Source organism: Nelumbo nucifera, chromosome 1 (assembly GCF_055504915.1).
Source record: "Nelumbo nucifera cultivar China Antique chromosome 1, China Antique-T2T, whole genome shotgun sequence".
Lineage (NCBI taxonomy): Eukaryota > Viridiplantae > Streptophyta > Magnoliopsida > Proteales > Nelumbonaceae > Nelumbo > Nelumbo nucifera.
Window position 1 is genome coordinate 94,187,647 of NC_142649.1, and position 51,278 is coordinate 94,238,924.

The 51,278-nt window shown below is 39.6% G+C and overlaps 1 protein-coding gene across 2 annotated transcripts; it reads left to right on the forward strand.

Annotated features, from left to right (window-relative positions):
• Positions 1-16,292: 16,292 nt before the first annotated feature.
• On the forward strand, positions 16,293-47,202 carry LOC104605607 (uncharacterized). 2 transcript variants are annotated; one of them, XM_088889114.1, is made up of 9 exons: positions 16,293-16,436; positions 17,233-17,574; positions 28,005-28,045; positions 29,150-29,379; positions 32,111-32,632; positions 32,742-32,897; positions 33,440-33,505; positions 45,732-46,231; positions 46,323-47,202. In XM_088889114.1, the coding sequence occupies exons 2-9, from the start codon at positions 17,311-17,313 to the stop codon at positions 46,935-46,937; spliced, it is 2,394 nt and encodes a 797-aa protein (XP_088745240.1). In that variant the 5' UTR covers positions 16,293-16,436; positions 17,233-17,310; the 3' UTR covers positions 46,938-47,202. The 2 variants fall into 2 exon arrangements, with proteins under 2 accessions (XP_088745240.1, XP_088745242.1); XM_088889116.1 differs by lacking the exon at positions 29,150-29,379 and having other exon boundaries at positions 28,005-28,047.
• Positions 47,203-51,278: the final 4,076 nt, after the last annotated feature.

Sequence of the window (51,278 nt, forward strand, 5' to 3'; positions counted from 1 at the left end):
AATTGATCAATCAATGTGGGGGATGGTTGGATTTTAATCTCATAAGAGATTAAATCCAATGGGTTTGATTGGTCAATTACATGAGAAATTGCACTTGCACACTTGTTTGGAAAATTAGCTTTTTCTCTTACAAAACCCAATTTTGAACTTGTCCCACATTGGAAAATTATAAGCTTTGTTTTCAGTATTTTAATAGGAGTTGATTTACACTCCTTAGAAATAGTAAAGGAGAGTATGGAGGTTTGATACCGCACAACGTGCGGTGTATGCGGCATAATGAGGCGCTTTAGAGGTGCACTTTGCTCACACCTGCATGGCTCACGAAGGGCAGATTTGGTTTTGGTGCGATGTTGACCGTTGATGAGATCAACGGTCATGAGTCGATTGGGTGTGATCAAGAGGCACAATTCAAAGTTAACAGTCATTAACTGTTAACTACTTTTTAAACAGTCACAATGTTTGAAATTGTGACTGTTCAATGTGCCTTCTCTGAACCAACACCTACTTTTTCCTCATACTTCTTCATAAACTATTTAAGGAGCATGAATCAGACTTCAAAAACACACATTTTCGAAATCCACTTTCTCTCTCTCTCTCTCTCGGTTTGGTCTGCTATAGTCTCACAGAAGGTTTCTTCGGAGATTCTTCAACTTTGCTGATTGAAGATTCTCGCCCAAGGCTCTGTTATATCTTGGGAACGTATTTGTTTGTAACCCAGTAGCAAACTCAATGAAACTGAGTGGGGGCAAATAACGTTCTAAAGACAGTGTCTTCAGACACGCCTCAGAGTTTCTCCTCCAATGACCCCATTTCCCAGCATTTACCACCTATTACTATTAAGAGAGAGAGAGAGAGAAAAGCACACCTTCATCATTGTTTGCATTCTCCACATCTTGTTTTCCACCAAGAAAAGAGAATGCTAATAATCTTGATTTGATATCTTCAATGCCTTCAAGAAGTAAATAAGTAATTATTATTGTTTTTTTTATTTGGTTCTTTGAAAGTTACGTATATGATATAAAAACACAACTGTAAATGAAGGAACAAGCCAACCACACACTTGAAAAAAGTGCAAATATTATTAATATATGTATTTTGATCAAGATTTTAGTTTTGTTGGGAAATTGGTTACACGCATTCAAAAAGAAAAAAAAAAAAAAAAGAGATTTTCACTAACCCAACTTATAAATTTTGTGATTTCCAAAAAAAAACTTTGCCTTCAAAAGAAAATTTCCAAAAAACTCCATATATGATACTATACCCTCCCCTTGTATGGGCTTGAATTCTCCTTAGGCTCAGTTTGAAAAGAGAATAAATACAAATTTGTCCGGTGCAAATACATACAAAATATAAGGTTTTGCACTCTACACATTTGTATTTGTATTTATTCCAAACTGAGTTTTATTATCATTGTTTCCAATATACAATGTAATAAAGATTTGTCAAGTGGGGTAAATGAAGATTCCCCCAACCACTACCTCCTTAAAAACATTTGGAAAAAAAAAAACAAAGAAAAGTTGAGGAGATTAGACAAAGATTAATTATTCATATAAAAACAAAATTTATCTCTTAAGAGCCTTAATAATGTTAAATACATACTATGTACAACAAATAATATAAGAATAAAAATCTCAGCATGGCATCACCAAGAACTGATGGCGACTGTTCACACTGGAGCAACTCATTCCTTCGTTGCAACCACCGAGAGTGCCACTAATTCCTCTCATTGAAGTGTAGAGTATCGAGGGGAGTCGTGAAAACCAGGGGCTCGTACATATACACGCACACAAACTTGTACATAAGAGAGAGACACTACATACAACCCAAATACCTAAGCTATTGGGTTATAGGCCACTTTTGTATATAAATTTCTTGCACCTCTTGTTCATTTCCAATGTGGGATTCTCCTCTACTTACTCATTCATACCTGAATTCCAATAATCTCCTCCTCACGTATGAGTCTCTTCCAGATTGAAAATTCCAAACTCCCTTGCACCATTCCCATGTATAATGATATCTTGGGAGATCAACTGCTCTTAGCAATTATTCACCATGTACATCTGTTTGTATGCGTGCCTAGCCAAACCTTCAACTCTAATACTACATGTAGAGTATTGACGAGAGTCATCAAAACCGGGGGCTTGTACACCTACACACATGCGTAGAATTTGTACACAAAAGAGGGACACCACATACAACCCAAAATGTTAAGTTATTGGGTTATGGGTAGGGGTGGATGCGAGCTGAGCCGAGCCGAGCCGAATAGCTAACTATTCGAGTTTGGCTCTCCAAGGTAGTACAAAGCTTGAGCTAAAACCTTGAACTCGAACTCAGCTTGGCTTGTGCTTGATTTGAGAAAAATGTTTTATAAAAATAAAAAAAAAATATATATATATAAAAATATTTGATATTTGATATTTAAAAAATAAGAATTATAATAATTAGTTATTATTATTATTATTATTGTTATTATTATTATGTAACAATTTGAACTAATTTGTAAGCCTCACGAGTCGAACTCTCAAGACCACACATCCCCTCATAGGGAACTCCGGTTAATGCTTCGTGCATTAAGGGAGGCTTTGCATGGGGGTTAGCCATATCTATGCCTATTTTTGTCAACGCATGATCCTCTTTTGGCATGTAAGTGACACCTCCCAAGGAATGATCATGATCCAGTGCCACTAACATTTGAAAATCCCTTCAATGGGCCTATACTTGGCCGGTGTAGCATGAAAGTCTTGTCCTAATTGCCCAAAGTCTGACCCTATGATGCACAATGAGCTTAGTAGATCTAAGAAGCCTCATGTAAGGAGCAGCAGAACAAACCCAAATAGATCTCAACATGATTGTTCCCTTGAAATTTGAACAAAAGGAAGGAAAAGATTGCTTGTTTTCCTCCCAACAGTAGCAAATGTAGTCTTTTGATATATCCACATTTAAGCTATGTTTGGTTTAAAGGAGAATGTAGGGAAAGGAAAATGTATTCTTTTGTATAGGTTTCCCTACCTTTCCCTACATTTTCATTCAAACCAAACATAACCTTAGTGGGTGGATATATACGTGATGATTGGTTAGGGAATTGACTCTTATAGCTTATGGTTTTTACGCAGTAATTATGATAACTCTTGTTGCAGAAAATTAATAAAACTGTTCACTTGCTGAAAAATCATATATATAGAAATTAAAAGTGATGATAGGTAAATGCTTACTTGTGGAGATATGCGTTAGAAGGGTTGTCCACAAGGTTTCATGTTCAGAAATACCTTCAATTAGTGCCACCATGGCTGTTTTCCCAAATCTATCTTTGATCAAAAAAGAAGAGGGGAAGGCCTTAAATAGTTCCAAAGCCAGATCTGCCAAGTATATATGACTGTATGAGGAGTACATAATTAAACAGTATATATATATATATATATGTGTGTGAAGGAAGATAAAAAGAAAGAAAACTTCATTAATTTCATCTAATTAATTTGATAAAACCTAAGCCTAAGTTAAGTAAAATACTTTGGTACATCATATGGTGTATAATAATTTATTGAAATTAATTTTAGATGCATAGGCATCACCAAATGCCATGCATGTATCACAATCAAAGTAGAAGTGCCCCCCTATTGGAGGAAATAGCACCCCTAGGCATACAACCCCATGAAAAAATTGGAATAAACATTGGAACATAGAAAAATATGTGGACGTGTTTTTATATAAATGTAAATATATAAAATTTTCAAAAATTAACAAGATTCTTTAATAATTACGCTAATAATTTGACAAATTGCAAATATATATATATATATATATATATATATATATATATATATATATATTTTCATTATTTTAGGTCCAATAAAAGATCTTCCTATTCTATGTGATGCAAGAAGTACACATTATTTATATTGGGAAAGAGTGATGAAAAGTTACTTGGAGAAAGTTCTCTTTGGTTGCGAAGTTATATCCATAATTAAACAACAATGTCGTCCTATATTCTAGCCTTTTATTAAAGATTTGTACTCATTGAAAGATGTATGGAGTCAATTGGATGTCTTAGGGAGTCAATTACTTGGAGAAAGTTCCTTGCCCTACATTCTTTTTTTTCAAACCAAACATAGCCTTTAGGGACGAAATACTCCTTTTCATTATAGACAATAAGGCCATGTCTTCCATGTGTTATCTATCGTGAAAAGAGCAGTCCCTCCCTTGTAGGAGCAAAAATGAACTTATGCAAAGAAATTTTGTGCCTATTTTCAACTAATTTATTCCTTAAAGCATAAATTCTGTAAACACTTTAAATCCATGGGCATTCAATTGCATATTTTATGCGATATATTTTGCCATAAATTTAACATAAATGTTGGAAAAGTATAACCAATGTGTAGTTAGATGCCATATTCTCAGAGGTTTTGTTGTCTTCATGTATTTCTTTTGTTTATTCCCCAAACTACATCATTGTTAGAACTTTACCTTGTATTGGAGAATTGTCATAGGGATATGGATTACATAAACTTTTAATATTATAATTTTGAAAATTCCTTTCAAATAAGAGACCACTTTGATTATGGGACAAAGTGTTTTAGTTTTAAGTTGAAATATACCCTATGAATTAAAGGTGGTGACTGATGAAAGAATGGTCATTTTGGACCAAAATTAATCACATATTGTCATGTGAAAGATTATATTTATAGTTAGGTCATTTATGTGGCCTTTGGTAATATCTCATATAATATATTTCATGTTACAAAATATTATGTCTTAATACATTACTAAACAATTGCCTAATTTTATGTTTTAAGGAGATATTTGGTTTACTGTAGACATGGTTTCAAGTATGTTGTGACATTACCATATATGGATGACATGTGACATTTGAATGTATTTAATCGCATTTGTATTCCATGTGTTATTATATATGGATGATTTGTGACATTTAAATTTGGTGTCAATATATATGAATGTCACATGGTAACAATGACATGTGCATGCCATTTAATATATGAAGTGTTTAAAATGTGACAACATATATAAATTCCACTTGATATTAATAACATGGGTGTCATATGGCAATATATATGGATGACACATGGTATTTGAATGTATTTAATGATATGTATGTGTCATGTAGCATTCATATATGGATAACACATGGCTTTTGAATATATTTAGTAACAAATGTGTGTGTGTATGTATGTGTGATACGTGACAACATATATTGATGTCATGTAATGTTCACCTGTGTGCATTATTCTATTATACTTAAATGCAATATTTTACTTTCTGTAAAGAATTTTGTCAAACACATTTCATAGCAATGCAAAAGTAGAAATAAAACATGTGCTTTGTAGTTTCATACTTTCAAATATACAAAGCAAAAAATCTATCCAAATATAATCTTAATAGTTTCTTGAAGATGTCTTAGTCAACACAATTCAATCAAAGGCGAAGCTCTTAAAATAAGGCTCTTAATTGAACTAATAAATCGACTCTTTGGTGAAGTTAATTTTAATAAATTTGTCAGTGGGGCTTAGAGGTATACTTATTAGTGAAGATCCTAAAAAATTGGTGGGTAATGAAGCACTTGGTCATGGATGGTGTGAGATATCCTTAAAATTAGTAATGATTAATGAATTAGTTTTGTTAAGGAAATGTGGTAATATTGTAACTCTTGGAGATGCACTTGGATCTCACATCGCATGGATTAAATCAATGAGAAGTATATAATGCATGTAAAACTCTTACATTATTGAATTTATATAGTTAATTATTAACATCAATCCATATGTATTCATTTTTGTTGAACTTGACAGACCAAAGTTTATGATCCAAAGCGAAGGTCTTGAGTATGATGCACATGCATATAAGCAACTATTCAGATGTGATGAGGATAATTTTGTTAATTTTCTTTTCTTTTTTTGGTGATAAATAAATTTATTAAATGTGTATATTGAACAAAGACTACTATGGATATTTTGTGTAAATGTGTAAAGGTTTTATTTGTAAAAATCCCTTTTATCATACAAGAATAGGTGAAATTAATTTTTTTTTTTTTTGTAATGGCATTCGTTCAAAATTCAAATGAGAAATAAACTTTTAGCATTGGTTTGATACAATTCGGATTTCCTACTAACCATTTCCTCCTCTCCTCTCTACTAACCCACTCAAATCAGGTCACTTGTCCCTATCTGTCCAACCTCCCAACAAATGTCTAACAAAGTTAACCCTCTATTAACTTTATTTTTTGAATTAAACTTTTGAGAAAATAGATCCCTACTTTTTAGTTACCCACGCCACACAATTTCCCTTTTTCTCTCTATTGGTTGTCATGGAAAACCTAAACTGGATAAACTTAGAAGTACTCTAAACCTAAACTAGATAGAACTTAGAAGTTGAAGTACTCTGTAAGTCTGATTACACTTGCAAACAAGACAAATACTCTTGGCACAACAGACAAGACAAAACAGTTCTTTTCGGTGGATAGAAACAAGCTTCTTCATACTCTTGGCACAGCTTTCTCCCCTATATGAGTATTACTAAATGCAATTGCAGACAAGACAATACAGTTCTTTTCGGTGGATTAGAAACAAGCTTCTTCATGATTAAAACAAATACTCTTGGCACAGGTATTTTCTTCATCTTCAATAATTGTACAATCAACTTTTGAAATAAACTTTATTTTATTTTTTTTAATTATTTGATGTAGTTATTTATGTATTATGGATTTTTGTTTAATAATATCTTAGAAAAAATATTGAAGACAAGGAAGAGAGTGAGGTTTCTCCCTAATATTAATTTTCATAGCAACCAAAATTTTATTTAATAATATGTTGTGCGCAAAAAGCTATTTAATCACACCACCAAACAATGATAAAAGTACCAATAAACAAAAATTGGAATAACATATTTTGTCATAAATTATCTCGGATCGAATGGTCTGATTGTTCGAACCGAACGGATGACCCATTCTGACAAAAAATAGAAAAAAATTAAAAACAGCCAAAAATCATTGGATGGTCTGAAACAGTTTGAACACTCGAGTCAGTGGTTTACTAACCAAATCAACGGTTTTTGCCCAAAAGACGGTTCTAGGGAAAAATGGAACTGGCCAGGTGACCAATTCCCGATTTTTCCGATCCATCCATCCGGTCCAGTTTGGTTTTCAACTACATAGAGTAATATATACTAAAAGAATGAGAAATTGAAAAAAAAAATGAAAAAATAGAATAAACAAAAACAATTCTTCTCTTTTGTCAATTGGCCAAATACTAAATCATGAATGACGTATTTTCTCCTAATAATTACCCCAATTTAAGTCTTTCAATCCCAAGTAATATATAATTACAACCTAGAACATTATTTCCAAGCAGTTAATAATATAATTTAATGACAAAATATGTTATTCCAATTTTTGTTTATTGGTACTTTTATCATTGTTTGGTGGTGTGACTAAATAACTTCTTTCGGCACAACGTTTTGCTATGAAAATTAATGTTAGGGGAAACCTCATTCGATTGTCGAAGATTTAGCAAATTTTGATTTTGTACTATTATAGAAGATGAAGATCTTTTTCTTGTCTTCAATATTTTTTCTGAGATATTATTAAATAAAAATCCACAATACATAAATAACTACATCAAATAATTTTATTTGATTGTACGATTATTTGAAGACGAAAGAAAACACCTGAGGGGAAAGTTGTCTTCTTTGCAAGTGCATTCAACAGTATTCATAGAGGGGAGAGAGGAGAAAGGTGTATTCAGACTTGCAGACTTGCAGAGTACTTCCGACTAAAGTGATACGATACCCCCCTTCTGACTAAAGTGTATACTGCATTAACAAGCATCGCACGCTTCTGCAAAAATATTTTGTTTTTTCCTTCTTATTTCTTGTGTTCGTTTTACTTTTCTTAGTTTTTATTTTTATAAATAAAATGTTATAAAATACGACAGGAAATAAGATAGGGGCAGGTGGCCTGATTTGAGTGGGTTAGTAGAGAAGAGAGGAGGAAAAGGTTAGTAGGAAATCCGAACTGGGTTTGATAACACCGTTGCTAAAAGTTCCATACAACTACAATTTTAGTAAAATGATTATTCTACATCGGTTTTTTTAACACTAACTGTTGCCATAAGAATTTTATAGAAACCGTTAATGTAAAAAAACCGTGGCAATACAAATGAATTGTTAATACTTTAAGCGAGGGTTTTATCTAAAACCGTTGCTATTTCTACTTATTCATCAATACAATGTATTTTATAGCCACAGCTAAAATCGTTACTATAGAAATTTGTAACAACGGTACAAAATAAATCTATTGCATTAAAATTTTAATTAGCAATGGTTAAAACTGTGGCTATATGTATATTTATAGCCACGGTGTACAATATCCGTGGCTATAGGTTTTAACCACAACAATATCCCCCACTGATTAAAAAACCGTGGCTAAACCATTGCTATAGCCATTAGCAACGGTTTTTGGTATCTGTTTGCAATGGTTTTATTTGTTGCTAATGCCGATTTTTCCTGTAGTGTACTTCAAAAGTTCCACCACCACTTTCTTCACCTACATCTTTTATTGATCCATTGTTGGGCCAATATGTGATTATTCAAGTGTTGTAAAACTTAAAATTCTTGTTTTCAAAAGCCATGATCCATCAATGAAATGACCAATAACACTCACAAATATAACTAATATTATATTTAGAAGTCCAAATATTTTGAAATAAGTGAAATTTTAGAATTAAGAATTGAAAGAGTAGAAATTAAATCTTATTTATATAAATGAAAAACTTTCATAGAATCCATTTTTGTTGTATTTTTAGAAACATTTTAAAAGAAAGATTTATAGATTTTTGAAAAATTTTCAAGCTAGTTCTTCCATTGTGAATATAGTCCATACATCACTAGTTTTTTCTCTTGTCACACTTACATCCACTAGGAGTATCATCAATAACAACAACACTAGCACCAACACCAATGCTATCACATCGGGATTAAGCCTTATTGAAGCCATAGGAAAAGTGACTTAAAGAAGAATTGACCATTACAATAAATGTAAAATATTAAAAATCTTATAATTAGAAAAAAAGAGAAAATTAACTATTCCTTAACGATCCTCCAATTTGGCATCTCAACTTTCGTTCAATAGGTGAGCCTTCTAAGTCTCACAAATTACTAACTTTAGACACTTGAGCAAGCCTCATCCTTTTTGAAACTTGAAAGAAAGTTGAATATGAGAGAGTATGAAAGTATAATAGATTGATTTTTTGTTGTGATGAAAATTAGCAAGCGCAATGGTATTTATAGGAGTTGGGAATTGTATAATTAACCAAAATATCCTCTTAAACTAATTGTTTATAATTGTTAGAATTGGCATTTTGGTATTTTATAAAGTTTATTTACCACTTAACCAATATTCCCCCCTTTAAAATAGCTATTTACAATTGTTGAGGAGGCATTTAAGTCATTTTGGCCTCTAAGGTTAAATACACAAATGCCCCCTAAACTAGCTGTTAATAGTTATTATAGGGCATTTAAGTCACTTTAGCCCCCCCCAAAAGTTCTTATAACCATTGGGAATGTGCCCACAATGACTATATTTTTATGGGCCATGTGTGCCAGCCTATGCTGGCATGGGCCCTTATAGCTCATGGGTCATGTTAATCAATGGGTGTAAGCTACAAAACCAAGCTTGGCCTAGGTTTACGGGTGTTGGCACCCGACTTTTACCTAGTTCCTTCTTAATACCCTAATATAGATCCTAAACACCTGACTAAACCAATCCAATCTCCCTGAAACATCAAAAAACCATAAGAGGTCAAATCATAACCTAAAATCCTCTAGATGCACCATTAAACCTATCTAATCCTAATCCAATGTCTTCGATCAAGTCCTTGTCCACACTTTTACCATCAAATCAGATCCAATTATCCAAATTAGAATCCACAATTACGCATACTTGTCAAATTGCAACCCCAAAATCCAAGATCTCACCATTTATCCTAAAAGATTCCATTTCAATGATTTCAATTTATCCAGAACTCCAAAGCTTAAAATTGCCTAATAGAATCTCATTGATCCAATCAAACCTTGTTGTTAGTTCTGAAACACCCACTCAATAAAAAAAAAAATTGTTTTCTTCATCAAATATAGGATACTTTTAAACACTAATCTACCAAATCTCACTTTTAATCTCTACCATTTGACCTATCATCAGACATAGATTTCATTTTAGCCAACCCCATTAACTAAAACCTTGAAGTTCCAAATCTGGGCATTTGACCCAAATCAGGTTTCTATCATACACCATCAATAAACTCCATACACCTCACAATACTTTTTCACCAAATTCTAACTCAAAACTCCTAGATTTACCCCTCCATTAGGCAAAGATTTCATTTTGTACTGTTTCATTGGATGATAAATTCATTTCCTGGGGAGGGGAAGGAAATGACCATTCCCTCAAATGGGGGAATGCCATTCCATGAGGAATGGAAATGACCATTCCCTCAAATAATGGAATGTCATTGCATCTTAGGGTCTCTTTGGTGGCTTATTGAAAGAATGCCGGTGATGGTCTTAATGGCACTAGGAACTAATTGGCTGAGGGTAATCTTGTAGACCTTCAATTCATAGCAACCAAAGGATGCAAAGGAAAATGGAGGCCAACTTGCAGGTGGTGCTCATGGGCGCAAATCTTTCCCTTGTTGATTGTCTAATGCCTTTCCTTGGCCCTGGGAACCTTGATCTCGAACTAACTAGAAATATAATACTTCTACCACAATTTTTATACGTAGATGGGTTCAAGGACACACTCTAACTTGGATCTCTTACTCTTAGAGGCGGTGGCTGATGGTGCGTGTACGACTTGGGGGACCCTAACTTCTTCTACTTCATCCTCAGAGACTTCTTCAAAAGCCTCCTCTAAAGCCTAGCTAAAATCTAAAGCTTCACCTTGGCCAATTACTCTCCTAGCCTTCATCTATTTCCAAGCAAGAGGCTTCTTCACACTTATCCTAGAGAGCCCTAACCCCCCTTTGTAGGACCTCCTCGAACTCTAGAGGTCGAATAGAGCTCAGAATCCAACTCAAACCCATGGTAAGAGGAAAAAGTCTCACTAGGTGTGGACCAGTATAGGAGCTTATAAACTTCCTTGTTTGAATCATAGGAAATGATGTAAAGGATGAGGACATATCAAAAAGTATGAAGAAAAACAAGGACTTTGAAGAGTGGATGTTGCAAGTAGGCCAAGGTGGTCTGAAAGTTCTCAGATACCATTCAAGGAACAAATGATGATTTCTCGACCCCTCAACCTCTCCTTTTACAAGGAATTTAATTAACAGTCTAGATAAGTCTCATTCAGCAACTACAGTCGCTCTTCGACGGTCTTCCCCGTCCCCACACATGATCGCTAGATCAAGAACCAAATCCTCATTATTCTACGATCCCAAATCATTATCTTTACTAACATGCGAAGGTGCAAAGGACCTCAAACAACAAATGATGGGGCCTACTTGAATAATCCACTGCTACTTCCATCACTTGAAACCAAGCTTAGGACAAACTAATGACCTTCACTTCGGCCTTGGCCTTATAAGGGGCATGTGATATAGCTTAAACCGCCTATCCAATCAAACATAGACATGTGACATGCCCTAGAGGGAATGAAACTCAATCATTACAAAGCCCTCAAAGGATATGTTTGACATTTTCCCCTCTAGTTTAATGAGGAACCATATTAACAGGAATTACGACATCAGTCGAGCCTCCTATTTCATTAATAATAGTGTAACTTGCAGAGGGGCCCTCCTTCACAGGAGCTGAAATTGTAACATTGCCATTTGTTATATTAAAAGACAATAATATCTTAATAACAAACTTAATTATAAGTAGTCAAGTTTTCAAACTCATATAAAGAATTAAAAGAGATCATGTGCTCGTTTTTTAAATATTACTTCAGCAAAGCATCTCATTTAAAAGAATACGATCATATAGCGATAGTTCTGAGTTCTACTTCATAATTGTCTTTTGTTTCACATCAATAACTCCCAGTTCACCTGGATGGTAGGACCATTAGGGTCCCGGGAACCATTCAAGAAACCGGTTCTGTTTTATCCCAAACTCGATCCCTGGCCAAAGATCGTTGAATTAGTCAATAACCCATTGACCTGGGTGGTCGAACCATCGACCCGTTCAATGGTTTTGGCCATTTTATTTTTAATTATTTTTTATTTTTTAATTTATGTTGTCAGAACGGGCCATCCATTCGAACCGGACGGTCATGGAAAGGGTGGACATTGCATGGGATGCCAAAATCTTGAAAGACAAATCCAAAGTGACCTTAAACATAGAAAAAAAATGGCAGTAAATCACCAAACTAGAAAACCAAGGAAAAAATTAGAAAATCAAGTTCAAAGTTCTGCTTTGAGATGGAGCTAAACATACATGCAATCAAAGAAAGAGACAAAGTAGATCATCTTGTAAGAAAAAAAAAAACATTGCACAAAAAAACCCAAAGAAAAACAAAATAGAAGAAATAAAATAGTGGTAGACCTTAAACCGTTTTGGAGGATCTTGAAGAAGAAGACCAAATACAAAAAAAATAGAAAATGAAAAAAAAAGAGGAACATACCGTACACACTCAAATAAAGCCACAATACAAGAAACCTCTAAATTGTGAAAATCCAAAAGCATAAAAAACCATAGCTTTTGAACTGCCATTGACTTGAACGGACAAACATTTCAGCCCAAGAACTGTCTAGGCAACCATTTCCATTTTACCCCAATTCCGGTCCCTGGCCAAAAAACGTTGAATCGATTAACGACCCATTGACTAGGCCGGTTGAACCGTCAATTCATTGACCTGTCCAATGGTTTTTGGCCATTTTTTATTTTTTTAATTGGGAACCGTCTAGGCAAACGGTTCCGTTTTATCCCAATCCTAGTCCCTTGCAAAAAACCGATGAATCGGTCAATGACCCATTGACCTAGGTGATCGAACCGTTGACCCGTTCAACGGTGTGTGGCCATTTTTTTTCTATTTTTTTTTTAATTTTTATTGTCAGAACGGGCCATCCATTCAAACCGGACGGACGAACCACCATTTTTTATTTTATTTTTAATTGGGAACCATCCAGGCAACTAGTTAGTTTTACCCCAATCCCGGTCCTTGGCCAAAAACTGTTGAATCAATCAACAACCCATTGACCCAAGCAGTCGAACTGTCAACCCGTGGCCAGAATGGTTCCGTTTTCGGGTCATATGAGTCACACGTTCGAATGACATAATACGTACGATACTACTTAATGGACCTCACACACTCAAATTTTTTGTGTGTAATTTTTGTTGTCAGAATGGGCCATCCGTTCGAACTGAATGATCAAACTATTAGTTCGAAAATCGATGGCCAGAATGGTTCTGTGATTTTTTGCCTATAATTTTTGTTATTAGAATGTATCATCTATTCGAATAGGATGATCAAGCCGTTGACCCAAAAAACCAGTGACAAAAAAGATTGGGGAACAATACGACAGGAAAGAAAATTTGAGAGAAGAGGGTGGAAGAGTCACACTTGGAACAGGGTATCACGTGTGTAAATAATGAGGAACCTCGCACGCACACTTTTATGGTCACTCGTGGAGATACCATTTAGTGAACGTACAGGCTGCCACAATCCTTCTTCGCTTCGCTTGTAAGTATGGACCACCTACCATGGGTAATCTCTCTTACACACTGTAATCTTCCTACTTGCTCATATTCTCCTTTCACCTCGATAGCTCAGCATCCTAAGACCTCGGTAAGCTTAACCATCGGAATCCTCACCCCCTGGGATCACACTTCGTCTTTGAGACCTCTAACATCTTTCTGTGTTAATAGGTGTGACCCTCGCCCATTGAACCTCAGAAATTCCAAATTTGTCCTTGCTGATCAATATCAACGGCCTCAATAATTATTAGAATGACATATTTAAGTCATAGTATTACATAATTCAATATTTTATGTTTATATAAAATTATCATATATGTAAATGTATAAATTAAAACTAAGTAAACATTTTCAAACATTTTAAGTTTTCTTCTTTTTAAACACAATAAAGCGAATTTAGATTAAATCTTAGTTTGAGTCGAGTGCTATAGGATTTCAGATTAGATTCAAATTAGAAGTTACAATAATAGGTTTGGAATAGAATGTGGTTGGATCTAATCAAACTCAAGTCTCTCTTATATAATGTGGGACCACATTATCTTGATATTAATTGATGTTCAACTAGGGTTGGACTTGAGCTTTTGGGCTAGATTGGGCCTGGGACTGAAAAACTCAGGCCTAATTAACCTTCAACCCAACTCAATCCAACTGAGTTTCACCCTAGTTCCAATAGTTCTAGTAAGGTTATATAGAGGGATTAAATAGATTAACAACTCCACGAGTTCTCAATTATTTTTCTTTTCCTTTTTTGTTTATGAAATAAAAAAACATAGATTTCACTATTAAAAGCAGAACATTCTCTTTGTCGAGAGGAAGGGGAATAAATGGCAACCGAGGTGGATGCTTTTTTTTTTTTTTCTTTTTCCTTTTTCCTTTTTCTTATTTCTCTCCAACCTACCATGCTTTGGAATCTCATTTAATCTTGAACTTGCGTTTTCATTTTCCTTTTTTTGTTTTACCTATTCATAGTCTCAACACATCAACATTGAAATCAGAATTTCCCGTCAAATGGTATTGGTCCGACTGTCTGAGCCTGAGCCTGAGCCTGAGGAGAGAGAGACTGGATCTGCTCTTTACACAGGGTACCTCATACCTACCTCACATGTATATCCTATCATGCATTGGGAACATCTCCCATGAATAATAACTTATAAGTATGGGAGATATTCCTAATGCATGGTGGATGTGCCTGTGAGGCACCTATTTGTGAGGAGCAGATCCCATTCTGAGGAGAGGATTCGCATCTCCTACTCGTAAGATACAAATTCGGATTAGCTGAACATGATGACTGTTTAGTGGGCTGTGAAATCAATTATAACTCTCCATGCCACTGATAAAATATACGAGGCCCAAACTGATAGATTGAATGGTTGTGAGCCCATGTATTTTATAACTGGTGTGGAGTGTTATCATTGGTTCCACAGTTTATTTAATGAATTCACATCTGTGCCTCACAAGGGGGCGCCCCACAACATCCCACAGCACATCTCCCGACGATAATACCAAAATCAATGATGTCATCATTAGAAGACGTTCCCAATACATGGCAGAGTGCTGTGGAACGTTGTTGGGTGCCCCCTTGTGGGGCGCAGATCTGAACTCCTGCTTAACAGTTTAAGTGTGCAACTAATCCCATCTCACAATATCGCACCTGTAGTGTAAAGTTGAAAAACAAACCCAAGACCCCCAGTGATTTTTCAACACGCTAGTGTTGGGTGAAAAAGACGATATCACGTAAGCCCGTGTCTTGATTAAAACACTGGCCTGTTAAAAATCAGAGAGGGGGTCTTGGTATAGATGCGTGTACAGTTTAAGTTTGCTACTCACAAAGCACGCCTCACACCGGCCTTGCAACACGTTTCAGCCACGCATCTAAAACATCTCGATAATTGTAAATTCTTATTCTTAAGGAAATGTTTCAGGTGCATGACTGAAACGTTCTGTGAGGCACGCTCTGTCCGAAGCATATCCAAATCCCTTAGAATGGACACAAAACATCTCGCTAACTTTAATTTTGTTATCCGAATTCCTTTCTTCTCTGTAATGTTTATTCAGTCATGCTTTTTCTTTTCTACCGACAAAAACATTCCATTACGATTTCTTTTACCACCTTAACATTATTTCCACAACAGTTAGAACCCAAGAGCAATCCCCAGTCTCAAGCAAATCCACCGACAGACAGCTTTTGGGCAAATGCTTTTTCATTGGTTTTGATGAATGTGATAATTATAAAATTATAGAGAGAAGATCGAATTTAGAATACGGAAAAGTATGGATAGGTTCAATGTAGATTTCTAATTTTCAGTGTAGAATTATAATCATTCAAAATATTAAAAATCTCCACTTTATATATCAATGCCCACTAGTAAATTGGCATCAATTCCAAACTAACACCCACTCTAATTATATTTTGGTCTAAAAATTCTAACCCTAGCTGAACCGTCTTTCTCCCTTTAAAATGACTGTAAAGGAATGTGCAAATTAAGTTTGGAAGGAAAGCATCCAATTAATGGAACGAATGGGCAAATGCTTTTTTAAAGATAAATGTACGTTGTGGTCCTGCTAGGTGTATATATATATATATATATATATATAAGTACAATCCAAACCTCAAACTAGAAATTCCGGCCTTAACATTATTAGGTGGTATGAGACAAAGCAGAGGTTTGGAAGTACACCGGCAAATCAATATCTTGTTTACAAACGTTCAAGGCTTCAATTAATTCCCTACAAGCATACAGCAGGTAAATAGTAGAATTGATCTTCGTCCATCCTTCTTAAGCAAGGCCTCAGTTTATTGTTTGCAGTACAAAATTTACAGTGTAATTAAATAGACTTGTGCAAATTTTGAATCCTGTTTATCCGGGTCAATGACAAATTTCGATCTGATATTCATGATGTTCCACAATATGTGAATGGTTTTGTTTTCTAGAACAAAATCACCTGCCATGCCATCAAATACAATATGATTTTGAGGTTTTTACTATTAAGTCTATTTCAATAAATCTTAGTTCTACCGCACATTTGAGGTAGGTGCCAGTTCAGAATTGATGCCAATACACAGACAGGTATTGGTGTTATAAAGGGAGGTATTTAAAATTTTGAAATGTTATAAGTGTGCAATGGAGTTTAGAATTCTGAGGTGGAATGTAGTGTAGTTATCCCTACGATATTTTTGCTGATGTGGCAGCTGCTGATGCTGTCTAATCTTTTCCCAAATGAAAATTCGTGGCTCTTTTATGCCACCGTGGAAAAAAAAATTGAGTAATTGGTGATTCATATTCAATTTTAATTGTTGTTTCATGGTACAAAGAAATTTTTTTTTTCGTTTTAAACCTTTCTTCAAAGTCATCAAAATCAGTATAAAATTATATGGTTTATTAATTGCTTTGATCTTCTCAACTTGTGATGTACAATTGAGAAAATTATCTTAGGAATTAATTAATTAGATCTTGTTCTGTAATTACACCAGAGTTACAAAGGCGATTTAGAAAGTTCCACTTCTATTGTTGTAATAACTATTTGTTTAATTCTTGATAGGATCCACTTATACTTGGTAGAGGATTATTATATAAATCAGAGGTCATTCTAGCTCCAAATTCATTCAAAGATCAATTAATGGAGCAGGGTGATGATTTGCTTCAGCTGCTACTTCCAAGGTTTAATGGGGAAGATTTTGAAGATTGGAAAATCCAGATGAAAGTCATGTTGAAATCCAAGGATTTATGGGAAGTTGTTACAAAGGAAATATCATCACAAAATGAACAGATTAGAAAGAAAGATTCGGGGGCCTTGTTCTACATTTTCCGAGCTGTGGATAAAAATATTTTCCGGTCCATCGCCGATTCTTCATCAGCCTATAGCGCTTGGAAACTGTTAGAGGTATGGTTAATTATGAGAATAGTATTCAATTAATTGGACGTATTGTTTAACTTTAAGTGCACATTAATTTGTAACACATGATGCATACTACTGTAGGAGTAGCACCTCTAGTTATTATTTTATTAATTTATCTAAGACTATTAAATTATATAAATTGTCATAAGAAATTTGTTCTATATAACTTATTACGTAAGTAATCAGAGTTCAGCCGTCTCTTTCTCTCTTTTAATAGAGTCTGGATCTCCTGCCCACAAGAATTCTGCCCCCATTAATCCCAGTCGTACATGGAGAACATTTCATAGGGAAAGATGTTCCCAATTCATGGGGATAGTGTATTGTGGGTAGGTGTGGGCAGAATTTCCATGAGTAGGAGATATAGAGTCTTTTTAACATCAATTAGTTTAGTTTAAAAATAACAAAGGAAAAAATATGCTATTTTACATAAATAAATATCCTTCAAAATGGTCTTTTGAAGGAATTCTATAGCATTTACTTTTAGGGGTGTTCACGGGTTGGGTTGCGTCGGTTTATTGGGGTTTTCCCAATCGACCCGACCTGGTCGGGTTACCTGAGGTGGAAACCGAAACCAACCCACTGTAGGCCAAACCGACCTAGTCGGTTTGAGTCGGGTTGGGCCGGTTTCGGTCGGTTTCGGTTTTGCTCCTATACAAAAGGACACCTAATTGAATTCTAATTGTAATTGCCTAATGGGTTGCCTATTTGGTGTAAAAGACAATAGAAAGTTAGAAACTATGATAGATTGCCTATTCTAATTGTAATTGACTAATGAGACTTCTAATTCTAGTAGAAGGCTAGTTATAGTTAAATAGGAAACTATTCAAATTAGGAACTACCGAACTAGTAGAAGACTAATTCACCCGATATATCAATTTATATATTTACTCAACCCGAAACCGACCGGCACTGATGAAAACCTGGCTGACTCGGATTGGGTCGATCCGGATTGGTCGGTTTGGTCGGGTTGGGCATTCTTATGAACAGCCCTATTTACTTTGACTATTTTAAGTTATGCTAAGCATATATTTGGGTGGGAGTGCTTATTTGATGAATAGGTGTTTAAAAATAAGTGCCTGTCCTAATAAGGGTTCATAAGTGTTTGGTGAAAAAGCACTTGTTTCAAGCAGGGTAGTGTAGGTATTTTCAAAGTTACATGATATGGGCTAAGATCGGCCAAAAAGGAAATAAGCTTAAAATTTGGGCCTTTTTGAATAATAAGAACTTATTTGGGATTATTTACCAAATGCAAATAAGTATTCATTGGTGTAATCCCAGCTAAAAAACTTCTCCTTTCTCCCCTTACCTAACCGAAGCTTCTTCCTCTCTCTCTCTCTCTAATTCTAATTACCTAAACCATCTCATCTCCTAAAATTTCTTCTAATCTTGTCTCTTTCTTCTCCCTATATAATTATAAAAATACAATTACAAAACTAAATACAGTTAATTAATTGAGTAGAGTTGATAATTAATTAACTGATTATTTATGATTAATTAATTAATGTTAAAAATTACTCTTAATAATTGATAAGTAATTATAGTTAATAAATTATCAAACTTTTTGAAAAAGTAATTTAATATTAAATTACCATATTTAATGAATTATTTAAATTATAATTATTGTAAAATTATTTTATAGTAATTAAATTAATAGGTAAAATAATTTTATAGCAATTAAAGTGATATTAATAAAATCCAACCCTTGTAATTCTGCTTAAGGCCTGGGCTTGAGGTCAATTCGGATTTGTCCAACTTGTGCCACGCCTCAGCTTGTCCCAAAAAATTAAGTCCAAACATTTAGCCCCAAGATCAAGCCCAACCCAAAGACCAAATCCAAGTCCACTCCATTTAAATTTCTAGTTTGGGCGGCTTGGACTTGAGTTGGCTCTTCCAAGTTGCACCCTTAGATCTATATAGCTCCTTTTTGAATTTAGACGTGTATTACATATGGGTCATTAGTTTGATGCCAATATGGCTCCATATGTTATATAACGGTTGTAAGTACAAATTATTGAACATGCCTGTACTTTAAGTTAGTTATTTAATTAGGTAATTTTTTGATGTGGTTAAACAATCATAACTGACTTAATTAGGTAGCATAATAATTAAATTTTATTATTATTAATAGAACTATAAAACTTTTAATTTTAATCCATTTAAGTCATATTTATAAGTATAAAAATTATAAAAATTAATTCAAATTTGTAATTAAAATAATAATAATATTAATTTTTATTAATTAAAAATTCAAATTAAATTTATAATGTTATAAATAAAATTAATATATATATATATGATTAGTTTTATAAATAAAATTAATAAGAAATAGTAATCTTACAAAATTAATTTTTCTATGAGAAATATATTAATTTTAAATATTGTACATATTTGCAACACATGATGCATGCAGTTTGAGAAAACACTTTACTAATTTGTCCAAGTTTATTTATAAATTATATACAATTGTCATAAAGTAATATGTTCTATAATTTATTATTAGGGTAAATTTCAAACCCCCCTGAAGTTTGGTAATTGCAATCACCTCCCTTGAACTTTTAGAAACAGTTGCAAGTAGACGACCCCTTTAGAATCCTTTGACAAAAGGTATGAAAGTGTCCAAAATACTCATGCAATTACTTTTGACTAAAATATTTATTTTTCAAATTTTCTTTTCATATCAATCACTACCCCAAACCATTCCAGTCTCTTCTAAAATTGATGTATTTTCCAAATTTTCCCTTCATATCAATTGCTCAAAGGTAAAGCTTGCATCTTTATACTCTCTTTTCTTGTTGTTCATAAGGTTTGTATTGTTTCCTTTTTGTAGAAACCAACTTCAATAGTAACTGTATGGGTATTTTGGACATTTTCATACCTTCTGTTAGAGAATTCTAATAAAGGGGTGTACTTGCAACTGTGTCAAAAAGTTCATGGGAAGTGATTGCAATTACCAAACTTGAAGCGATGGTTCATCAGTAATTTATTGTTATTATTAATAATCAAAGTTCAGCCATATCTTTTCCTTTTTTCCACATTAAGAAAAAATGTTATTTTACAAAAAATATCCTTCAAAATGCCTTTTTTTGAAGGAATTCCACTGCATTTATTTTGATTGTTTTAGCTAGTATTAAGTAAATTTATAAGCAAATAAAGGTATACTGTTTTTATATAACACATCCCCCCTCTCTATCTCCTGACTCCTACTCATCCGAGCTGCTTTGTTCCGATTACATTGATCAATCTTAGTCCGCCATTTCACTCTGTCCATTGCCGTTATCCTTTTTATTCATGCTCTTGGTGCACGTATGAAGCTTACATCCTCAAACTAAGTAGCCATCAGAGAGATAATAGTCATTAGGTATCTATGTTCTACAGAATCCTGTTTATACCTAAATCGTGCTGCCACTTTCCGTGATTCCTATTCATTCTTCAACAACTTTATAAGGATGCAACTTGGACAGGTTCTGCTAGGTTTAGGGTCAACCCTCAGATCTGAGCCACTCTCTAACCCGAGATTAAAGACTGGTAGTGCAAACCGACGCTAAAACCCAACACACATTGATGTGGGCTCTGCTGGTTGGGCCTGGGTATATCTAATATTCGAATCAGATCCAAGTCCATGTAGAATCCAACTCATCATTAATTTCAACATGTTCGGTTCAGAATATTAATGGATCCAATTTCAATGTGGCCCATCACCCATGTAGGTATCATCCAAACCCATTCTGATACATTTGCAAAGATGGACAATTTTAAATGCTAATTTCCTAGCTCTAGAATCTTTTTCATAGACCTGTTTCCATGTTTTGGTTTTTCTGTTGCAAACTTTCCAATACTTACAGTACGCCGAGAATTCTTGTATGAACCAGCCATTTCATCACAGCAATGGTGTGTTATCACCTATGAATTCGCATGCATCCCTTACTCTGTCTGACTGTCCCTACTCTTGAGTCCCCCTGTTATATCTATATCTATACTACTATAAAAAGTACAATAGAGTCCCTATCTATTATGAGGGCAGAAAATGTAATTTGAATACTATTATTTATTGCATTTAATTCTCTTTCATTAAATTTCATTTAAGGTATTAACTATCATTCACTCTCACTTAACCATACATTTGTGCCTCGTTCGCTTTTTGGTAAGTTACTTTCCCGGATAAATACATTTACCGGGGTAAGTGTTTCTCAGGAAAGATTTACCCGGATAAGTGCATTTACCCATGTTCTTTTATTTTTCATGCAAACAAGACAATGACCATTTTATCCATAAAAATCCATTATTATAAGGGGAATTTTTGTCACATTCAAGTGTTGACAACTTTCCCCCAAGGTGGGAAAGTTATTTACTCACCTAGAAGATGGGTATCACTTACCCAGGAAAATAAACTTTCCCTGGTCCCCACATAAATCTTAAAAAAGAATATGGGATTCTTGGTCAATGGGAATCAAAATCCCATTGACCAACTTTCCCCCTCTCAAAATCCAGAAAAAGAATGCCCCCTTAAGGTATTTTTTGTTTCTTTTAATTACTAAATTCCACTAATTAAATCCATACATAATAATTCTAATAATATAAAAACTTGTACTTTTGAAATTGACTTGGAAAAGCAGTATTTTTATGTAGTGGTAAGAAGTTAAACAATTTTGGGTCAAATAGGCCAACCCATGTTGCATTGTTGCCAATTAAATACAAAAATTAAAATTTGATAAAAAATGCAAAAATATTGAAATTAAAGAAAATTTTGGGAACATCTTTATTATCATATATTCATCATATTAGATAAGAATAAGTATGATGAATAAGAAATACTTTAATTAATGATGGAAATGGAATATAAAATTTAAAACCAATTGGGAATAAAATTATTTTCCTATTCTTTCATTAAGTCTCATATCTAAGGTATATATATAAAATATATTTTTCTCATCATTAAATTCAATTAATTAAATCCACAACATTGATTTTAATAATATAAAAATAAATATTTTGAAAAATAATTTGAGAATAAAACCATTTTCTTCCCAACCAATGGTGGGTAAGAAATTCAACCATTTGAGTCAAATGGGTTAACCAATAATGCTATAATCAAATAATAAAAATTCAAAATAAATAATATATAAAAATACAAAAAAGGAATTGAGCATATCTCTAATATTATATATTCATTATACTAAATAAAATTAAGTATGAAATGTAAGAATCATTTTTATTAACGATGAATAATAAATATTTAAAAAAGATAGAACATAAAAAATGAAAAGTATACAATTTTATCGAAAACATTTGGGGACATTTCTAATGTTATATATTCACCATATTAAATGGAAAATTGTTCAAATAAAAATTATTTTTATTTATGATGGAAATGAAATACAAAATTAAATAATAATAATAGTAATAGTAATGGTGATGATAAAAATTGTCATTGTAATTTAAAATTTCAACGTGCACAGCACGCCCACATTTACTAGTATATATATACATACATACATACATAATTTACAGTTTGGCATTTTCCTAAATTATAATTTACAGTTTAAGTTTTGGTTTACCAGATTTTATAAATCAAATCAAACTATAAACCGAAATAATATTATAAATAATAAAATAAAAATTTTAACTCTCTCTAACCTCCCGAGATGCTGCTATGAAAATACATGCAATAAAAAAAATAACAAACTTAGGGAGGGTAGGTATATCATTTGGACTTTCTAATCAGGTTAAGCCTAATACGATCATAAAATGGCCCAAACTGTATTAAAAATCACACCAAATTAGAATAAAACGATTTGGTCTGGTTTGGATTCCCTGCCAAAACATTTTGGTTTAATCCGAAAATTTCTCAACTTGTAATTTATTGGTTTCGTCTGAGATGTTATTCAAATCACACCAAACCGGACCGTGAAAAGTGAAAACCACTAGTTGTCATGAAACCATCCGCATGCTCATAAAAGGAGAATTTGTTGAGAATCACCACAAAGATGGAATGCATGGTTTTAGCATTTTTCGTTCCAGAACCATGCAATCTGTGAACAAATGTAACTCACAAGCCGAGTATTTCCTACATGTCCTAGTGTTTGTGCATTTTTCTTAGTTAAGCACGTAATTTATATAATAAATTAGCTAATTACCTCCCACTTAGTATTGGGGATACCGTATGTATTTTGTTTGCGACAATGCGACCCACTTTCCAAGAGGTAAGTTTTGAAACATTTAGGATGAATTTTTTATTTGACATAGGACAGTAGATTAGGTTTGGTTTTTAATTAAACAACTCACATTTTATGTAGATGAATTGGAACAACACCAATATAACGTCATAAATTTTTTTTTTGTGCTATATTTTTATTTCTAACTTGAATTATTAAAAAAGAACAATCTTAAATCTTAAATCTTAGAGTGAGACCTGATGTAACCGTTTCTGGTCACGTACCAATTTTTTTGTGATGTACCAATTTTTTGGCTAAGTATCTCGTCATTTGACCTGCTCGCATGAGAGGATGGTCGAGCTCCCTGGTGGTGAGCTACTTGGTGACGAGCTCCCTGATGGTGAGCTACGTGGTGATGAGCTCCCTGGTGGTGAGCTACCTGGTGACGAGCTCCATGGTGGTGAGCTACCTGGGTGGACTCGTCATTTGACCTGCTCCTAGGCGGCCTGTAACTCAGGGGATGGTGGAGCTCCCTAGTGTAGCGCAACCCGACTGCCCTCTGCATGAGGTGATCTCCTCTCCTTTGTAAGCGGCGGGAGCTGAGAGACCTGCGAGAACTGAATCAGAGGACCCGGGGTTATTTTCCCAGCGGGGACTCTCTGATGCCTAAGTTAGCATTCTGATTGTAGGGAGCTTGGAGAGAAATGAGGGAGCTAGAGAGCAGGGATTACCTCCATTTTTTCATTCTCCCCCCCTTGTCTTTGGGGGTCGGAGTCCTTATATAGTGGTGTCCTGTCAAATCAGGCATAATAGCCTCTGTCAAGTCGGGCGTAACCGCCTGTCTCTCTGGCACAGCTGTTACTGCCAGAGTTGAGGTGGCGGGTGCAGGCGGCTGCTGCAGAGTATGGCTCTGCCAGTCAAGGGACAGCTCTCAGGACTGGTAGGCACGGTGCCGCCCAGCGAGAGATGTGGGCGCAGGTCTCCAGTTCTGTCAGGTACGGTTGTCAGGCAGGAGATCTTCCTGCGAGACGCCGAGCTGCCCCTAAGTGCTGAGCTACCTATGCCGAGCTACCTGTAAGTGCCGAGTTGCCCCTAGGTGGCGAGCTCTTCGTAAGACACCAGGCTGCCTGCGGAGTGGCCAGCTGCCTGTGGTGAGCTGCCTATGCCGAGCTACCTGTAAGTGTCGAGCTGCCCCTAAGTGGCGAGCTCTTCGTAAGACGCCAGGCTGCCTGTGGCGAGCTGCCTATGCCGAGCTGTCCCTAGCTATACCGAGGTCCCCAAGCTATGTCGAGCTACTTGTGGCGAGCCATGCCGATCTCTGTAAGCGGCAAGCTGTGGCAAGCTCTGCTGAGCTGCCCAAGCTTCCCGAGCTGCCCAGTTGTCAAGAGGCTGCACTTGGTTTGCATGAGGGCGGATTTGTCCCTCCAGTGAAATTGTGACACCTGGCACCTCATGCAAACCAAGTGCAGCCTCTTGACAACTGGGCAGCTCGGCAGAGCTTGCCAAAGCTTGCCACTTACAAACAGCTCGGGCAGCTCGGCAGAGCTTGCCACAGCTTGCCACTTACAGACAGCTCGGCATGGCTCGCCACAGGCAGCTCGACAGAGCTCGCCACAAGCAGCTCGGCATAGCTCGGGGAGCTCGGTATAGCTAGGGGCAGCTCGGCACAGCAGCTAGCCACTCCACAGGCAGCCTGGCGTCTTACGAAGAGCTCGCCACTTAGGGGCAGCTCGGCGTATTGCAGGAAGATCTCCTGCCTGACAACCGTACCTGACAGATCTGGAGACCTGTGCCCACGTCTCTCGCTAGGCGGCGCCGTGCCTGCCAGCCCTGAGAGCTGTCCCTTGACTGGCAGAGCCATACTCTATAGCAGCCGCCTGCACCCGCTACCTCAACTCTAGCAGTAACAGCTGCGGCAGAGAGACAGAGGCGGTTACAGCTGACTTGACAGAGGCTGTTACAACTCTTACGAAGAGCTCGCCACTTAGGGGCAGCTCGGCACAGGCAGCTAGCCACTCCACAGGCAGCCTAGCGTCTTACGAAGAGCTCGCCACTTAGGGGCAGCTCGGCGTATTGCAGGAAGATCTCCTGCCTGACAACCGTACCTGACAGATCTGGAGACCTGTGCCCGCGTCTCTCGCTAGGCGGCGCCGTGCCTGCCAGCCCTGAGAGCTGTCCCTTGACTAGCAGAGCCATACTCTACAGCAGCCGCCTGCACCCGCTGGCTCTACTCTGGTAGTAACAGCTGCGGCAGAGAGATAGAGGCGGTTACACCTGACTTGACAGAGGCTGTTACAACTGATTTGACAGGACACCACTACATAAGGACTCCGACCCCCAAAGACAAGGAGGGAGAGAATGGAAAAATCGAGGTAATCCCTACTCTCTAGCTCTCTCATTTCTCTCCAAGCTCCCTACAATAAGAATGCTAACTTAGGCATCGGAGAGTCCTCGTCGGGAAAATACCCCCGGGTCCTCTGATGGAGTTATCGCAGGTCCCTCAGCTCCCGTCGCCTACAAAGGAGAGGAGATCACCTCATGCAAAGAGGGCAGTCAGGTTGTGCTACACCAGGGAGCTCCACCATCCCGAGTTACAGGATGCGTAGGAGCAGGTCAAATGACAAGTCCACCCAAGTAGCTCACCACCAGGGAGCTCGTCACCAGGCAGCTCACCACCAAGGAGCTCGTCACCAGGTAGCTCACAACCAGGGAGCTCATCACCACGTAGCTTACCATCAGGGAGCTCGCCACCAAGTAGCTCACCACCAGGGAGCTCTACCATCTTCTCATGCGAGCAGGTCAAATGACGAGGTACTTAGCCAAAAAATTGATACATCACAAAAAAATTGGTACGTGACCAGAAACGGTTACATCAAGACCCATGGCACTTGTATTATGTTTGAGATCCACCATCCAATGGAGGTGCAAATTGAGCTGAGTTTGGTCAAATTGAAATCAACCCTAATCCAACCCTAGTTGTTGAACCATCAAGCTTAACCTTAACTATAACCCAACCTTAGGTGGGAGCAAGTTAGGTTTGGATTGGTCCAGTTTGTTTACTTCATTTTGCTAGAAGTTTTTAGTTATTAAGAATTTAAGATTAGCATACTAAGGTTTACTGAATTTTAGGTTGGGTTCATTTTACATGCATGCATATATAAATATTTATAAAATATTTATACATACAACTATGATAATATGTCGAGTTCAGGGTGATCAATGTCTCAACCCTAAACCATCCCAAAGGTATATAAGATTCATATTTTTCAACCATTACCCTAATGGCCTAACCTGGAGTTCAACTTGACCCAATCCAAGTTGTAGCCCTACTATATATCCAAGCTTTTAGGTCTTGAATCTTCTAGGATGAGTTTATGTTTGATTAAACCATTTGATCTAGAAAATTATAATTCATACTAATGTGACATCTTGAAAGCCCTTGTACTGAATTCTTATTTCAATTATTAGAAAACTAAATTAGGTTTGATTTATATTCAAGGATAAGTGAACATTCTCGTTTGAATTAAGAAGCAAAAGGATTTCAGAAATTAGGAAACAACATGATTTTAGAGCTAGAGGGGGACGCATGCCACCCTACATTTGTAGGTAAGTATGGGGAAAATATAGTCTATACATATTTTGTTTCAAAACCACCATCCACGTGGCAAGTGTTGAACCTTATTTGAACTGGGCTTTTTATTTGACTAGTAAGTGTGCATGTATTTTGCATGTGACAATTTTTTATGATGATGGTGATAATAGAAAATAATATATTTCCAAACTTTTTTATATTTTTATGTCTATAAAATTGTTTTATTTATCACACTATTTTTGCTTAATATGAAGAATATACCATGTTAGAGATGTGTCTAACTATTTTTAACAAAAGTAATATTTATACATTTTTGTGTTTTCATCATTTTAAATTTTTATTGTTATTTAATTATGACATCAAGGATTTACACATTTGACCCAAAAAGTTGGCATTGTTGACTCGCCACCATATAGGAAAAGAAATCCATTCTTTGGGTTGGTTTTAATAAAAAAATGAGAGTTAATAACCTAAAGACTTAATGAGAGAGAATTAAATAATGATAAATGTAATAATTCAAATTACATTTTGTGCCCTCACAATTAGTAAAAGATCAAATTCAATAATAGTGATATTATAGTGAAAAACCATATATTGTCTTCACCAGCCAATATATCTCTATTTCATATTTGTTTATCTCTTTTAACATGTTTCATGTTTTTTGTTTCTAGCTTAAATATGGAGAGGCGGCCCAAGAAAGTGAACAAAGCAATGGTAACAACACACATATTACCACAACATGTTTACATTCAATAGACCATTTTGTCTATAATGCTCTTTCCACATACACATTTTACCAAAGTTTTTCCATGCATACGCTGGTTGTTCGGGATAGTCAAGAAGAATCAACTTCCAACAATTCTTGTGGCCAAGTCGGAGTCAGTGACTTGATTAAGAAAAATTCGTTCTAAGAGCATCGATACTATTTCTCTAAAACATGATTAGTTGTGCTTTCTCCTAAGGCTCGGTTTAGAAAGAGTATAAATACAAATATGTACAATACAAATACAAGGTTTACAAATACCATAGACAAGGTTTTATACTATATATATTTGTATTTACACTCTTCCCAAATTAAGCCTAAATAAAGAGTTTTAGGTGTTTTGTTTTCACCCAAATGTGAACAAAAAAACTTATGATCATATGTCAAGCATATAATTGGCTAGATTGCACTACATTGGAATCTACTTGATGTCAAGCCATTGTCCTTTCAATTTGCAGCATATAGAAAGTTATGGTAAGGCTAAATTCTCTAACCCATCTATAGAAATTTGACACACTAGAAAAGCAATGTTGTCGATGTTTCAATCCTGGATTTTTCACCCACCACCCTCTACTCATTAGACCTATTTACAGGCCCGGCTTTGGGCTCAACTTTACAATGTTTTGGGCTTAGGTTTCAAGCTAGGCCCATTCAAATTTGATAAAAACTAAGCCTAAGAAAAGTAAAATACTTCGGTACATCCCATGGTGTATAATAATTTATTGAAAATTTAGATGTATAGGCATCACCAAATGCCATGATGTATCACAACCAAAGTAGAAGTGCCCTTGGGCAAATGGCACCCCTAGGCATAGAAACCCATGAACAATTGGTATAAACATTGGAACATAGCAAAATATGTTCACATGCTTATATATAAAGTTAAGTATATACATTTTTCAAAAATTAACAAGATTCTTTATTAATTATGCTAATAGTTTGACAAATTACAAATAGTGATTTTGCATAGAAAATTATAAAACAACAAATCATGTCTAAGGACAAAATCTTCTATCTACTTGAGCTGATAAGATATTTGTTTTTCATTATTTCTGGTCCAATAAAACATATTCCTATTCTAGTTGATGCAAGAAGTACAAATTATTTAGATTGGAAAAGAGTGATGAAAGAGTACATGAAGGAAAATCATGTCTCTGATTGGGATGCTATCTCCATAATCAAACAGCAATGTCATCCTATAATCCAGGCTTTCATTAAAGATTTGTACTCGTTGAAAGATGTATGGAATCAATTGGATGTTATGTATGGTTACCATGCGAAAGGTACATTTCTCCAAAACCTTTTTACTACTCTTAAAAAAAAGGAGAAGATGCTCTTTTAGTCTTTGTATAGGTTTGCCTTTCTTTCCTTACATTTTTTTCAAACCAAATATAGCCTTGGGGAAGAAATACTCCTTCTCACGATGGATAATAAGGCCATATTTCCCATGTTTATCTATGGTGAAAAAGAGCAGTCCCTCCCTTGCAGGAGCACAAAATAATGTATCTATTTCTATAATGCAAAGAAATTTTGTGCCTATTTTCAACTAATTTATTCATGAAAGCATAAATTTTGTGAATACTCTAAATGCATGCGCATTCAATTGCACATTTGGAGATACATTTTGCCATAAATTTAACATAAATGTTGAAAATATATAACTAATGTGCAGCTAGATGCCATGTTTTCAGAGATTTTGCCTATTTGAGATTTGGGCTCATGTATTCTTTTTGTTTACTCACCCAACCACATCATTGTTAGAACATCACCTTGTATTGGAGCATTATCATAGGGATATGGATTGTATAAACTTTTAATATTATAATTTTGGAAATTCCTTTCAAATAAGAGATCACTTTGACCATGGGACATAGTATTCCAGTTTTAAGTTGAAATATGCCCCACTAATTAAAGGTGGTGACCGATGAAAGAAAGATCCTTTTGGACCAAAATTAATCACATAGTGTCATGTGGAAGATTTATATCTATGCCATTTAAGTGGCCTTTGGTAATATCTCATATAATAAATTTCATGTTACAAAATATTATAGCTTAATACATTACTAAACCTTTGCATGGTTTTAACTTTTATGGAGATTTTTGATTGGCCATAGGCATTTGAATGTATTCATCAATGACATGTATGTGTCATGTAGCATCATATATAGATGACACGTGACTTTTGAATATATTTAGTAACAAGTGCATGTGTATGTATGATACATGACAAATATAAGGATGTCATGTAGATTTCATATGTGTGCATTATTTTGTTATACTTAAACGCTATATTTTATTTCCTGTAATTTTTTTTGTCAAACGCATTTATAAGAATACAAAAGTAGAAATTAAATATGTGCTTTGTAGTTTCATACTTTCAAAAGTACAAAGCACAAGCTCTATCCAAATATCATATAAATAGCTTCTTCAAGATGAATCAAAGGTGATTCTTCAGTGAAGCTAATAAATCAATTCTTACAATAAGTCTCTTAATTGAGCTAATAAATCAATTCTTCAGTGAAGCTAAATTTAAGAAAATTTTCAATGGGTATAAAGGGGTATTTGATTGCACTTTTCAGACGTCTAAATCTGAAAACGTTGCTTTTCATACCTCATACTCGTTTGGTTTCACCTCTTAAACTTGATCTTTATTTTGTTTTCAGATCTAAAAACTTTAGAGCGCGGGTTGTCTCTTAACGCGCTAAGACGTGTTTCAAAGCCAGTGCATAGTCCAAGCTACCCTTCCAATCTTTTGGAAATGACACACGCTACCCATGATTACCCCCAAACCCAAAACCCTAGTCATTTTCGTATTTTCTCAGGGAGGAAGCGCCGCTCATGAATCCAAGCTCCAAGAAGAATGCCCCTCGTGAATCCAAGCTCTAGGAAGAACACTTCTCTCTTTCTCTCTCTCTTCCTGCTTCCCACTACTATCGTTGCAACTTGCAATGGTGGTTCTCTCTCTCTCTTTCATTCTCTCCCCCTGTTTTCCTGCCTCCTTGCAGCGGCAGTTCTCTCTCTCTCTCTCTCTCTCTCTCTCTCTCCCCTGTCTTCCCACCATCGCCACTACAACTTACAGCACCAGCGGTTGGGTGAGTAATAATATCAAAATAATAATATTAATAATAATAATTAATTATAAATTATTTTACTAATTATTAATTATTTTAATATTTTTTATGAGATAATGCAAATTTAACTCAACATTTTGAAATAGTATGTTTTACGGGTAAAATAGTAAAGTCGGTACATTTCAGATGGTAAAGGGTTGATCCAAAACAAACAAACTTATGGATTTAGAGTCTCTAAAAAGTAGAAAATTACCTATACTTCTTTTTAAATTTTAGACAGAAAAAATACCTTTTTAACTTTTTAGATCTAAAATTTTAGATTTATCAAATGCCACCTAATTAGTTCAATGCTGCTGAATCAATCAATCAAAGGCAAAGGGCTTTTGCTTGGACAAATCAATTAAATATTCTAAAACATGGTACATGTGTACTTTCTTTCTTATCATTCCAATTCTAGGTGTGATCTGAACAAATGGTGTTTGGTCAGATTCTTTAAATATTGCTTTTTTTACTGCCCAAATTTTTGGATTAGCTTCTTTAAACCCATGTTTTCAATTCATTGTTGACCCAACTGATTGGACTGGTGACCTGGTCAAATTACTGATTGAGGTTAACTACTACTCGTTATTAATTTAATTGAAAACATTGATTTGTACTTAACTTTGCAGGGAGCTGTTGAGTGTTGAATTATCAGTTTCTTACAAATAATTGCTCAAATATCTCTAATCTTCTTAAAATTAAAACAAAGAATAAGGCTGAAAAGTTGGGAAGTTTTGCCATGTGGTGGAGGCCTAACTCTGTTAAACTTGGCAAATAGAAAGAAGATAATACGGTGAAATCTAAAAGAGTAATGCAAAATGCTATTATATATTAATTCTACGACTGATGAGCTCAATATATAATAATTTATGGTGAGCTCGATCGATTTTCTTTGCCATTCCAGGGTTACAGCCAATGACCGCACACACATGGTATCAAGATTTCTACAATGCTATCGTAAAGGGTAAACATGAAAAAGTAGAAACTTGCCTCGAGAGAAATAATAGAGTAGTTGTTGTATCCAGAATCACAGCAGGGCAGGATATCCCTCTTCACATCGCAGCCAGGGTAGGACATCTGAAAATTGTAAAGCTGCTACTAGACAGGATGAATAAGGAAGAGGTAATGTTGATGAACAATAACTACAGAACAGCACTTCACCTAGCTGCCTCAGGTGGACATTTGAATGTTGTAATGGCCTTGGTAGAAAAGGAAAGGCGTCTAGTGCTGAGAGAATGTGATGAACAGATACCCCTTCACCATGCTATCAGGAACCAGCATAAGAAGGTCGTAGAATATCTATTCAAAGCCACCATTGAAGTGGATAAAGCTGATGCTAAAAACGACAAAGAGGATTGGGACAAGAAAGCACGCAACAAATTTAGGGTTACTATTCTTATTGCTTTGATATATGGAAATTTCTATGGTAACAAGTTAGATGAAATGAAGCTTTTTATTTTCTTTTTCTCTTTTCCTTCTTTTTATTCTTTTTCTCTTAACATGAATGCATATTGTTTTTATATTCATACCTGCAGATCTGGCTTTGAAACTAGTGAATGACTTCCCGGAATTGCTCTTGATCAAGGATAGATTTAATAAAACCGCGATACTTGCACTAATTGAAAGTACTTCTGAACATGAAACCTGGTGGGCAGCCCTTCTAACGCCTATCTCTATCTCTATCTCCACAAGTAAGCATCTACCCATTTGTTTCTATAATTTTTTAGCCAATGAAATTGCTATATTATATATGATTGAGCAAAAATCATGAGCTAAAAGACTTCCTTTACAAAAGAAGGACCGATTCTTTAATCAATTATCATTTATTTATTTCATCTGGTACTTGGTCATTGCAGTTGGGAGTGTGAGGAAGTTAAAACTTGTTTTAATAAAATTGCCCACTGGGCCTCACTCAGTCTCTCTCCATCTCTGCTTTTTTATTTCTAAATTATGCATGTAGCGAATTCCCTAACGTAACTATGATTAATAATCTTTGCAAATTTTCCATGAGTGTGTGGTGGCTTGTTCATGTTCATTCATTCACTGTTATAAATATCATATTCTTCACTTCCTCTTGCTTTGTTCTTGTGGGCCTTGTTTTCTGTGGCCTATGGATTTCATTCTCTCCCTTCATTTTGCTTTTAGTAAATTTTCTTTTACTATAAAAAAATTATTCACTTCTGAATTAAGAGACTCATAGAAACAATATTAATTGCTTATTTTTTTCTTGAAGGCATTGAATATATCAAATCAAGAATATTTTCTTTCCGTGGCGACAGACAAGATGAGGAGAATGCAGGTATACCTCTCTCTCTCTCTCTCTGTGGTATGAATCCCCATACCAAATCCCCGAACTCTTTTTTTAATTTTAATTAAAATTCCACTTTAAAAAAAGATTTAGAAAGGAAAATGAAAAATCATCAATCTAAATTGTTTTAACATTTAACTAATATGTATTTGAGTTAAAATGAACCATTTGAGAACATATATGCAAATAATGTTTTAAAAACTCCAACTCCGCTAGTGAGAGAATGTCTTGCACCAATAGTCCCAAGCACGGATATAGGAGGAAAGTTGCGTCAAGTTGACATTTGGCACTAAAACTTTTGTCAAACTCGTATAAATATGGATCCTGGTTTATCTATTCTTACATATAATGGATTTTAAATATAATGGATTGTCCAAACAAGATTAATATAGCTGACTCTATATAATTTGGATAAGACATGGATGATGATAATTGATGAAGGAAAATTCGGCCTGATCTCGCAATCGCTCGACACGTGGCAAAAGCAAACAGCTCGAGGCAGCAGAGCACCCAAAACACGCACCAAGTCCAAGAGCCCGAACTCCCTACTAGGCGCCCGAGCTCCCTACTAAGAGCCCGAGGTCATTACTGGAAGACCGAACTCCCCACTAAGAACCCGAGGTCATTACTGGAAGACCGAACTCCCCACTAGGAGCCTGAGGTCACTACTGGAAGACCGAGGTCATTACTGGAGGACCGAGCTCCCTACTAGGCGCCCGAGCTCCCTACTAAGAGCCCGAGGTCATTACTGGAAGACCGAACTCCCCACTAGGAGCCCGATGTCACTACTGGAAGACCGAGGTCATTACTGGAAGACCGAGCTCCCTACTAGGCGCCCGAGCTCCCTACTAAGAGCCCGAGGTCATTACTGGAAGACCGAACTCCCCACTAGGAGCCCGAGGTCACTACTGGAAGACCGAGGTCATTATTGGAAGACCGAGCTCCCTACTAGGAGCCCGAGTTCCCTACTAAGAGCCCGAGGTCACTACTGGAAGCCCGAGCTCCCTACTAAGAACCCGAGCTCCCTACAAGGAGCCCAAACGCTCTCAGGCCCAAGCCTCAAAAGGCCGTGACCCGAGCTGGCCCATGGTAGCTCGGAACACTCCCCAAACCGAACTCAAAACCATCTCGCTCGCCACTCCAGCACTCCGCCTCCGAAACACCAGACTAACCGAACGTACCTGACACTGAAGATGTCCGTATCCAAGGGCGGCGCACCTAACTGATTCGGGATTTGACGCTTGACAGCCGCACTTCAAACGATCTCCTGCCACCGCCACCTGCCACCATCGTCACCAGCCACAGAGACGGCTCTGACAAAAGGAGCAGTGGCGGCTCTACCCTGCCAGATGGGATGACGTCCGAACTGGCAGGAGTTCAGAGATAATCATGCCCGAACTGACAGGAGCCTGGAAATGAGTGCGCGAGGTGGTTATAAAAGGCTCCCTACCCCCCAAGAATGAGGTATGCTAACTTTGCGCTATCTGGTTTATCTTGCCTTTGAAGGATTCTAACTTGAGCTTCGGAGCCTTTACACCGGGTTCTCCCCGGAGATTCTTCCATCTCCTCCGTTTCAGGTGCCCCGCTACTCGAGTCAGAGGCAAGATCGTTGACAGCTAAGACTGGCCAGATAGTGCATCATCAATTGGCGCCGTCTGTGGGAAACGCTTCCAAAAGCCTCCCTCTAAAACTCTCATAACCTCTTTTTCTCCAAAAAACCCCAACACTCATGGCTTCTTCCGGTAGTGCAAGACGTAGCACGGAGATGAACATCACTGGGGAACAACCTCAAGTCCCCGTGGTGTGCATCGGACAGTTCACCATTCCCCTTTCGGTGGACGGGATCCCCAGCATGAGTGCGCCGCGAGCAGTGGCACCCATAAACCTTCCCATGGGTGTCCCCTCTCCAGTCCCTGTCGAAGCAACATTCACTGAACCAACCGCTATTCCCCTGGCGACCAGCCGAAGCCAGTTCGACGACCTGATGCAGTGCATGTGGGCAATGCAAGCCCAAATGCAGCAGTTTCAGCAGCATCAGCTCCAGCAGCACCAAGTACTGCACCACCTCTCCCAATATCACTACCAGCAGCAGTTCCCCCAACTGCCCATCAACCAACCGCAGCTCCCACCTCGGCACCCCGCCTCAAGGCCGGTCAAGGCTTCCCCTCAGGATGGATGCCGTCACCGAGCCGCCTCTCGATTCCAGAACCCCCCTAACAGCCAGGCCTCGTCCCCGGGCCGAAGGGAAAGAATCGCCCCCACCTCGAAACTCGCAGGCGGGTCCGGGACCTCGCCCGCAAAATCAACACCTCAGCACTCTAAGCCCGAGTTCCCACTCTCAGAGAACCGATTCAGTGCCTTAGCGGCAGACTGCCAGCATTTTGGGCCCATCGAGCTCGGCAACACGGAGGCCAGCAGCGCCAGTACCAGGCCTACCCAACGGAGGCGTCAGCGAAGTCGCCGAACTGCCACCCACGTCCTGCCCGAGCTCCGAGGTAAAGAAGAGAGAAGCCCAGATGAGGTAAAAGCTATCCCTGTTCTCTCGGTTCCTTCCCCCCTCTCATCAGAACTCCTTGCAGTCCCCATGCCCAGAGACTTCAAACTCCCTCCTTTAGACAAGTATGACGGGTCCTTCGACCCCAGCGACCACGTTGACGCTTTCCAATCCCAAATGCACCTGGCAAGGGCCAGTGAGTCGTGCTTGGTACAGAAACTTGGCCCCCGGGTCCATAAGAAGCTCAACCCAGTTCGTGCAGGTATTCACCGCACACTTCGTTACCAGCAAGCGGTGCCCTAGAACCGAGGAAAGCATCTTCGGAGTGGTTCAGAAAGAAGGAGAGCCCATTCGGGGCTACATCAAGCGGTTCAATGACGCGTGTTTGCAGATACCGAGACTAGACCCCGCGGTACAGCTCGCGGTGGCTAAAAGAGGAGTAACACACAAGGAGTTTAGATGGCACATGGTAGCAAGCCAGCCCGCGACCATGGCCGAATTCCTCGAGCTCGCAGACAAGTTCATGAGAACAGAGGAAGAAATAGGCACGGGCGGTAAAAGGAAGAGAGAAGGCGAGCTCTCTAACCCGGGTGACAGGAGAGACCCGGCCCAAGAAGCGAGGCCGAACCAGTCGTCCCGAGCTCCCATAGCAGCTCGGACAGACTACACCCCCTTGAACACAAGGCGAACTGAGATCTTGATGACGATCAAAGACGCCCCATACGTGAAATGGCCACCGCGCCTAAAGGGGAACCCAAACGAAAGAAACAAAAATTTGTATTGTAGTTTCCATAAAGATCACGGTCATAGTACCGAACAGTGTAAAAATCTCCGGGACGAGATAGAGGGACTCATCTGTCGCGGGTACTTAAGAAATTTCGTACAGCATAATAATATTAATAACAATAATAATAGTGCAGGCCGACAAGGGGAGAACGGTAAGGACGCTCCCGAGTCCAGTAGTAGGCCAGCTGAACCATCACAGAGACAGCCTCCGGAAGAGAGGCCAGTTCGCGGAACCATCCATGTAATAGTGGGAGGTTCGGTGGTAGCGGGATGCACTTCGGCAGCGGCCTGAACGTCAGTTCGCGAAGTGACCCGAGAAGAACAGAACCCTCCAAAGAGGCTGAAGGCGGAAGAATCGATCTCCTTCACAGAAGACGATGCGCGAGGTGTCCATTACCCCCATGATGACGCACTTGTCATAAAACTGAGGATCAGCGACTTTGAAGTCAGACGCGTGCTTGTGGATTCAGGTAGCTCGGCAGACATCCTCTTCAAGTCGGCATTTGACCAACTTCGGTTGCAAAGGTGTGAGCTAAAACCCGCGAACACTCCCCTGGTGGGCTTCAGTGGCGAGGAAGTCAGGCCCCTTGGGAAAGTAACAGTACCTGTGGAAGCCGGCACGTGGCCTTGTGCGGTCAGACTCAACCACGACTTCCTGGTGGTCGCGACCCCCTCCCCATACAATGCCATAATAGGGCGGCCGATCACGCATATCCTACGAGCGGTGGTCTCCACCTACTATCTGGCCATGAAGTTCCCTACAGACTTCGGTGTGGGGGTAGCGCGGGGCGACCAGCTTGAGTCCCGCAAGTGTTACGTTGCCGCCTTGAAGGGAAAAACCAAGGCGGTCGGCGACCTCGATCTGGAGCGGCCTGGGGAACAAGGCGAGGAACGAGCTTCACCCACAGAGGAAACAGTTGCAATCCCGACCTCGGCTACGGACCCAGCACGCACACTTCAGATCGGTGCTTCCGTCAAAGAACCCCTGCGGACCGAACTGGTGAGTTTTTTACTTCGAAATTTAGATATTTTTGCATGGTCCGCGGCCGATATGCCCGGCATAGATCCTGGCCTTATAACTCACAAACTTAACACTAACCCTGTAGTCAGACCCGTTAGACAAAAGAAACGAAACTTAGCCCCCGAACGCTGGAGGGCAGTCGACGAAGAGGTCGAGAAGCTCCTCATGGCAGACTTCATCAGGGAAGTCCATTACCCGAGCTGGGTGGCCAACCCTGTGCTGGTAAAAAAGGCGAACGGCAAGTGGCGCATGTGCGTCGACTACACCGACCTGAACCGAGCTTGCCCGAAAGATTGCTTCCCCCTCCCTAGAATTGACCGCCTAGTAGACGCGACCTCGGGACATGAGTTGCTAAGCTTCCTGGATGCCTACACAGGCTACAACAAAATCCGGATGGACCAGTCCAATGAGGAAAAAACCAGCTTCCTAACCGAGTTCGGTCTATACTGTTACAAGGTCATGCCCTTCGGATTAAAAATGCCGGGGCGACCTTCCAAAGACTTGTAAATAGGCTGTTTTGGCCCCTGATTGGCACGAAGGTAGAGTGTTATGTAGACGACATGGTTGTCAAGACACAGTTTTCACAAGAATTAATACAAGACTTAGGTTCTGTCTTCCAAATCCTGCGTTTAGCATGAAATTGAACCCCAACAAATGTGTCTTTGGCGTCACCTCGGACAAATTCCTAGGCTACGTTGTCAATCGACGTGGTATCGAGGCCAACCCGGATAAGATAAAAGCCATCCTAGATATGAGACCACCCCGGAAAGTAAAAGAAGTTCAGAGGCTAAACGGCCGCATAGCCGCTCTAAGCCGCTTAATGTCCAAGTCAGCAGATCGCTGCCTACCCTTCTTCAAAGCAATCAAAGGCAAAGGGTTCGAATGGACCCAAGACTGCCAGCTCGCGTTTGACGAGCTAAAAGGTTACATCGCCAGTGTGCCAACCTTAGCTCGGCCCGAGGAGGGCGAGGTCTTAGAACTGTACCTCTCGGCAAGCGACGAGGTGGTCAGTTCGGTACTAGTAAAGGATACAGACCGGGTCCAATGACCCATATATTATGTTAGTAAAATCTTGCAGGGAGTAGAGACAAGGTACCCGGAGATGGAAAAGCTAGCGTATGCACTGGTGATAGCAGCACGGAAACTCCACCCGTATTTCCAAGCTCACACCTTCATTGTCCTGATCGACAAACCTCTAAGACAAGTTTTGCTAAAACCCGAGGTGTCCGGTCGACTGACGAAATGGGCCATCGAACTCAGCGAGTACGATCTCTAGTTCAAGCCAAGAACTGCCATCAAGGTCCAAGCCTTGGCAGATTTTATCGCAGAATGCACGTTCAGCCCCGAAGCCCCTGAGCCGGTCGAGCCCGAGATCCCCAGTTCGGGTGAGCTCGGAGCTCCCAAGCCAGTCGAGTCCGAACCCCATGAAGTAGCGGACAGTGTAGCATCTCTCCTGATTAGACCAAGCGCGAACTGGGATGAGGAGCCCTGGATCCTTCACGTAGATGGCTCCTCGAACCAGCAAGGCAGCGGGGCTGGGATAGTGTTACGTGGCTCGAGCGGAACAAAACTAGAGTACGCACTACGCTTTGAGTTCGCGGCGTCCAACAACAAGGTGGAGTATGAGGCACTGATAGCCAGGCTGAACCTAGTGCACAAGGTTGGAGCAAAGCACGTCGTTATCTGCAGTGATTCCCAGCTCGTGGTCAACCAAGTAACAGGCGAATACGAAGCGCGCTAGCTCACAATGATCGCATACTTGGTAAAGGTAAAGGAGGCTCTGCTCCACTTCCGATCACACTTCATCAAGCAAATCCCGAGGTCAGAGAACACTGAGGCCGACGCCCTATTCCGACTAGCCAGCACGAGCCACAACACCATGAGAACCGTGTACATAGAGGACTTACCTCGGCCTAGCATTCTCAGAGGGGCAGAGGAGGTCGCTCCCTTCCTTGAAGCGGAGCTGAGCTGGATCGACCCACTCGCAAGCTTCTTGTTAGACGGAACCCTCCCTGCGGACCGCAATGCAGCCAGGAGGGTGCAGCGCCAAGCAGCCAAATACGTCATAATAGACGAACGGTTGTACCGACGGTCCTATACGCTCCCCTACCTGCGTTGCTTGCAACTTGCCGAAGCCGAGCTCGTACTCTGCGACACTCATGAAGGTCTGTGCGGCGGACACTTGGGGTGCAGAGCCCTCGCCCAAAAGGCACTCCAACAAGGATACTACTGGCCAACGATAAAGGCAGAGGCTATCGAGCTCGTCAAAAAATGCGACAAGTGTCAGAAGCATGCCAACATCCACCATCAGCCCGTCGCCGAGCTCAAGTACCTCACCAGTCCATGGCCCTTCGCGCAATGGGGCATCGACCTCCTGGGGCCATTCCCGCCAGCAACAGGTGGGAGGAAATTCCTAGTGGTAGCAGTGGATTATTTCACAAAATGGATAGAAGTTGAACCCCTGGCAACAGTTACAGCCTGAAACGTGCAGAACTTCTTTTGGAAGAACATTGTATGTCGCTTCGGGCTACCTCGGGTACTGGTCTCCAACAACGGCAAACAGTTCGAGGATATCAAGTTCCGAGAATGGTGCCAAAGTATGGGAATTAGTCAGAACTTCACTTTGGTCGCGCACCCGCAGGCAAATGGCCAAACAGAAGTAATGAACAGAGCCATCCTCCGCGGACTGAAAGCACGATTAGACCGAGCCAAAGGGTTGTGGACAGACGAACTACCAAGTGTTCTATGGGCTCACCGAACCACGAAAAGAACCACCACAGGAGAGACCCCCTTTAACCTCACCTACGGCACCGAAGCGGTGATCCCGGCGAAAATCGAAGTACCTACGCTGTGACTAGAAGCATACGACGAATAGACAAACGAGGGCGAGTTACGCACCAACCTCGACCTACTGGACGAGGTAAGAGACCTCGCGCACATCCGAACTGCGGCCTACTAGCAAAAGGTAGCTCGATACTATAACGCCAGAGTAAAGAAAAGGAACTTCCGCGTCGGCGACTTGGTTCTCCGTAAGGTCATGGTGCCCGAACCCGGCATAGGGAAACTTGGACCAAACTGGGAAGGACCCTACAGAGTAAAGAAAGCACTCGGGGGGGCATACGAGCTTGAGACCCTAGAAGGAAGACAAGTACCCCGAGCATGGAACGTCGTCAACTTAAGAAGGTACTACCTATGAACCACCAAGGCAAGTACCCTGAAGCTGAGGTAAAAAACGAATTAAATGGCCAAAATGGTCAGTTCGGCAAAAAGAAAAAACAGCTCGAAGACAGGACAAACCAACACTAATAAAAAAGTCATTTCATTTCAGAAAATGAGGTGTACATACAAAAAAAAAAAAAAAAAAACCATTTCATTTCATTTTACAAATCGGGGGCTACTTCGTCATCAGAAGCCACTTCGACAACATCCAAAGGCCCTGCCTCCTCCTCGGAGTCCGGTTCAGCATCCGCAGCATCGGCCATCTCTCGAGTAATGCGCGAAGTGGATATGGCGCTGGTATCGAGCTCGGGATACGTATTCCGAATCATCCACCGGCTTAGCTTGAAACCCCTCCTGTAGGAGTCCACCATCAGATCATCGAAACCCGGCGAAGCAATATAATCATCAACAGCTTTCTTCTTTGTGTCTTCGATGCCTTGAGAGAAGATCTGAGTCCTCTCCCTGATGTCCTCCTGAATATACTCGGCCTGATGCTGCAGGTCCAGCTTCATTTCCGGCATATGCTTCACCACCACTCCCATGGCCTCGGCATCTTTCTGAGACCTCGCCTGCCTAGACCTCGCAAGGCGAGCAGCAGCCTCAGCAGCACAAACAACCTCTTCGGCAGGTCGCGCCTGCAGGCGCGCAGTCTCTTCGGCAGCACTAGCAGCCTCTTCGGTAGCTCGCACCTGCCTCGAGCTCCTCTCCATCTGGTTCGCCATGGCGTGAATAAAAGAGTTCACCTACCAAAAGGAAACAAATGATCAAGGGAACAAATAAAAGAATAAAAGCCGAAGAAAATGGAGCACTTACCGCCATGGCATGGGTAACGGCACGGCAGGCCACTTGGGGAGGTGGGAGCTCGGTCCACGCCGTGACTTCCTCGGGAAACGTGGCCTCCTTACTCCTTTGAAGAGCGTGAAAAGGCGACAGCACACTCCTGAAGTCTCCCAGGGCCCCCGAGCCCGATGGCCCAGCTCGCGTGTGAGCAAACCCGGAGTAAGCGGGAGCCCTTGTATGAGTGGTCTCGGTATAAGGGGCCCCCGCCGGCTCCTGCATAGGAGGAACCATCTCGGGCTCCATAGGCTGATTCTCCGCCGGATAGTCTGGCACCTCGGGCTCCGCACCCTGGGGTACCTCGGCACGAGCTCGCTTAGCCACCCGTTTTTTCCTCTTCATGCCCTGGAACAAGTCCCCACCTCGGGTCCTTCGAGAGTCCATCGCACCTGCGAAAAGGAGTTCAGCATCAGCAAAACAAGCAAAAGAAGAGCAAGACAAGATCGCTAGGGGAAGAACCTACCCGAACTCAGGCCAGCAGCAATAAGCTTGGCCTCTTCCAGATACTGTTGACACGTCAGCCCAAGCCGCGCCCATTTCCGGAGGCCCTTCGCTGTCTCTTTATCAAGTGTGACGTCGGAGTCGGGAGCGGCCTTCCCCCAGCCGGTCTGAAATGACCACCCCAGCGCACTTCGCACCCCGAAATAGTCCCGCTTCCACGCCAGGACCTTATTAGGGAGTTCATGTAAGAGCTTGAAGCCTGGGCGAGGAGACAGGGAGTACGCCCGCCTACGCCCAGGGAGGGGACCCGCTTGCTTTTTCAGCATCAGAATAGAAGAAAAGACCTCCAAGTCCAAGGGAAAGTTCTCGTCGCAGAATAGGGAGATCGTCCCCACTAAATACCTAATAGAGTTCGGGTGAAGCTGGCCGACCGTCACATCGAAGTGGTTTAGAACCTCGACGAGAAGAGGGTGGAAGGGCAGTCGCAGCCCCGCAGCGAGCTGCTCCCGAAAAACTACGATCTCATCAGGACCATGTTCCCAAGGGAAGCTACCCGTAGGGATGAAATAGGCATACTCCCCGGGCAAGTTATAGTAGTTTATGAGGGATCGAAGTCCCTCGGGCGACATAGTCGAAGGACCGAACTGATCCAAAGCCCGGCCACGACGGGAGGTGGACGCCAAACTACCCGAGGCACCTCGGCCTATGGGTTCAACCTCTTCCTCAAAACCTACATCGGGCTCGCTTGAACTACCGGGAGATGCAAATCGGTTCGTAGAACCTGCATCAGACCCGCTTGGACTGTCTGAACCCTCCGAGCTAGACATCGGGGAATGGAAGACAGGGTTCCAGAAAAAGCACTCACCCGGGAAGAAGACGAGTAGAAGACGAAAGCTCGAACAAGCAAAAGAAACCTGGAACGCGAGCTAAAGAGCCTGAACGCGAACTGAAACTGCGCAAGCTTGAGAGGTACAGTAGTGGCGATCGGGGTCCCCCCGGCTATTTATATCCATAGCAACCGAAAAGCGACGGTTTGGATTGAAGCCGATCCAACGGCCCACATTCGCGCTAACCGCACGTCCTCCGAAGCCGAGACGTGACCAACGCACGTCTTTCTGAAATGGACGGCACCGGCGCACGTCTTGTCAAAATTAACGGGGCGACGACACGCGTCTTCTCGAAACTGACAGGGTGTCAGTGCACGTCTCCTTGCAATAAAAGCGTCTGCAGCACGATTCCCAAAAATTAAGGAAAAGACTACCGTCACGTCTTCCAAACGCGCGCCTTTTTGAAAATCAAATTAAAGCACGCGCCATCTGTTGAATAAAAATTCAAAAAACGGGCCAAAATCCTCCTACTACCTTACGAACTCCCCGCGCAAGACAGGACCCTTAGCGCAGGGAGTGGGGGCAATTGATGAAGGGAAATTCGGCCCGACCTCGCAATCGCTCGACACGTGGCAAAAACAAACAGCTCGAGGCAGCAGAGCACCCAAAACACGCACCAAGTCCAGGAGCCCGAACTCCCTACTAGGCGCCCGAGCTCCCTACTAAGAGCCCGAGGTCATTACTGGAAGACCGAACTCCCCACTAAGAGCCCGAGGTCATTACTGGAAGACCGAACTCCCCACTAGGAGCCCGAGGTCACTACTGGAAGACCGAGCTCCCTACTAGGCGCCCGAGCTCCCTACTAAGAGACCGAGGTCATTACTGGAAGACCGAACTCCCCACTAGGAGCCCGAGGTCACTACTGGAAGACCGAGGTCATTACTGGAAGACCGAGCTCCCTACTAGGCGCCTGAGCTCCCTACAAAGATCCCGAGGTCATTACTGGAAGACCGAACTCCCCACTAGGAGCCCGAGGTCACTACTGGAAGACTGAGGTCATTACTGGAAGACCGAGCTCCCTACTAGGAGCCCGAGTTCCCTACTAAGAGCTCGAGGTCACTACAAGACCGAGCTCCCAAGAGCCCGAGGTCACTACTGGAAGCCCGAGCTCCCTACTAAGAACCCGAGCTCCCTACAAGGAGCCCGAACGCTCTCAGGCCCAAGCCTCAAAAGGCCGTGACCCGAGCTAGCCCATGGTAGCTCGGAACACTCCCCAAACCGAACTCAAAACCATCTCGCTCGCCACTCCAGCACTCCGCGTCCGAAACACCAGACTGACCAAACGTACCTGACACCGAAGATGTCCGTATCCAAGGGCGGCGCACCCGACTGATTCGGGATTTGACGCTTGACAGCCGCACTTCAAACGGTCTCCTGCCACCGCCACCTGCCACCATCGTCACCAGCCACAGTGACGGCTCCGACAAAAGGAGCAGTGGCGGCTCTACCCTGCCAGATGGGATGACGTCCGAACTGGTAGGAGTTCAGAGATAATCATGCCCGAACTGACAGGAGCCTGGAAATGAGTGTGCGAGGTGGTTATAAAAGGCTCCCTACCCCCCAAGAATGAGGTATGCTAACTTTGCGCTATTTGGTTTATCTTGCCTTTGAAGGATTCTAACTTGAGCTTCGGAGCCTTTACACCGGGTTCTCCCCGGAGCTTCTTCCATCTCCTCCGTTTCAGGTGCCCCGCTACTCGAGTCAGAGGCAAGATCGTTGACAGCTAAGACCGGCCAGATAGTGCATCATCAATAATGATATATACATATTCAAAAATTAAAATATTACAGTCAAGCAGGCTGAATTTTCACTCTCCATCCTTGATTTTGATGGGATATCTGACTTAATCCCTATCACCATCCCTGACAAAGCAGTCTCCATACTGCCTGACTACAAGTACAGGAAAAATTGAGATCCCTAATTGTGTGGGTTGAAGTAGGGCTTGTTCCTTTCCTCTTAATTCTTATCTTTTAAGAGGAATCTTTTAATTTTAAGAGAAAATTGGTTATTTGTTTCCTCTTATCTCTTAAAGTATAATCATAAATAACTTTTTTTTTCTAATGATATTAAAAACTCTCATATATAGTAGAGTCAAAATAGATATTTGATAATTTTCAGAATTCAAACAACATTCTCAATATATATAAAGTTAGAGGAAAGAAAATTTCAATATATGTAATTATTACACTTTCAATGTTAGAATTGAAAGCAAAGGAACAAGCCCTGAGCTTAGCTAAGCGCTCAGGACCAATATATGTTAAACCTTAATAATGCCAGCTAGTAGCTATGACTTATTACAACCATAAGAAATAGAGTTGTAGAAAATCTATCACTGCAAGCTGCACAAGCCAGTTTGATCAAGACTGTTAGTTAGCCAACTGTAGAAATCACATTTGACACGTGTTCTTTTCTTTGTGTTAATTATTTTTTTTTTCTGGAAGCTTCTACCTTTGTTATTTAAGACAATGAATGAAACTTCCATTTTCAAATTTTAGATCAATTACCAATTACTTTAGTTTTGCTTTGTTTTAGCTGACCATCTTGTCCCAAGGCCACTTAAATTTGCCAACGAAAAGAGACGATTCCGCTCGATGTCGCCGGGTGCTTTCATGCTACTGCGAGCAATTTGTCAGCAAATTGCAACTGTTGGAAACATCGAGGTTGGGGATGAATACGACGTTGATGATAAAGATATGAAAGCATTAATTATCGATGCGCTTTTCCGTGCCGTCCAGAAGGGGAATGTTGACTTCATCGTTGAGATTCTTAGGTATCGTCCTCGAATCGCACAACTGAAAAACAATGAAGGAATGACCCTGTTTCATGAAGCAATCCGCTGCCGTAAAGATAAGATATTCCAACTCATCAACGATTTTGATATACCAACCGGTCCTGCGGTAGGTGATTACAGAGACAGAAAAACCAATAACAACGCATTACATCTTGTAGCAGAGTTGCCACCTGTGCAACGACGTAATCACATCTCTGGTGCAGCAGCTCTTCAGCTACGGAAAGAGATTGTGTGGTTCAGGGTGAGTTTTTTTTTTTTTGTAATTTTAATTCCGTAGGTATGTTGTAGTTATTAATTACGTACTAATTTGCTTCTCATCGTGATCATGATAGAAAGTGCAAGCCATTCTTCCACCTCTCCACCAACAAGCTAAAAACATGGACAACAAGACACCTAGGATGTTATTCAATGATTCACACAAGGAATTGTTCAAAGAAGGAGAGGAATGGATGAAGCAAACCGCAGAAGCATGTATGGTGGTGGCCACGCTTGTGGCTTCAGTTATGCTTTCAGCAACTTTGGCATTACCTGGTGCAACTAAATCCGACTCAGGCATCTCCATTTTCATTGATCGCTACAACTTCAACACTTTCGTTATGACCAATTTGATATCACTCCTCTTCTCCTCTTCTTCCTTGATTGCTTTCCTCTCCATCTATATTACACGCTTCGCAGAACAAGATTTCTTAGTTATCCTGCCCTGGATATTGTGCATCGGCCTTCTATTCCTTTACATTTCTATTGCATCCATGATAGCCAACTTTATGAGCACCATATTAATGGTACTTCGCCATGAAATGAAGTGGGTTATGATTCCTCCTGCTTGTCTAGCTATTCTCCCAATTGCCATACTTTCTATGCGTCAACTCCCAGCCTTGTTTCAGATGATGCTTTCAACATACTCACTAGGCATATTTACCCAGCAGAAAAAACGTCTCAATATCTAGCCCACCAAATGAAACATAGATCAGTTTGGAGCCGGCTTATTTAATTAATTTGCATATATCCAACTGATCAACTACTTTCATCCTGTCCTTAGTTGGTTTCCATTTTGTGGATCAGTTAATGCTATCTAGCTAGTTGAGTTGAGTCTGACTTCTTTGACTTTGTTTGTTCCATGTGATCAATTTTCTTAGAAAATTAAACTACATCAAAGCATATCACTCTTTTTCGGTATATATATGATTAATTTCTTATGTCGTTTTAATTCTCCTTTCTAGTTCAGAGTATAAAGATCTCTATATATGGTAGCTTAGTGGTACCTTCCCTTTCTTTTGGAATAATATATATGCATCATACCTTCTTATTAGGTAACATAACAAATCAAATCTAATTTACATCTGTGAGCCTTATTAAATAGTCAGGTTATAAGTTCAATATCTAATATACCATGTCTTGGCAAGTTCATATATAGAATCTGCAATTTTTTCAGTGTAAACAACGATACTGGTTAGTGGTGAAGCCATGCTTGTGCATAATATATAGCAAAAGCCCGACGGTAACAAACTTCTTCCCCAATCAATGACCTGCATCGTCAATGCCAACCACTCAGTTCAGACTCACTCCGACGGTCCGACCTACTTGAGTCGTTGAGGTAGTAAGATTTTAGGTGTATTCTCCGATTCTAAATTATTGTAAGAAGGCTAAAAGCTCCTCCCACTACGGGGCCACTAGATCAAAAGGAAAGGCGCGTGATACTCAGAATTTTTGTCATGGATGTAGGGCCGTTGTCCATGGGTAGCTCATCACCTCATTGTCAAATCGTTGAATCTGATGGATTCATGGCTAATTTCTAGGAGAAGATCCGAAACTCATGATGAGTCTCAAGTCCCAATTAGATGGGCTTTGAAGTTTGCTAACTTTGGGCTTTGGAAATTAAGCGTGAAAGAACTCTTGCTATAGAGTCGAGGAAGAAGAAGAAATGGTTCGCAAATGGAACGATAGCTTCCCCCTCCTCCTGTCTTTGTTTTGCAATTGTTTCCTAATGGCATCTAGGGTTTAGTCAGTAAATCCTTGTCTCTTCTGTTCAAGAAAGTTGGGGTCACCAGAATGTTCACGGAGACATAACCCCAATTTTCTTAAATAGAAGAGGCAAGGACACTACAAGAAAAACGATAAAGACCGCCGCCTTACTAGGCGGTTTAGACAGAAATGACCGCCGCCTTTGGGGACCGATCCGACGCGGTTCAATCATTCCTAAGCCGGCCAACAGTATGTCAGAACCACCGGCTCAGATTTAATAAAGGCGGCGATCTAGACCGACGGATTAGATCTCTTTCGACCACTGCCTTAGGTCCGTCGTCTGCTTTTAGGTGGCGGTCCAGACCGCCGACTTAGATATCTTTGGACTGCCGCCTTAGGTCCGTCATCTGTTTTTAGGTGGCGGTCTGGGCCGCCGGCTTAGATATCTTTGGACCGCCGCCTTAGGTCCGTCGAAACATCGCGTCTGCTTTTAGGCAGCGGTCTGGACCGCCGGCTTAGATCGCTTTTATGTCTAAGGCGACGGTTTCATGACCGTTGGCTTTGTTTTTTTTTTAATTTTATATTATTTATATCAATTTGATTTCAACATTTTATTTGTACCTGTTTAATACAAATCTTATGGCAGATAATGCATAAAAATCAATTTAAATAAAAAATTACAAATTGAAAATAAAAAATAAAATTATTAATTATTATAATATCCAAAGCAAATTGCTTAAATAGAATATCTAATTAACATAAAAAAGTACAAGGCATTTAAAAAGAACTTCTTGAATAATGTAATACATCTTCCAATGCAAATCCTCTCCATGACCCCGGTTCTGTCTTCAGTTACAAGGCATTTGCAGGAAAAAACTTCTGTCTTCAGTGTTCTTGGACAATCTAAATTCTTAGCACTGAGTCCTATGTCACTTTATACTTAACGTTCATCTCCTTGTCGATTTGAACACCTTCCAGTGCCAACTGAACCTGAGAAAAGAGAAACTAGATATCACTTATAAATAAGTCATTGAGGCTTATTTTAAGCTTATAAAATGATGAAAGTTGAATCTTGACAAAGGAATTAAAATTTAAACAAGATGGGTTGTTTCCTTTTGATGTTTCATGGCCAAGGGACCATGCAGGAGGGATTAGGAAGATAGGTTTTTGTTACTTCACGAGGAAAATGAATCATCAGCAGAACACTTTCAAGCAAATTGGCTGAAACATATTGTTACAAAATTCTCTTTCATGATCTTTATATTTGTCAGATATATGTGAGATTCCATGGTTCTAACTTGGAACTTTTAGTAAGATGTATATTTTTTCCTAGAGTACCATTTGGGTCTTGAAACTCTGGGAGCTTATCTTATAGCTGTTCATCAAAGAAGGATCAAAATTACCAGGCAATGAGCTAGTCTCCAAGGGCCTCCCTCCAACATTTTCTCATGAAGTGAAATTATACTGTAAATGATCAAAAGAATGGTAATGCCCCACATACTATGGAACAATAATTGGCATGAAACAGATGAGTTGAACCTTTCTCATCCATCATCAACTCCATCAACTATTACAAAATTAAACAGCATAAGAAAAGTCAGGATAAGTCTTACCATCCATAAACTTAGGACGTGAATACAGATTCTGTTGTACTTATGAAATCATATAGTCCAATACCTGTTGTAATCACAATCATATAGTCCAACAAATGCAGATTCCTCTTCTCATTTGAAATCCCTTATCAGATTCTGTTGTACTTATGAAAGTTTTTTTCACTACAAAACTATCCTTTGTATTGAAGCCACAACCAAATGTCAGAGCAATAGTCCACTAGCAGGTCATTTGAGAAAAGAAACACTACAAGAAAATTGTGCTATAACTACCGACTGTAGCTACAGTTATAAAAACCGTAGCTAGAAGATGAGATATAGCTACGGATGATCTCATCTCCGTAGCTATAAAATAAACTTTAGCTACGGACAATTTGTTCGTGGCTAAAAGTTAATGGTCCGTGGCTAAAAGACACCTATAGCCACAGTTTTTAGGTATCCATAGCTATATGTTCGAAAACCAGAAAATAATCTACAACTACGGTCCTTTTGTTGGTGGCTAAAGATCTTTGTACCTATGGGTACAGATTATTTAAAATTATAGCTACTGGTTCTATTTATTCGTGGTTATAGCCATCAAGTTAATGACTAAAAGTAAAGCTATTTATAATGATGGAAAATTTTATATTGCCCAAAAGATATGATATTGAAAAGGTTTTGACCAATCAAAACCTTTGGTGAATTTTGATAAAAATCAATGTTTTAATAAGTTACCCTGAACTTCTAGCCACTTGTTTTTGGGTCAATGGTTCAACCATTTGGTTCGAATGGACTATCCATTTTGACAAAAAAATTTCAAAAATAATCAAAAAATAAAAAAAAGGCCAAAATCTTTGAACGGGTCAAATGGGTCAATGGTTTGATCGCCTAGGTCAATGGGTCATTGACCGATTCAATGGTTTTTGACCAAGGACCAGGTTTTGGGGTAAAATGGAACTAGTTTCCTGGACAGTTCCTCGACCAAATGGTCCAACCATCTAGGTCATACTACGATAGTTCAAAACAAGGTTTTAAAAACAGACCCAGAAACGGGACCGTTTTGGCCACCGGCTTTTCGGGTCAGTGGTTCAATCGTTTGGATCAAACTGTTCGAACGATTTAAATATGATAAATGGTGATATGTCATCTTACCCATTAGATTGGAATATTAGGGTAAGGTGCATATAAATAGAAGAGAAAAAGGGTTTCACTGTTTGAGAATGAGAGACCGTCGATGGCTAAGAGAGTTTAGAAGAGAGAGAAGAAGAAGAAGAAGAAGAAGAAGAAGAAGAAGAAGAAGAAAAAGAAGAGGAAGGAGGATGAGGAGGAGGAGGAGGTCGGCTACAGCGTTGACGATGACAATGAACTATAGTGGCGGCGATGTTAGATCTGAGATTTCTCTCAGTCTCAGATCTTTCTTTCTCAAATCTGTCATCTAGGTTCTTAGTCTTCTCTTCTAGATCTCTCTCACTGATCTCTTAGCCTTCTCTTCCAAACTCTTAGCCTTCTCTTCCAAATCTTAGTCTTCTAGATCTTAGATCTGAGATCTCTCTCTCTCTCTAGTAGATCTGAGATTTGAGATTTGAGAGATTTCTCTTTTCATTCAAATCTGGCTCTTATTTAATAAACCACAAACTGTTCTTCGGGTCGAACGGTTCAACGGTCAAACCGTCTAGGTCGATGATTCGTTGACTAATTCAACGGTTTTTGACAAAAAGACCAGGTTTGGGGTAAAAT

Coding starts and splice junctions, on each gene's coding strand:
- LOC104605607 (XM_088889114.1), top strand. CDS start 17,311: ATGGAGCAGGGTGATGATTTGCTTCAGCTGCTACTTCCAAGGTTTAAT. Junction 29,380..32,110: donor GTATGGTTACCATGCGAAAG/GTACATTTCTCC, acceptor TTGCCATTCCAG/GGTTACAGCCAATGACCGCA. Junction 46,232..46,322: donor AAGAGATTGTGTGGTTCAGG/GTGAGTTTTTTT, acceptor TGATCATGATAG/AAAGTGCAAGCCATTCTTCC.